This window comes from Amborella trichopoda, chromosome 4 (genome assembly GCF_054954075.1).
Source record: "Amborella trichopoda isolate Santa Cruz 75 chromosome 4, AtrichopodaSantaCruz75HAP2 v2.0, whole genome shotgun sequence".
NCBI classification, from domain to species: Eukaryota; Viridiplantae; Streptophyta; class Magnoliopsida; order Amborellales; family Amborellaceae; genus Amborella; species Amborella trichopoda.
In genome coordinates, this window is record NC_142339.1 from 11,025,276 (window position 1) to 11,097,364 (window position 72,089).

General features: G+C 35.8%; 2 protein-coding genes across 3 annotated transcripts; both read right to left on the reverse strand.

The window, feature by feature from the left end:
• Positions 1-12,208: 12,208 nt before the first annotated feature.
• LOC18443002 (Aldolase-type TIM barrel family protein) lies at positions 12,209-51,547 on the reverse strand. 2 transcript variants are annotated; one of them, XM_020672686.2, is made up of 6 exons: positions 51,492-51,547; positions 26,769-26,981; positions 25,045-25,140; positions 20,253-20,404; positions 19,925-20,144; positions 12,209-12,741 (listed from the first exon to the last, which is right to left on the reverse strand). In XM_020672686.2, the coding sequence occupies exons 2-6, from the start codon at positions 26,958-26,960 to the stop codon at positions 12,544-12,546; spliced, it is 858 nt and encodes a 285-aa protein (XP_020528345.1). In that variant the 5' UTR covers positions 26,961-26,981; positions 51,492-51,547; the 3' UTR covers positions 12,209-12,543. The 2 variants fall into 2 exon arrangements, with proteins under 2 accessions (XP_020528345.1, XP_011626542.1); XM_011628240.3 differs by lacking the exon at positions 51,492-51,547 and adding an exon at positions 40,025-40,299.
• Positions 51,548-70,550: 19,003 nt separating this feature from the next.
• Positions 70,551-71,946, reverse strand: LOC18443003 (protein PHOSPHATE-INDUCED 1). The gene has a single exon (XM_006853208.4). The coding sequence runs from the start codon at positions 71,598-71,600 to the stop codon at positions 70,659-70,661; it is 942 nt and encodes a 313-aa protein (XP_006853270.1). The 5' UTR covers positions 71,601-71,946; the 3' UTR covers positions 70,551-70,658.
• Between the last annotated feature and the right edge of the window lie 143 nt (positions 71,947-72,089).

Sequence of the window (72,089 nt, forward strand, 5' to 3'; positions counted from 1 at the left end):
TCATAAAATGGTTTTTTAACGTTGTTGCATCATATTACTATACAACGGTTGCATGATATCATTGCTCATATATATATATATATATATATATAATATTTTACCTTTACCTTCACCTACTAATATGGGTTCTAGAGACACTTCTCGTAGAAATAAACAAACAACCCATGACCAGTAAATAATATCATATGAAGGGGAACAACCGCCTTTGGCAATCCGTTCACCTTCCCATTATCCTGTCCATCAAATTACCTATCCGGAAGCTACGGCTTCAAAACCCATATATTCTCCCGCACAAAGCAAATCTGCTTCTCAAACCAATATGCCCAGATCTGTTTATATTGAAAGAGCCTATCTCATGGATATTACTATCGATGAGAAACATATAAATACTGAGCCCATAAAACTTGCTGCTCTTTATCTGCTCAATCATCTTAACCCTTCCAATGGGGTTAAAACAAGAGAATATTTTGAAGCAATATTGATGGAAACAGGATCCATATCTGTTGTCCATTACTACCAACAGAACGCAAGGACCATTGCATATTCTAAGGTCCAAATTAAAAATATACTTTCCTATGAAGAGTGGGGTTGCAATCCCGCGCATGGGAAAAAACTTCATAACCCAGATTTTTCATATAAATATTTCAAGTATGCCGAATACATTGAGGCATGGCATAAATTTTTCTATTATCAAAATCCCAATTATACTCATAGCTGGTACATCCAGTTCAGACTACCTGTTTTCGAAAGATTCTCCACCTGGTTTAAAAACTGGTTTTTTGTGTGGGGTTCAACTTCTCAAATTTTACCTCCTGCTTTCCAAACAGTGCAGGAAAAGTTCCAAGAATATAACCAGAGTGAAAATACTATAGACATTCACCTATATTTCATGGCCTTATACCAAATACCCTGGATAATGAAATGGGAGTATTCTATCTCCCCTGATACCACCTCTGATTACTCATATATCCCTAGACTTGGTAAGACCATTTCGGTTAAGTGGTGGGACATATTCAATATAGACCCATCATCACTAACTCCAAAAAGAATACCTGAGAAAACCCTGGAAAAACCACCAAGCCAGAATACAGCCAATACTTCTTTTGATTTTCCCACATACCTAAGAAATATGCTTCAATCAAACCCTAATGCCTCCAAAGAAACATTAGAAAAATAGATGAAAGAAATATTTGCTGAAGCAGGGAGAAAGCCAGTCTCCTCTGAAGAAACAGTACAATCATCTCCCTTAAATACCAATCAATACCTCAATCTCCCTATGGAAGATCCGGAAGAAGAAACTGATCCCGAAGAAGATGATCCGGATGAATTCAGTCAGAGACCCTGAAGAATATTCTAGAATCAAAATAGTTACTGACAAAAGATTCCAAGATATTATCACCATACATATGACCAGGTGACTATATTATCAGCACAGTCTCCACCGACGCTGTCACTATCTCCTCCGACGCTCCACCGAAGCAGTCACCTTCATCAACCAACACAAAGCATCAGGAACAGTAATCACTGACACAACACGACAAGCAAAGACAATTCAAGATGCTTTTACTGTAGCCACCATAAAGAAAAAGACAAAAATACTGTAGCCACTTCGTTGCTTTACACTGTAGCCGCTTGGCACTGTAGCTATTGGCACTGTAGCCACTTTTCTTTTAGTCTTGTCTTTCTTTTCTTTTTGTCCATTTTCACCGACATTTGCTTTATCCCTTTTGTCCTCTTCTACCGACACTTGCTTCTCCCTTAAGCAAGCTCATCTATAAAAGGGGACGAACCCTTTTCATTCATCAGGTCTTCCCCCGTCTTCTTTCTCTCTTCTAAAAACCCTAAGGTCGTCTATTCCCTCTGTTCCTTTAGCTCTCACCTCTTTCCAGAGGTCTCTCTCTCCTCTGCTCCACTTCTCTCCTTTTCTCTTCAGCTTCTTCTTATCTCAAAGCTAGATCTACTCTTCTACCATCCCTTCGAAGTCGTCACAAAGTTTCAGGTAGCACCTTCCCTCTTCTCAGAGTTGTTGTCTTCTTTCCCAGTAACAGGTTTCGCTATAACTCTCTCTCTCTTTGTTTCAATATCAGCAAGCTATCTTGACCTCATAGCTTCAATATCTTTTCTCTTTCAAAATGTGTGATTGCAATATTACTTCGTTACCTTCATACTGTCCACACTACTGGAAGTTATTCTCCAGTTACTGTATATGCACACAGTAAGTAGTTTTGATTTCCGTTTTCCTGTTTCTGCTTTCTTGTTCAAATATTTCTGCGGAGAGTTCTCCGAGTGTATAAGATGAATATATGATGATTCCATTATTTTTCTTTCGCAGTCTTTCTTTGACTTTTTCTGCGAAGAGATATGGTAATCCTGATATGAATTTCTCTTTCCAATGATCTAATTGACAATCTTCTCTTATTAATAATCTTGAGAAAAATACATCTTTATACCACTTGTAATGGGATAATGTAGGACAACGTAAGTTAGAGAGCAGATCCTTTGCTCTTGCTGCTAGCAGTGATGTACTGCCTACAAAGTGAAGTGTAATGGTATATATGAGGGTATTCACTGCATCACTTTCAGTGTGTATATTATTTCTTGATTTTGTTCATTTCTGGCGGTCTATTTCCTTGTATTGGTTAGGATCCTATTTTTGGTTTCATCATCGACATAAAAATCCCACCAGCCTCTTAACCAGCCAGTAAAACCATTCACTATTGCTTTGGCAACTTCTTGATCTAGGTTGCCTGTCATTTTATTTGCAGATGCAAACATTGTCATGTGTCTCATGACATCCAATATTTTTAAATCTGATAAACCATCTATTGACCAATTAACTATTGATCTCCCTGAATAAGATATGACTTGTTGTATTAGATCCTCTTCTAATTGAATATCCACAGGAGTTGGTCTCTTGTGATATGGTAAAGCTGTTATTGGTTTCCAATTCTTTCCATAGGCTATTCTATTCAAATCAATAGGTGTAGTATCCATGAAAGCATTTTCTTGGTTTTCTATTGTATCTTCAATTTTTGGTTCTATTTCTTGGAGCATCATAGTGTCATGCTCTGGGATTTTAGCCTTTCCTTTATCTGAAGATCAGGTAGGGGACTAGTTATAATAGGTGTAATTGGTTTAGGAATACTAATTTGAGGAGAAGGTATTCCCTTTATATCAAGTTGTGATAATTTTGCTATTAATTGATCCATCAGGGATTTATTATTATCTCCTATATGAAATTTGTTTTTATTCAATTTTGGAGGTGGTTTGAACAAAACTGCTTTAAGAATAGTAGTAGGAATAGTCGGGGTTTTTTCTGCTGAAACTAACCTTTCTATTCTTTCTGCTTGCTTTCCTAAAGATTGCATATACAAATTTGTATAATTATTTTGTTCTACTATATGAGGTATTAATTCCTGTTTCTTACCAAGTTCTTTAGGTAAGATTTTATATGGAGTAGCAATTATATCATACATTGATTGAGGTTGTGGTGGTTCATCTTTTGATGGGATGACTGCCTTGAGTATTATGCTTTTTGCAGGTGGATGTGTACTAGCAGTTGTAGTACCAGCAGTACTTAGATATGTTTTTTCTTCCAATGTCTGGAGTTTATCAAATGAAGGGATATGGAGTTTATGTTGATAATTGCTTATCAACCATTGAAAATATCCTTCTGTTTCTTTTTCTTTTTTAAGAAATTTATTATATTTTGCTTGTAATATTTCTCTTAATTGTAATGGTACTTTTGTATGATACCATTGTCTTATGTGTTTATTTTCTTCTGACATATAATCTTGTTTGATATAATTCTGATCAATCTTCTTCTTTTTTCTTTCTATTTTAGCTGCTAAATAAGCTGCTATATATTCATCTGAATATTGATCATCTATATTGTCTTCTATTTGGAGGGTTAATATTTGAAATTCCTCTAGGTTGGGTTCAGGAGCAGATACTGGAATATATGTGGATTCAGTATATGTGGGAAGAACAATATTATCAGGTGTTCTTCTTGTTCCTGAGAATTGAAATTCTGACTGAGGATTTGTATGGGAAATAGATTGAGAAGAATGTGGAAGTATAATAACATTAGAAGATGTTGAACAAGATTTTCTGTTAGGAATCATCATATATTCATCTTATACACTCGGAGAACTCTCCGCAGAAATATGTGCTGAAGGCTTAGCCTTATGCACCGATATGAAGCTCAAAAGACAATTAGATAAACAAAAGATCACTAAAAGGAAAGAACTTGGTGACTTTTGTGAGCAATTTGGATATTACCTTGATAGGAAAAATATGCTAGAAAAATTGTATAAGAAAAAGAAAAAATACAAAAAATACAAAAAAGACAAATATAAATCTAAAAATAAAGATTCATATAAAAAGTCCAAAAGAAAATTAATCAATAAATTTTCTCCCAATACTAAGAAGAAAAGAAAATTACCTGTATGCTATAAGTGTGGCAAAGTAGGACATTATAAACACCAATGTAAATTAAAAAAGAAAATAGAATCATTACACCTAGAAGAAGCAATAAAAGCAAAATTATATAATATAATCAATTACGATTCTTCATCTTCTACTTCTACTGATTCTCATATAGATCAAATCTAAGATGATGATCTAATATGGACAAAGTCATCTGACTCTGCCACTACCTCTGACACAGACTCTCCTATGTCAGAACAAGATTGTAGCTGTCCTATACCTACACATAATGTTCATACACTCACACAAGAATATAATTTCATATTAGACATTATTGATAAGATTTCTGATCCGAACGAAAAGAGATCTGTCATTACTCAATTTATTTCATTAACAAAAAATAAGGCAAAATCACTTCCCATCAATAAACAATCGGAAGAATATAATTTCGCCTCAATAATGAAAAGAGTAAGTCAACAACATAGTTCTCAACAAAAAGAACCTTCAATTTCTGACCTCAAACAAGAAATCAAAGAAATTAAGAAAGAAGTACCTCAATTAAAAAATAGAATTAGAACTTTGAAATTACAAAACTTATCTCAACCAAATTCAGATACTGATGAAATAGACTTTGATCAATTCATGACATATGAGACAGGCTTCTCACCAAATATTCCAGAATCTTCAGAAATTCCAGAAGCCAAAACACAAGTAATACCACTTCCCTCTGTTAACCTAGTAGACAAAATAATGATTCAAAAATGGTTTGTTCAAATCAAAATAATTGTTGCAAAAGACTATAGTTTTGAAACTTCAGATTCAGGAGCTGATCTTAATTGCATAAACGAAGGTTTAGTCCCTTCTAAATATTTTGATAAAACTACCCAAATACTTAATACTGCAGATGGAAGTAGGTTGTTTATCAACTATAAATTATCCAATGCTTCTGTTTGTAATAATAACCAATGTATCAATACACCATTTATAATGGTAAAAGGATTGAGCCAAGCAGTGATACTTGGAGTACCATTCCTTACCCTTTTATATCCTTTATCAATAGACCAAACAGGAATATCATCAAAATATCAAAATGAACCAATACATTTTGAATTCATCCATAAACCAAAGTTAAAGGAAATCAATAATGTAAAAGATCAATTACATAATAAAGAAAATTTTCTTTGTACTCTTAAACAAGAAATAAAATATAAGTATATTGAAGAACAAATCAATACTCCTTTAATTCAAGAAAAAATTAAAACAATACAGCAATAAATAGAAACATCTATTTGTAGCGAACATCCTAATGCTTTTTGGGAAAGAAAAAAGCATAGTATTAGTCTTCCTTATGAACAAGGATATGATGAAAAACAAATACCTACTAAAGCTAGACCAATACAAATGAATACTAGTCTATTAGAAATGTGTCGCAAAGAGATTACTGAACTTCAGAATAAAAAGTTAATACGACCAAGCTCCTCACCTTGGAGCTGTGCAGCTTTTTACGTAAATAAAAATGCAGAGAAAGAACGAGGAGTTCCTAGACTGGTTATCAATTATAAACCCTTAAATAAAGTCTTAAGATGGATTAGATATCTTATTCCTAATAAGAAAGATTTATTAGATAGAACCGCTCAAGCTTGTATCTTTTCCAAATTTGATATGAAATCAGGATATTGGCAAATACAAATCCAAGAACAAGATAGATATAAGACGGCATTCAATGTACCATTTGGCTAATATGAATGGAATGTAATGCCTTTTGGATTAAAAAATGCTCCATCAGAATTTCAAAAAATAATGAATGATGTTTTTAATGCTTATCACCAATTCGTGATAATCTATATAGATGATGTTTTAATATTCTCTGGCTCCATAAAGCAACATATTAAACATATTAATACCTTTATACATGCAGCCAAAAATGCAGGATTAGTAGTTTCAGCAAAAAAGATTACTTTATTCCAAACTAATATTAGATTTCTTGGCCTTATGATTCATCATGGCACAATAATTCCTATTGATAGATCCATACAATTTGCTGATAAAATCCCTGATCAAATACTGGATAAAAAGGAACTTTAAAGGTTCCTAGGTTGTTTAAATTATGTTAGTGATTTCTATCCTACTCTTGCTAGCGATATATATATATATATATATATATATATATATATATATATATATATATATATATATATATATATATATATATATATATATATATATATATATATATATATATATATATATATATGTATAGAAAAATCTTCCTAACGCCTATAGGCAAAAATGAACAATGATTTCTCTTATGCTCATCATTGTCCAAAGTTCATCGCACGGCTACGATTGTCTATTAGTATTTCATTTTTCATTTTTTTTCTATAAATCAGAATGATCTGAAATTTGAAACGTGTGTACATCTTAGTGAGGCACACCTAATAAAAATATGAAAAAAAATGATTTCGAAAAACATAAATTAACCAAAATACCGCTGTAAATTTTTAGGCGTACTTTGCTCAATTTATATTTTGTGAATTATTTGTTTATATTTTTATTAGATTTTACTATTTTTGATGAACACACGCTCTAAATTTCAGATCATTCCAATTTATAGAAAAAAGTTAAAATTAAAATATTATCGGACAATTGTAACCATGCGATGAACTTTGGACGATGATGAGCATAGTTGAAATCATTATTTATTTTCGCCTATAGGCTTTACGTAGTATTTTCCTATATATATATATATATATATATATATATATATATATATATATATATATATTCATTTTCATCCATCTCGATGTCGAGATGATCAGTTAGAGAACTTTTCAATATTAAAACAACCTTTTACGATGGATTTTGAAGTGCATCTTTAATTCTACATTTTAAGGTTGCAACCTTATAGACACTTTTTCCTTTATCTTTTTGTACGTAAGATCACAATCATTCGCGCTAATTAGATGTCAAATTGGATGGCTTGAGGTGACTCACTGAGAAATGTTTTTTGAAACTTTGTGTTTATTCAATGACAGTATTACAACCACCATTTTGAAATTTAATGGACAAGAATGATTGTGACCTCTATGTACAAAAGATAAATGGTCACTTTGTAAACAATCTTTAATTATAAAGATTAAAATAATGATATATAAGCTAATAAATGGATTGTATACAATGATACTATTTACCTTACAGCCACCATTTTGAAATTTAAGGGACAAGAATGATTGTGACCTCTATGTACAAAAGATAAATGGTCACTTTGTAAATAATCTTTAATTATAAAGATTAAAATAAGTATATATAAGCTAATAAATGGATTGTATACAAGGATACTATTTACCTTACAACCACCATTTTGAAATTTAAGGGACAAGAATGATTGTGACCTCTATGTACAAAAGATAAATGGTCACTTTGTAAACAATCCTTAATTATAAAGATTAAAATAATTATATACAATGATATCATTTACCTTTGATACAAGGCGGTCACAATTCCTTACAACCATTTGATGTGGAATTTGATAGCTTGGATGTGTCACAAAGTTCGAGAAAATTTCTTTTGTAGTTTGAGCTTGGTCAATGGAATAATTACAGCTACTCAATTTCACATCCAATGGTCATGATTTATTATGACCACCTTGTATCAAAGTAAATGGTTTGATTATATGCTTTCCTATTAATAAATGGGAAATATTTATATAGAACCGAGGCTCTCAACAATCAAATTCGAACCTATCACAAAAATTTCACTAGAAGAGGTTGTTTTGATGTCCAAATATCCTCAAATTGATCATCTCGACATTAAGATGCATGGACATGAGAAAAAATAGATTTCAAGTTTTCAAAATAGTATATTTTGTAATGCATTTTTGGACCGTCAATTTTCAAGATTTTCAAGTTTTGATAGATTTGTTGATCTACACCATTTTTGAAGCTTTAAACTTTATAAATAATGATAAAAATATATTTTAAGACTATCATAAAGATTTTCAGTACTAAAACCAAATTTCTCGACACTATTTGAAGGTAGGCTCTAATTTGATTTTTTAGAACCTAGGCTCTAACAAACCGCACCCTTAATACATACATAAATTATAACATATATATGTATATATATAAAATACTATATATTATTTTAAAAAAATGGGTCGATCTTTATCGGATCCACCTATACCCGAATCCAACCCAAATGACAATTCAAGTCTAGATTTTGGATCTGGATCCATACTCAAATCCAGATAGGATCCGAATTTTGGGTTTCGGATCGGAATTGGGTAAATTCTCAACCGTAGCCCCACCTCTATAAGGCGAGGTGGGGCGGGGCGGGGCGGGGCGGGCCAAGCCTGATTAGATAAAAAGAATAATAAATCAAAGAAGAGTAATTTTTTAAACGAAAAAAAGACCTGGTCGGGCGTGACCATGCCAACCATGTCGTGGTCTTAGCGGGCCAGCCATTAGGCCTAGTTTTTTTAGGGCTGGGCCAGGCCATCTAGCCCATGCCTTACACCTATTATCAATATTGGGCAAGATAATGTTAGTAAAAAAAAAGGGCAAGATGACAATTTCCTAGAGAAGGATGCAAGTTTGATGGCGTTTTGTTAAGAGATATCAGAATGTGGGCTCAGCCCCCTAGGCCTTTCCGTTAGGAATTCTTCTTATCAGAACAACAAAATAGATAAAAAGCTCCATAGAGGAAAATCTAAATTCAAATTAAAGGCATTGGATAGCACATTGTTTCAAAAGTAGTGGCTGCTCTAATAGTCAGTCTGTACTAGGTACACAAAGTAGTACAAAAGTTCACATGTGAGCTATACACGTGGCGCTTTGGGGTTTTGCATTGGTTGGGATAACGCAAGATTTTTGGAAAAATTAACATTCCTTAATGCACCATCATTGAATTTGAACCCTTCATTTACCCAAAAACAAAAAAAAGGCATGATTGAACCCTTCGCTTCCTATTCGTCATGGTTGGGCACCTAAAAAAGCCTGCAACGACTTGAAGAATGAGGGAGAAAAGGCGATGGCAGCCTTTGGTTTTCCAAGCTTACTTTCTCTCTCCTCATCTCTCAGGCAATGGACCCGGACTTGACCTTGGGTTTACCCGACACGGGTCTGGGTATGGGTCCAACATTTGGACTTGATGGGTCGAGTCCGGGTCCGGATCCAAAACTTAGACCTGAATACTATTCGGGTCTGGGTCTGGGTCCGACCCGTACCCGTAAACTATTGGAGATAAAATATTTTAAGCCCTATTCGCTTGGATGTATTAAAGAGATCGTACACAATAAGAACTCAATGCTATATTTAGTTATTAAACAACAAATCACATGGCTTGAAATCTAACGGTTGGTGATTGTGACCTTGTTTTCAATAGTATAGCTATGATAGTTAGAAAAGGTAAAAAAAAAAAAAACACGTAGTGATAGTGGCAATGGACCTGACCAGATTTGGGACCCGATGGGATAGGCTCGAGACCTGATGGGTATGGATATGGATCTAACTTTTGGACCCGATGGGTCGGGTCCGGGTTCAAAACATGGACCCAAATACTGTTTGGGTTTGGGTCTAGGTGCAGCCAAACCCGACCCGTTGCCACCACTACGTGGGAGCATAGTTTATATCTACTCCCTCGGTTAGAAGACCCAATGTTATTAAATTCGCTTTACTTTTGACGAAGAGGCTGAAGTCTTCAGATTTTAGGCATAACCCGAAGAGACTCGAAGCATGGGGCTTCCGCTTCGGTCATATTCAGGCCGCTTCGGGCATATTCAGACATGCTTTGGGTTTGCTCTGGTCCGCTTCGGTCAGCAAAGAAATAGCTATATAAACGTTTTTTTTTTAAAAAAAATATTTCTATTTTTTGTATATATTATATATATAAATATCTAATATATTTATACTAAATTTAAAAATAAAAGTCCGAAGTTTCTCCAAATCGGCTGAAGCACCAAATTGCTTCATCTTTCTCACCAAACCAAAAGAGATTCCGAAACGAATCCAACAACATTGAGAAGACCTATTCAAGAGGATTTTTTTTTTTAATATGAAATTTTACTGATCACCAAAGTATTGAATTTTTTGAGTTCTTTACACTGAGCCTCACCCTCCAAGAATTGGATGGTTTTTATTCAATGTTGAGGCATTATTTATTTAAGCATATAGAGAGTGCGATTTGGAAAATTCTTTTATCTCGATAAGTCTATGGGTTGAGGAGGTTACATCCCCAAATTTTTTAGCCCTAAAGGTGGGCCTATATTAGTAAATGAATCCTGCAGGACCATAATATAGTTTGACTTTTCTTATTCTACACTACAGGTCCCATACTTTGTTTCCTTGTTCCGCTCTAGGATTTTTACTCCACAACAAAAATAAGTTGCTTTGAGCGTAATAGCATGTTCCCGCGGGAGCCGCAACTCTACCACGGGATATTGGGAGGCCTTTTTTATTCTTTGAAATTTTGGCTTACAATCAAATTTATTGCTCGAGGGAGGAAATGAACCGTATTGCTCCTATGGGCCACAGGAGAATGAAATCTTTTTACTAGATTTGAAAAAGGAGATTGTGTACATAAGGCCATAATGATTTTCAGCCATTCCATGTGAAATCCAAGAAACTTGAGCGTGCTACAACACTTAAAATTTTTTTTTTAGACTTTGGGCTCAATTAATAAAACATCCTCAACCACCCAACTTCATATCCAACTGTCAATAATGATTATGACCTCCTTGCATCAAAAGTAAATCGTCTCATTATATATAATTCTCTTAAAAAATACTCATCTCGATCAAAATTGCCCTATCCTAATCGAGAATCAATGAATCCAATCCACTTCTCACTATCTATTAAGAACTAATAAGCTCTATCAAAAAACCGATGCAATCCCACCATTTATTTGTTTATTATTTTAAATTTTTTAATTTGTTCATATTTGTTAATTTTTTATTGGTTGATTGGCTCAGATCTCCAATCCGAACATGTTGTTTGCATTGGCAATCTAGGTCATTGATCCATTTTTTAGTACAACTTTTCAGTTTTCCCAATTAATAATTAATAAATAAATAAACCAGCAAAACAATGCCTTTATTTATTTTTTGCAAACAACATGTTCGTACAGGTTTTCTATTTTTTATTTGCTAAGTTATTTACTTCTTTGTTTTTATCTCTTTTTAATTGAACATAGGGTTAGAGGGCGCCGAATGAAGTAGCATCGAATCCTCCCGCCCCTCCCTTTTGCTTGGATTAGTTTTTTCTCCCAGTTGTTTGTTTCATTCTCATATGTCATAATTAAAACTTGCCCACCCAAAGAAAATACTGAAATTCCTCGAGGAACTTTCACATTAATAACTTGTACACGTGCTAAACATGTGCAAAACAATGAAAAAAACAAAAACATTTATTCCAATGTCGCAAAAAGCACCGTGGCACCCAGATGGTCGGGAGTCTAGGCTGCCAGCGCCCAAAACCTATGTGGCCCAATAATTTGTTTTGATTCTCTCTAAAATAATTTCAAATAGATTTTAAGTTTCAAATAACCTCAACCCCACAATTTTGCCCATTTAATATTTAAAAAAAATGATTAAAAAACACCTTCAAAGAGCCACATTCGCCCCTCAGGCCGCCCAAGCGGACGCCCAAAGACATCCGCCTAAGCCAGAGCGATGCGCCCGAACGTTGATCGATCCATTTCTTAAAACACTGATTTATTCCAAGTAGTAATACCCATTAATTGTGGACAGGGACAATGACCTGCCACATTGCAAACCAAAACCAGAGACGGGCAAAGATCTCTATATATTCATGTATGCATAAAATATGACTGCATAAATACGTAGGAATGGGTGCAAAGTGCGTTGGTCAAAGTGGCGGTACACTACACCTGACCTCTTGAGTTCCATTCTTATCACAAGTAGAAAACCCCATCCCCACTAAAAAAACAAAAAACCACAGAAATACATCGTAGTTGCACATACATGTTGCACATTGATACAAGGACCGCCTCTTTCAATATAGAGTGACAACTATAGAGTAAAGGTTATGAGAAAGAAATCATTCGTGAGCATTTGGGGGAGCTCTTTCCTAGTCCTCTGGTACGTCCGCTAGAAGATGCTTATTTTAAGAGATCACCTTGCAAGCCTTGCTGGATTAATAATTGTGCACCCTCAACTAACCTTCTCACTACTTCACCGGCAGGTAAGATCTCTTTGATGAGACCTACACCATCACCGGCATACATGGCCATGCTCTCTATGTCTCCTGATGTCACCGCGTTTGGAACTGTTCCAGCAAAACGCCGAATTTCGCTTTCCTGATGATAAGTACAGTTTATGGCAAAGGACCTCTATCTTGTAAGAATTATTGAAAGAGAGAGTAGCAAAGAATCAAGTCTATATATAGAAAGGTGACTAAGCGGAACGTCACTAACATATTGTAATGAAAGGAACTATACATTGAAGAGAATGACTATAGAAGCTAAAAGTATGCGGCTTCCCATAAGCTTGAGACATCCAGATCCTCAATTCTTCCATCAAGAAGTATAGGTCCCACCCATTTGCTTAGTTGCAGGATCCAACTTAGGAAATAATGGCCCCAATGTTCCTGACTCATGTTATCATTTCAATGTATTGATTTACTGTTTTGATAATAGAGATAGTAAATAGAATTTATGCTTCAAGAAAAAAAAAAAACAAAGGCAAGAAAAGCACTTTGATGGAAATGATATATTTTAGTGTGAGATGCTAATACAAAAGTCACCCCCTTGATCCTCATATTGCCATTCGAGTCACATAAAATGGTGTGCCATACAGATTTAACACATTTTTTGCATTTCTTTTTGGCAATTTTTGAACTCTTTTTGGGCTAATGCAGGACTCATGTGAGTCCATTCGGACTCGCCCAAGTTACTAGGCACGAGCAGTGACCAAGTCCCAATCCCGAGCCTGGTTTTTGCACACTGACTGAGAGTTCAGAGATGAGGTTTATAATGCCATGCTACAGTATCCTGTTTAAACTCAATGAGGTTCAAACATCAAACCAATCTTATTGCAACCCATCTGAACGGGCAGGTATGTGATCTGGTTTTAATCTAATCAGACCCAGGCACACATAAGGTTAGCTCCTCCAGTGTTACTGTTACCTCAATGCATGCCACATGTACAGGTGTTTTGAATCGACAGAAGGGCACGTGTCGTCAATAAACTACACTGGATACTCCGGATTGAGCAAAAAATAGGCCTGACAAGTTCGAACATGGCTTCTTTAGAAGAAAAACAGTTGGATCTACCGGTAAAAGTCGGCATTGTACAAAGATGGGAAACTATTATTTATATCGTCATATTTATAATGTTGTCTTAGAAAATTAAGCATATGCACATGTTGGACTCTAGTACAGTTTTTGGCTGACAAACTAGACAACTGTAGTACGTGTTGGACACGACGCTAGCATTTGTGTCATGTAACACTGAGCTCCTCACTTCAGAAAGGAGGCAGCTACTGATCCATCAACTAAGCCCCAAATACCACCATTCTTTTCCTGTAAGAGGGAGGAATCTTTGTAACTAATGATATGTTTGCAATAGCTACAAATCTTGCATGATTGTCCCTTAGATCTCATATGTTGAGATCTTAGAAGTGGAACTTAGCCCTACTGAGGATGAATTAATCAATGTGAACTGCAAGTCCAACACGAAGCTCCCAATGCCCCACCTCTCTTTTTGTTTTTTCTATTGGTATATGAGCTGGCAGATTAGAAATTGGGAATGTACCAATCCTATTCGAATGTTAACAAAGATACTCATAAGGTCATATAAAACCACCATAATTATAATCCATACCATGCATGATGACAAAGTACTGCCAACAATAATCAATCTATCATAGACAAAAGGGATGGTGTAGTCTGTAGATTTCAAGTCCTCAAGCTTTTAGATCTCAGCAATTTGGGATCCCTTGATCATTTATGAGCTGCATCCTTCGACTTGTGCTAACTTGTCAATCACCCAATGCACAGAGGGACCTAATTTCTTACATGGGCTTCTCACTAAGTCAATTAGTATAAACTCCACAAATCGTCATCAATAGCTGACCAGCATTCCAGGGAAGAAAGACTAAGCCCCTAGCACACATGTTACGTAACCAAAAAACTCTCAATCTTCCCAGAACTACTAGGAAGCAATTGAAACTCCTAAATTCTCAAAAAACTTATCAGGAGCCCTCGAAAGACCAATAAATTGAAAGCACGTATTGGACATTGTTGAGAATGCTTTCATAAGCCCTAATTAAGGTACACATTCAGAGGACCACAAAGGGCATAATTACATACTTGCCATTATAGTTTACAAAAGAGAATTACATCCACACACACTACAATACATATATTCAACACATATACGAAAAGGCAGTGTGCTTAATGAATAATGAAACACATGACATTCAACCTTAACCCTAAAGTTGGAGCTACAGATTAAACATTGCCAGTGTTCCTATAGGAAATCGTACTTGTAACAAGACTTCCTACGGTACAAACAATGTTCCTATAGGAAATCGTATTTGTAACAAGACTGCCAACGGTACCTCTAAAGGCAGACTTAATGTATTTGGAAGATTCATAATAAAATGACTTTGAGGCACTGTGTAAAACGATCATAGTAGTGTGGAACAAGTCAACATATTCATCAAACTTTCTAATATTTTGAATCATATATTTCAGCCAAAACAGCTCACCAAGAGGAGAAGCCACTGCTCCATACTCAGCAGTTGATCTAACAACTACTCTTTGCTTACTGATTTTCCAGGCAATTAAGCTATTACCTGAAAGCACACAATAGCCTAGTGGCAATGGGGTAACATATTAACGAGAAGAACCACAGCTCGCTGGTGAAAGGTATAGCTTCTTCCATTGAAATTCTTCATCTTTTAACACATATATCAATGCGACATTCTTCTTAGGCCCTCTTTGACTTCAGGAGAATCTGAAACCTGGGTTTAATTCAAAACTTTTCTATTTCTGGGAAATTTTAAACCTGGATTTTGGGTATATGCTGATTGGATAGTAAATGAATGAAAGCCAGTTTAATATTTCAACTGTTTGGAGTCACCTGCTTGCAAAAACTTGCCTTTGCCTTGATAGTCTCGGCTCAAGTTGCAAGGATACCATTATTTGCTTTTTTCTTAACATTCTACTTACATGATTTTTAAGTTGTAAGGGCCATTCATTTCTTTTATTTTTTGAGGATCTATTAATTTCCTTAAATTGTTTCTTCTGTTTTTTCCTTTTTAAGGATCTATTTTTTCTATTTTTTTATTTTTTTTAAACCATTCAGCCCCAGCAGTTGATTGGTGATAAATCTCAAACTACTACACCTCGATTTACTTCCCATCCCATTGTTTTCTTTAAAAATACCTAAATTTGGCATTTTCTTCTCCTTTGTATTTTCAAATTTGTATTCAAATTATGGGTCATTTCAGTCAATTCATAAGATCGAGATTATGAAGAAAATTAGTTTATCATCTTCACATAAACTAGGAATCAGATATGCAAAGTTACACAACCAAATTTGGGAAAGAACATTCATAATACAACTCAATGGACTTTTATTTATTTATTTTTATCTTTTCCTTCTTTGAAGATCTATTCATCCCCAAAAGTTGATTGGTGATAAATCTCAAACCCAAGATAAAGAACAGAAAACATAAATTAATGACAAACAACCAAACTGATAACAAACATAACCCATTTGGCTGGGTCAGACAGACTAAAAACTAACTAGTTTTTTAGTGAAACAAACAACTAGTAAATCCTAAAATTTTCATTAGAAAAAAAACTTAAGATAGCGTTTTCACTAATTTATGGACCAAAATAACCTTATTTAAAAGATTAATTCTAAAAGAAAGGCTTCTCTCACTCTCTATCTATATACCCAAAATGAAACCCCCAACTGCTTCTCTCTCTCTCTCTCTCTCTCCACCCTATTTTAAGCCGAAGTTCAAAAGTCCCCATTTTTTTCTCATTTTCCAATAACGTTTCCATCATATTCGGAGACAAAAATTCCTTGGATTGGGGTTAATTGTTGAATATCATAGTCCAAAAATATCACTACATCGATCTTTAATCAGTTTTCTCAGTTATTCATGGTTTACTGCCATAGAAGATGAATTCAAAAAAAAAATTTGAAGAAACACTCTGCATTTTCCTCTTTCATTGACTGTATGTCTCATTATATTCCTTGCAACTCTGTGACTGCAAAATATTTGTTTATTGAAAGTTCAAGTCATTCATGCCTCATTTCTCACCATGAAAATTGTTTCCAAGCTTAGTAAACTTTCTCAAAAAATATTGTTTCCAAGCTAGAAGCATGCATAACTAGAAGCCATGGCTTCCAAGCCTTAAAAGAAACCAAAGCTAGCAACAGTTTTCCCAATATCATAATACTGGGGGAGTTTAGCCCTAATGTTACAAAATGAAGGGATTCAGTCCTAATATTATAAAAATTGAATAGTAAAAGTCCTGATAAGGTGGAGGATTCCAAGAAGCAGTAAAGCACGATCCAAGATCACTTGAATGGAAGACAATTAGCATACCAGAGAAAGCTTCACATTTTCCTGCCAAAAGCAGGGTATAGAAATTTTCCAACAAGGATTTCAGGTTAAAGTAATAGAGCTTCATATTTTCTGCCTAGATTCTAGAAAAAATCAGAGCAACAGAGTTTGTCAGCATTGATTCCAGCCAAAATATGGAGGATAAGAATTTGTGGAGAAAGTTTCTGGCCAAAATACAGAAGATTCATATTTTCAGCCGTGATTCTGGCCCAAAAACTGTGGTTTTTTCAGACAGGTAGAGAGAAACACCAAGGGGATTATTTTATACACAGAGAAGACTCCATTGAGGGCCATTTGGTACTTTTCCTAAAGGTTTGGAAGCCAAAACCAAGTCCTCTGAAAACTTGGGTCTCAAGCAATTCAAACTCTTTTTTGGAAGGTTGAAATCCCCAAAATCAGTAAAAAACGGGGATATTAAAAACCCATGTTAAGAGGAAAATATTCCATTCAAAGAGGGAATTGGGGTCAAAACGTGGGTTTTTCAAAAGGGTTTTGTAAAACCCAGGATCGAAACAGGGTCTAAAGAAATACATAAAGGGAAAAGTTTATATAGGGCCGAGGCTCTAAACACTCAAATTAGAGCCCAGCTAAAAAATTTTACTAAAAGAGGTTGTTTTGATGCCTAAATATCCTCAAATTGATCATCTTGACATCAAGATGCAGGGACATGAGAAAAAAATGGATTTCAAGTTTTGGAAATAGTACATCTTGTAACGCATTTTTGGACCGCCAATTTTCACGTTTTCATAGATCTGCTCGATCTATGCTATTTTTTAAGCTTTAAATTTTATAATTAAAGTTAATAACATAGTTTAAGGCTATCACAAAGATTTCCAGTATTGACACCACTTATCTCGACACTATTAGAAGGTGGACTCTAATTTGATTGTTTAGAGCCTCGGATCAATACAAACCACACCCATACATAAATCATGCCAAAATTGTTCATCTTCGGATCCAAACAGGGTCTAAAGAAAGACATAAATCATGCCAAAATTCTTCATCTTCGCACTTGTTATTCTCTAATACACCTAATAGACATAAAATTCGCATTTACAATCCAAGGAAGTTCTCCAATTTGTCATGCATATGCCCTGCAAAACTCATCATTCTCTTTTGATTGGACTAGAAACTCATCCCTCTTGAGTAACCCTTTCCCTCTTCATTCCCCTCAGTTCCTAAACTTATTGCTCCACATTCTTTCCTTCTTCTAATGCCCAACAAAAGAAAAAACAAATGGACAAACCTCCACCATTGGCAAACCGCTGCTCTCCTCCTAGATCGTCCGTTTCTCTCCACTCGCTCCTCCCTTGGAGACAGCCTGCCTTTTCCTTTGAGGAAACTTAGTAACAATTCAAACTGTGGACATCATGCAGTGGCCCACAACACCCTAACTACCTTCTTTTACCCCTTTGTACCTAATCCTTCCTCTTACAATTCTAATTAACAATTTGGCTCTCAAAATTTTTCTTTTGTCAAATATTTCACTCTACACCATGACCATTGATTAATAAACAAATGTGTTGTTTGCTTGTTTGTTTCCATACTGGCAGAAACAAAACCTGTAGCATCAGGAAATTGCAACCAACCCAAAATATTTCATGTACTTCATCAAAGTTTTGTACCAACAGTTTTGTCTTGAATAAATAAACATTCATAATAGATTCATTGGCAACAGATTTCCACATACAAAACCCCCTCCCATAAATGTCTTCTCTTACCGCTATCGGAGGCAGATGATTCTCGGGTCCACGGACCAACTTCCCCCAAGCATCTAACTTTGGTTCCTATAATAACACTAAAAATTTTACCCAACCCAAATCCTCTCAGTCTATTTCACAGGAAAGGATGTCAGCACTAGGGAGAAAAAGGTTCCCACTAAGCACATATTTAAGACCGCGCCACTCATTTGAATCCCTCATCAGATATCATTAGCGGCCAACTGATTCCCACTACCCATTGCACACCTGATCAGTCCAGCAAACTCTACCTCCCCTATGCTTTCCTTGACCAAAATCTTGACCTTGTTATTACACAAACACAGTTCTAAGCCACCTAGTGGCTTCACCTACAAGCTTTGAATTCCCCTTCCCCATGAGATTAGCTCCCTATACATAAAAATGCCTTCCCTTCTCTGCCAAAGACTGGGAAGCACTCATTCCTAGGTGTGAGAATTCAACAAGAATAGGAAATAATTTACTGAACCACCTTTTAGGAACTCCAATGTATAAACATATTCCAAGAAATCATTCTATCTATCTTGTTTCTATTTATCTTCCAACCAATTGTCGTATTCTTTTTATCTTGTTGCTCATATTGTCTTAAAAACTCACCTGTAAGGAGCCCTAAACCTTGAAGGGTAAAATAGAATCCTATTTCTGACGTATTCCGATTAATGATGGAATATCTGCAAGTTCATACGTGCTTAGAGGAGTATTCCATAAAGATGAGGAACAACATAAATAGAATACTAGAACATAACAATCGGTTGGAAAAGATTCTAATCAGTAGATTGGCTGCATTGATGCACAAAACACATCAGCTCTCACACATCCTTCATGTTAAAACATTAATTAGATGCTGAAGAAAAAGGTACTTGTATGCATATGGTGGCGAGGGTTTGAACAATTAATTGCAGCAGTTCTTGTGATAGATTTACTTCAACTTCTGAATGTGAAAGCTATGTTTTTTTTTTTTGGGTAAATAATGTGAATGCCATGTTTAAAAGTAGAACATACATCCATCACTACCCATTGCATCAAAATATCATCGAGCATGGAATCTTGAGAACCTCCAGCACAAATAAAGTAATATCCATGGTTGGTGAACAGAATTCATAATAAACACTAAACGGATTAAACCTTTCTCGTTCAAATTCAGAAAAAGATGCTCACCTTGCCATTAATTGTTGCATGCCCAATTGTAGGCTGATTGTCCTCAGTTTCATGATCAGGAAGAAGTCTCCATTCATCAAAAAACTTTGTTACTAAAACACGCTGTGGTGCTCCGGGCCATCTTGAACGCCCAAACAAATTTGTGTACTCTGTTCGAGCCATTTCAACAAGCTTCTTCTTGTAATAAGGGTGAGCATAGCTTTCCTCTGTGGCAACAAACCTTCAAAAGAACAAGTCTTTAATGAGCTCTAAATGCCTCAACCACTAGGTAAAGAGATCCCTGATAGGTATCACATCAACAGGGATAAACAGAACTGAAGTTGCACACCTTGTGCCAATGCATATGCCCCTTGCTCCAAGAGCCAAAGCAGCAACATAACCACGTGCATCCACGATACCTCCTGAAGCAATTATAGGTATGTCATGTTCACTTTCAGAAACCAAATCGACCACTCTAGGTAATAGGGTCATTAGCCCATCCTGTGCAAATTGTAATGACAGGTAGAAAAATCAGTAATGAGTAGAACCTCAAAAATTATCCAGAAATAGCAAGTACACATCTTTCAAATTTCCAATCTAATGATATTTTTCATTTACAAAATAAACTCTACATATCCAGAAATAGCAAGTACACATCTCTCAAATTTCCAATCTAATGATATTTTTCATTTACAAAATAAACTCTACATAGTGATAGATGTATATCAAAGAAAGAAGATACTTTCAAATTTATAGAGGGATATCATTAAAGAACATTTAATAATCCTTGGTGAAAATCTTTGAAAAGATAAATACCACTGGAACAGGTGAAAATTCTCTAGTTCATTGCATAGGGTATATCAGTGAACAACTACGGAAATATTGATTGTCACTAGAGAATAAGCAATTCATAAGGCACCAGTATTAAATGAATGTACAGGTGTAAGAGTTGAATGCTAACTCCCAAAATCACTCAATAGCTGAAGAAGCCAAAATTTTCCACTGTGACAAAACAGGGTTATATATTCAGTTTCAAAACTGAACAAGTGATTGTATCAGGTCGCCTACAATTCCAAGAAACTAATTGAACCCCAAATAATATAGAGCAATTACTAGTGGAACTTGAGGTTTAAAGGCATTCAGCCCAATGGGAATCTGTAAAGGCAAATAACCAAGCATCTAGGCAAGGAAGCATTAGAAAACCATGGTTACACATTCAAAAAATCTACCAAGCAATAAACATCCAAATGAGAGACCTGTAGCATACACATTAACTATCCACTTCAACAAAATGAAAGATATCTAGTCAAGTTATTCTCAAAATCAAGTACAGAATCCTCAAATCCAGAACCTGCAAACAATCAAATCAAGAAAGTATTCACCATCTACTACCAAATAAGATATTTAGATTTAGGCTTTCATGAGAAATCACGTTCCCCCCGCCAGTTTTCTTAATTTCTCCAGTGACCTAGACAAGCATTTGCATGAAGTCTGTCAAGTGTGGCTTTTCAGATAACCATCCAATTTTGCATAAAGCTCATTTGTCTCAAGTGAGATTTATAGTTTTTAAAACCTGAATAACCCAGATATTGTTCTAGAGCCTCAAAACATGCTAGGTATCCTTAGTATTGGAAAGCAGATGCAACAGCAGCACTTGTTCAACACAACAGCTGTATAAATCTTGCTTCCCAATTTTTTATAAAGAAGTTACAAAAGCAATTTAAGTAGACTCAGAATATATTTGAGAGAGGTTCTAAAAATCAGTGATATTTGGTAGATGTTGGAAAAGAAAGGAGTTTCTAGAGGATATATTGACATAGTGAAGGATATGTATGAAGGAGCGCTAATGTAAAAACTAGTGGAGAGATAAATGACTTTCTAACGACAATGAAACAAGAGACAACGTCAATGCAAAGCTAGAGCTTTAAAGAGATGCTTTCGAATTTAAAGGTTTTAAAATTAGCCGGACTAAGATAGAATATATAGAATGCAAGTTTAGTAGGAGTAAAAATGGGGAATTACTTAATATTGATGGCCAAAAAGTATCTACAAGAGATTATTTTTGATATCTTGGGTTGATAATCCATGAGAAATTAGAGATTGAGAAAGATGTGGGGTATAGAATAGAACTAGGTGGACAAAGTGGCGATGTACTTCTGGAGTCTCATGTGATTGTCGCGTACCAATGAAATTACAAGGGAAAATCTATAGAGCGACTATAAAACTGGCCATGCTTTATAGGATGGAATGTTCGGCAATCAAAAAAAATATATCCATAGAATGCATGAAGCAGAGATGAGGATATTAAAATGGATGAGTAGCAAGACAAGGAAAGAATAGAACTCATAATAAATACATCCAAGGGGACTTAGGGCTAGCTCCAATAGGCGATAGGATGAGGGAAAGTAGACTTTGGTGGTCTGGTCATGTACAACATCAACCGAGAACAACATCAACCGGGAGCATAGTTGCGAGGATCTTGGTCAAGGGGTAGCGATCCCCCCCACTTGGGATCTCAATCCGGCGATCCTGGAGCTGGAGCCCGAGTGGTACTGGTTTCCTCCCATCAGGAGCTCTCGATTCCTAACTTAAAGGGATATCGATCCAAGATTGCAAAGGATCTTGATCCACACTCCAAATTGTCTACATAATTTATGATTTTCATTAGTTTGTATTATTTCGAAGTATATTATAAAGATGGAATTATTTCATATATTTAATTTTTCTCTTTATTTTCATTTAAAATTTGTAATTTATAACAAAAACATCTTTTCTTGGATTTCGTAATGCTCTTTGTGTCATTTCATGCATTTATTGTATCTCACTTCAAACCCTAAAAACTTTTCCTTGATTTTTAATTGTTAAAATTTTTGTACATTATATTTTTTACACAAAGTGTCTTTTCTATCTTTCAAAAGTGTCTATTAAATTAACTATTTTTTCTTATTATACTATTCGGAAGCATATGAAAATAATGATATTTTTCATTGATTTATTTACTCTCTGGATTTTTCATTTAAAGATTTTTGTTTATAGTAGAGAATCTTTTCTTAAATTTTGTAATTCCCTTCGCGTCTTTCATTCTAAAATAATCAATTTAATATCATTTCATGCATTTATTGTATCTAACTTCAAATCTTTCCCAATATCTTTTCCTTGAGTGCTAATTATTAAGATTCACACACACACACACACGCACACACACACGCATGCACGCACGCACACACACACACACACGCATGCACACACACACGCACGCACACACAACTTTCAAAAGTGACTACTCAATTGATAAACTTTTTTTTATTTTTTATTATTTGAAAGTGTAAGGAAATAATAACATTTTTCATTGATTAATTTATTTTCTTAATTTTCATTTAAGAAGTTCTATTTATAGTAGAAAATCATTTCTTGGATTTCGTAATGCCCTTTATGTCTTTCGTTTCTTAAATAATTAGTTTAATGTCATTTCATGCATTAATTGTATCTCACTTCAAATCTTCCTAAAATCTTTTCCTTGATTTTTAATTTGTAAGAATTCCATACGCTACATTTTCCATACGTTACAATTTTTTAACACAAAATGGCTTTTTAATTTCGGATAAGTTCTTCTATTTATAATAGAAAATCTATGTCTAGATTTCGTGTTTTTCTTATGTCTATCATTTGTACTCTTATATCTATAGACTCTACGTGTACTCCTTTTTTGGATTTCATAATTTTTTATGGGATGGCCAATGTAAAACATTGCCAAATCTTGTCATGAATCCAAGACTTATGATTAGAATGGCAGATTGGGATTCATGTAGCAAACCCTAAATAGTTGGTATAAGGCTTAGATGATAACGATGATGATGATGATGAATTGTTTATGGGACTTTCTGGCAATAAAGTTCTTATTAGCATGCGCTCAGCATATTAATAGTGTTAAAATATTGATTGTTCATTCTTTGAGTTTTAGAACATCACTTATGAAAAATTCGATATGACATATTTGTATGTATATGCATACACATACATTTATGATTTATCATTCAAGTAATTACAATAATATATAACAATTGAGGACACCATGCACAAACACGCACCCAAACACACACACAGACACGCACGCACGTGCACACACAGACACGCACACATCTACAAATTATAATATGGGGTGTCCCCTTTGCACTCCCATATACATATTATACATATATAGGGTAGGGAGCTTCAGCCAAGGTTCAATCCCAGGCTCCCACACCCAAACCTACTCCTACTCCCAACAACTATGGTCAGGAGGGTGAATTGGTTCAAGTTGAAGGCTTTAAAAGAGCAACAGGAAGGCCCAAAAGGATGTGGAAATGACAAAAGATGTGGTGACTTGTAGTTTGAATAAGGGTATAGTTCTTGATAGAGTGGAATGGTGAAACATGATTCATGTAGCTAACTCCAAGTAATTGGGATAAGGTTAGGATGATGATGATGATGATGATAATGATGATGATGATGATGATAATGATGATGATGATGATGATGATGATCATTGAAGGACAAATAAATTTAGAAATTTTGAAGAGGGAGTGATACGTTCATTAAACTGCAATCTGGCCCAAGGGCTTCTCATTAATTTTCATGTTTGTCATATATATTATGTAAGCTACGGTTTTCCGGTTGACAAGATTGAAGATCAAAAGCCACATTTCTTCCACAACTTAATGTTTGTGATGACGTATTTTCAACCACATGGATAAAGAGGTATGAGATAACCAACCCTGTTTCCAGCAAAGTTTAAGGCACAGTCGCCATAACTTGCTAAGATCTAACTTCTAGGAAAAAGGAACACTTGATAAGATATTCACAAAATCCAACAAAACCTACAAAAAAGGTATACCTGAAAAATATGAAATCTGAGGAAGAAATCCCCAAGTCTCATTCAGTTTATATGATGCATGAGCAGAAACATCTAGTTCTTCCCACATACACATATTCCACAGTGACTAAGCAAGCAATAACAAAAGCTGAAGAATGAAAAAGAGAAAGTGGTAGAGAGAGCGACACACACCCCCCACACAGAAACAGAGGTATTAGGAACCTTGCTTAGGAACATGACAAGTTCTTAATGCCGTACGTATATATCGTATTGTGAGCAAGACCAATACCTGACCAATGACATGGCCTCCTGCTTCCCGCCCCTGAACAATAATTGAATCTACTCCAGCACAAATAGCCTTGTTCGCATCTTCAATAGAGCCAACCTTCAAATAAAAAACTGCACATCAATAAAAATAGATAACAAAAATCACCAACAAAGAACCTGTAAACTAACATACAAGCTTGACTAGAAAAATTGCGGCTACAAAACATTAACCATAGTTATCATGACCAGACCGGACCACACAATCTGAGTTATCGAACCACCAAATGGTGCCATGGCCAGTCCGATCTAAAGCATAAAACTGATTTGGTCGAAAACCAGTTAAAATAAGTGTTTGGCCGGTCAAACCATTCGATTTTGACTGATTCGACCAAATAAACAAAATTGAGAAAGTTTCCTTGAATATCTTTCATATTTTAAACTATTATTCTTATTCTTCTTATGTATTTAAAATATAACCACCTGGTTTGACCATGGATCAAACCGGTTATGATTGGACTAAACCCCTCATTGCTTTGATGGCTAGTTCTATCCTGATAATTATGGCATCAATTACCACTTCAGTATAACTGAAGCTATTTTTGTGAGAAAAACATATTTTTGTGAGAAAATATAGTTTCAGACTGGATACATATTACTTTTTAAAAATACTTCAGATATGAGAGGTGGAATTAGAGAATATAAAAAAGTTCCATATGTTCATCCGAGGAAGACCAATTTCATGTCCAAAAACCCCAACATTAATGCAGATGATCGCCAAGAATACGCAAAGGGAAATTATAAGTGGAAACGACATTTTCACCATATAAATTTCAATCTATTGCAATGAGGACCAATGGGATTGATGAACTTTGTTCTTTCGATTTTGAAATACAAACTCTAAAAGAAATTTCTCAATCAATGCCAATTAGAATCAGCACTGGGTATCCCAAAATCACTTAAGTTCAAAGCAATGGAAGCAGAAACAAATTTTTTATTGAAGAAGAATATAGATAAATAAGTTTTGAAAATTCATTGAAAAGGTAAAGAACTGCATTTGAACCAATTCTGCACCCAATCTAAAAAGATGTCAAATACTAAAACTTTCTACAGATGAACATAAACTTGTAGTCCTTCTCATATAGGAGTTCCTGAAATGACTGGATTTTAGCAAAATGACAATGCATAGAAGTGGGAACTTATGGAGTCTTCTTCCACTTACAGAAACAATAAAGAAAATGCCATCACAACAATTGTATTGTTAAAAGGATTAGTTAAGGGCATGTGAATTAATATGATAATTATATAATCAATGTTCATTATGTACTTAAAGTATACTATCCTGTATTGAACATCCCAACTTACTCAAGGAAAACACAATTTTCAATGATCATTTATTTCAATATGGTATTCAACAAATCTTATTCCAAATAAAATATGGTATTCAACAAATTAAATGTAAAAACAATTTCATATATTCTAAAATCCAAAACGCTCACATTGACAAAGATATTTACAAATTTGTGAATAGCTTTCTTCATATTTAAGATTGATAGACAACATAAGCAAATAACTAACAAAACCATTTTCCAAGAAAAACACAAGTTTACCCTCTTCTCATAAAGCAAGGCATGCAGGAAAAAACTTGTCCCCAATGAGAACAAAATTTAATGAATAGTTAGAGAAAGAGGCATATTACTCATAGCAGAACAAGGCAGATTATGGTGAAATATAATAAACAAAACTCACTTGGTGGACAATCTTGGTGCCAGCTTCATGAGCTTCATCCACAAGCTCTTTAGGATAATCACCCCATGAGACCTGCAACACTGCAACTTTCTCCTCTAATATAACTTTCACATTGTCCTTATGTGGAAATGCCAAAACCACACCCACACCAAATGGCCTGTCTGTCAAGTTTCTTGTCTTTCTTATTAACATCTTCAAGAATTCAGGTGACTCCTGGTTACATCATAAATTGAGCAAAACAACATTGTGTGCTCTATGATAGAAAGTTTATCAAGCATACATATATTTGTCAAACATAAATGGGGAATTTATCAAAAAGCACCCAAGAAACAAACATTCAAGATATCACCAATTTCTTTTTCATTTAATTTCAAAAAGTCCAACTAAGGACATATAATCATGAATTAGAATTGTTGAGATATTAGGCGTGTTTTGACGGATAAGTAAATGTTAAACAATCGATATCTTAGGTGTGGTTTGATAAATTTCCAAAATAAATTTATATAAATTGATCACTTCTCAAGTTATGATATTTTTGTGAACCAAAAAAATGAGTAACAATATGAAATAGGCTTACTAATTTTTTATCAGCTTTAAGATATTCATTGTCTTGTAGAGGAAACATGTATGGCATTATTAATCCCGAAGCATTGTTGTGCATAGGAACATTTGTTACAACCTTAGGGGTGGCAATCAGGTCAAGTCGACCCGCAAGATCCGAACTGGTGTCGTGGTCCAGGTCCAAGCTTTGGACCCAGCTGTCAGTTCCAGGTCCAAATAACTTAGACCTAACATAGGTAGGGTTTGGGTCTAGGTCCAGGTCTAGGTTCGGCATGGACACTATCAGGTGGGGTCTGGGTCCAGGTTGGGCTTATACACAATACTTTTTTCTTTTCTTTTTTTAATTTCTAGACCCGAGCCCAGTTTTCGATGAAACCTAGTTGGGTCGGTTCCCCTATACAACCTACATGTAGTCCTTCATAAGTAGCCTCCATAAAATCCATAATAGACAACTCTGGATGAACTTTAGCAAAACCCTGGATGAACTTTCAAGAGAAGGCAAACATGATAAAAAAAAATCATTTAAGAGAAATAACACCAAGTTTACCCTCAAAAATAGAGCTCTTTGTGTAAAGGTTCAACTAAAAGGATCCCTCCAATGAAGGGATCAATAATTCAAAGCAAACCCAAATCACAAACTGGAGAATGTCTTATGAAATAAAAAAGTTCAAAAAAATCGCAGTTCAAATATCTGCCAAATCGTAATACATGAGCCCAATAATAAGAGTTACAAAATGGTAAATTGCCCAATTATTAAGAGAATATTAACAAAGACCAAATCAATCAAAGACTATCTAAGTAAGAAGACTTCCTGTGCATAATTATCAATTCAGTAGCCCAAAAGCGGACGGCATAAGTTCACAATAAATGGGATTACACGGCATTAGTTTTTGGCGGTGAAACAGGAGCGAGAAATAGATTTCAATGTCAACGCCATATTCTTCTCTCTAAAGGGTTTCCTTGTTAGGGTTTCTCTATTAGGGATCAATTAGGGTTTCTCTTGCTTTAGTTGCATAGAAACGATGATATCAGAAGAAGGTGTTCTTGGAAAGCTCAGGTGGAGAGGCTCTTGAGGTTGACCAGAGCGTTGCAGTGGGATCACCGACCGTCAAGCATATGATCCAACATGGATATGCAGATAATGGCGTACCTTTTCCCAATATTGGAAGAAAGATATTTGCCAAGTTTACAGAGTATTGCAGGTGCCCTAAAAGTCGCAGAGGACAATACTCAGGAGGAGATCAAGAATTGGGATGCTTAATTCGTCAGGGTTGATTGTGTGATCTCATTCTGGTGAAAAACCCTCTTCTCTCATCTGTTCCCTTGTTCTTTTTAGTTTCCCTGGTGATTTACATTTGAATTCTTGCTATGGTGTTTTGTTTTGGTGGATCTTGTGATCCAATGATCTATTTTTCTGGTTGTTATTTTCCTATTCTTGAACATGGATTTCATGGGTGGTTGTTTTCTTGATTGATGTTGTTCATTAACTTTCTTTTTTAGGCAATTGTTGATCTGGTTCTCTTTTTTGTGTCGATTTTGCTTTTGCTGTACTATTTAAAAGTTTTTATGGACTTGGGTTTCTGTCTTTTGATGCATTATGTTTTACTTATTCTGAAATGAAGAAAGTCAGTAAAGGATTGTGGTCAGCTGTGCTGTTTTCTTGGTTAGTGGGCTAGCATTACAGTCTTTTGATGCATAGTCCCTTGGGAAGGGCTGTTTATTTCATTTACATGCTTTCTTGAGTATGGCTGTGGTTTCTTTATGAATCCTTCTTTTGATGCATGATCGGCAAGGGGGCTTATGCATGAATCCTTCTTTTGTTTGGGCTTTCTATAGAAACATCTGGTGTTAAGAATGTATTTATTTTTGTTATGAGATGCAGTGGTTCTTATGGAAATTGATTTTTTTATCAATTATTTTAATAAAGGACTGCTGAAATCTTCTGTTAAGTTTTTTGTTGTCCTTCTGATATGTTATTATAATAAACTCTCATGGTCTGTTCTTTTGGGCTACTGAATTGATAATTATGCACAGGAAGTCTTCTTACTTAGATAGTCTTTGATTGATTTGGTCTTTGTTAATATTCTCTTAATAATTGGGCAATTTACCATTTTGTAACTCTTATTATTGGGCTCATGTATTACGATTTGGCAGATATTTGAACTGCGATTTTTTTGAACTTTTTTATTTCATAAGACATTCTCCAGTTTGTGATTTGGGTTTGCTTTGAATTATTGATCCCTTCATTGGAGGGATCCTTTTAGTTGAACCTTTACACAAAGAGCTCTATTTTTGAGGGTAAACTTGGTGTTATTTCTCTTAAATGATTTTTTTTTATCATGTTTGCCTTCTCTTGAAAGGTCAAAGTTTATTGATATGTCATGGAAATTTAGCAAAACCCTGGATGAACTTCGAGAATTATTTTTTGAAAAGATTTTGGATGTCAAGACTTACATCATGGTTAAAATAAGGTTTATAAGAGGATGAAACATAAATTCAATCTTCAAAGTGAAAAACATCTAACAATTAAAAGTACAAAGCAAAGAACTTTCTTAGAGCATCTCATGACAACAACGCAGCTTAAAGATGAAGAGATTTAAGTAATAAATGTTTATTGGAGACAGTTGTCTTCTCTTTTTGGCAGAATCAAGTAAATGATTTAATTGGACATAGGCAAGTTCAGCTCCTTGTCTTTAAGACAATAGCTAGCCCACTCAGACATCTCTAGATATGCAATTGGGTTTTACAATCACTCGAGTTAGAGGCCAAAACTGATGTAGCATGAAGGGAGAAAGCAGGAAATAAAAATAAAAGATTGTGAACGTATTTTCTCTCAAAACCCATGAGGGAATCCAACCCAAAACGAGTCTTGAAAAAAAAAAAAAAATATATATATATATATAGATATATATATATATATATATATATATATATATATATATATCTATATATATATATATGGAAAACGTTTATATAACGTTGCAACCTTAAAATGTAGAATCAAAGATGCATCTAAAAATCCATCATAAAGGGTTGTTTGGACGTTGGAAAACCCTCTAATTGATCATCTCAACATTGATATATATGAATATGCAAAGATAAAAAGATTTTGAGTCCGTGAAAGAGTGTATCTTGCAACACATTATCTGAACCGTCCATTTTCAATATTTTCAAGTGTTTTTAGATCTACTTGATTTGATCCTTTTTTTAGAGTTTAAAAGTTTATAATTAGAGATGAAAATAGATTCTCAAGCCATCGTAAGAATTTTTTATGTCAAAATTATATTTATGATAAAATTTAGTGGTGCACCTTAATTGGATTGTTCAAGGTTGCAACCTTATGCAAACCACTATATATATATATATATATATATATAATCTTCTCAACTCACTTTCTTTACAATAGATCATATATTTATTAATAAATAAACCGTAAACTTCCAAAAATATCTACAAATAAATGTTGAGTCATGCAACAAAAAATTCATGCTCACAACAAGCATCCCGTACACAATAAAAAACACACAAACAATATCCCACACACAAGAAACCATGCACACACCAATCTAGAGAGAAAAAACTATTTCCTTGATTTATTGACAAAAAAACAGAAAAAATAAATGCTTAAGCCTTTCTACTACTCTCTCTCACTCTCTACAACTCGCGTCTGATGCATCTCTCTTTCTCTCTTTACAATGCCCCTAACTAATGCCTTCCAAGGCCTCATGCTAATGCCCCTATAGACCTCACAGCTAATGCCTTTCACGCTACCTCTAATAAAACTCACATTCTAATCCTAAAAGGACTTTAACTCCTATCATGCAACGCAAACCTATGTATAATATGATAGTCATAGGAGTGCCGTATATAATCCTAATCAACTAAAACAAGATAGAACCCAATCCAATTAGGAGTCTTATTCACTAGGGAGTCAGCGATCTCTAACACTTCCCCTCAGCGCTGGCTTACTACTCGTGGTGCCAAGTCGGCCTCTGAACTTCTCAACTCATCCCTCAGCAACATGCTTCACCTCATCACAATGACATGGGTACAATTGTCGCTCCTCATGTTGCAGCATCAACTATGATCCTGTTACCTTTGACATCACCTACAATACCTCTACAATAGACTGAAGCTCCATCAGTTCGCAAAGTTCGGAGTGGACCATCTCCAATGGTACCTTGCAAAGTTTGGAGTGGAGCATCTCCAATGGCACGTTTGGAAAGAAGTTTGTTGGAGTAAATGGTTGTTGATGTGCTTTTTTGTACTGACAACCTACACATACCATTTGACACCAATCTTCTAGGTGTGGAATACCCCTCACGAGCAAGACATGCATGCCATAAATCAGCATATCGCTCCTGCGAGTTTTATCAACATATGCAATCCCTATAGATAGAACATAAATTTCCTCCATCTGATACCTGTGCATGATCCGATCTCCCTCTATCTTCACCTTCTCGAACACTTTGACATCATCAGGTCCAAAGACACAGTTCCTGCAATTGTAATCTGTGGAACCAAAACCAAATTCTTTGCCATACCTAGAACATGATACATGTCCTCTAGGATAGTCCTCCACTGTTACTCCATCGACAAACATGCACATCACCCACATTTACAATCAGATGCACTGAATTATCCACCATTACTATTGCATGATTGCCTCAAACTTCCGTAGCCACACGAACTTCTTGAGGTTGCTTGCCATGTGGTGTGAACAGCCAGAGTCCATTAGCCAATCAAACAAGTAGTCAACAACCTCTTTTGCACAAGGCTTGGTTGCGTCCATGTCAACCTGGTGAGAGAGAGAGAATTCTCCCCATCATGGTGAACTTTGATCGAGGTTTTGTCCATAACTTGCGCAAACCCCTCTCGTGCATCCCAGTCACCATTGTTGCCCTGCAACTCTAGCAGTGTATCTGTCACAGCGTTCACGTTCTCTGTCTTCCTCAGCATTTTGTATTGTTTCACAAATTGGCCTGGCTTTCCACAATGATAACAAGTTTTTTGTTGTTGCCTATCCTGTGAACCATTGCTACTACCTTCCTTCTCACAAGGGTCTGACTTCAGGGGCTAATTTTTATTTTTCCTCCCCTGCCGCCCATGGGTTGCTGCAAAGCCTCTTCGCTCCTTTACAAAGAGCCTTGCCACCTGTCTTGCTAGAAAGTTGATCTAGCTAAGCTATAAAAGTACAACTTAGTGAGAGAAAACAAGCACAAAGAGAGAAAATGGGTGGGAGTCAAGCTCTACCAAAAGCTACAAGCAAACTATTGTATTTTAAAAAAAAAAAATTCACAATCTGAGTTCAAAATGGCACACCCTAACCCTTTATGCATGTTGCTTTCACATTTTCAATGCTCGTTAAAAGTTACCCAATTTCCTACCAAAAAACTCACAAGTTCCTACGTATATGCCCACTCCTAATTTTGGAAATTAACTTTCATTGCGACTCTCTTCCCCCCATTCAAAGCTTATTGAAACTAGTAGTCCAAGTTGGACTTTTGGGTCTCATGTTGACCTTATACTCGGTGAGATCTGGCACATTGAATGTGGGGTAAGCACGGATATGCGGTGGAAGTTCAATCTTCTAAGAGTTATCCTTGATCCGCTCAAGTATGCGACATGGTCCAACCTTCTTTTCTTTGAGCTTGTGGTAGGCTCCTGCTGGAAATCTTTCTTTCCATAGGTATGCCCACACAAAATCTCCTTTATTGAAGACCTTTTTGTGCCGATGGGTGTCAGCCATTTCTTTTTACTTTGCATTACTTGCTTCAAGCCTTTGGTGAACATCTTTACGGATTTTTATCATAGATTCAGCAAAGTCATCCAACACTTTGTTTGGCTGAGCTGAATCTGGCAAACGGACAAGATTGAGGTAGTGAGAAGGAATGCGTACATAAATCACCTCAAAGGGACTCTTTCCGGTCGATCGATTCACCATTGAGTTGTAAGCAAGCTCAACGTGAGCAATTACTAAATCCCATTGTTTTGGTCTCTTTCCCAACAAGTTTCAGAGAAGATTACCAAGTGTTTGATTCACTTGACCATCCGTTTGAGGTAATGTAAATTAGTTCCAAGTCTTTTCCATGAGGCTCTCCAAATGTGGCTGAAAATTTTGGTGTCACATTCAAATGTAATTGATTTGCGAATGCCATGATGCTTAACTACTTCTCAGAAGGAGAAATTAGCAAGACATGAGGCATCCATTGTTTTCTTACATGGGATAAAATAGGCAATGTTAGAGAACTGGTCAACAACCACAAAGGTTGAATCCATGCCTCTTTGGGTCCTTGGTAAACCAAACACAAAATTCATGCTTATATCCTCCCATAGACATTTTGGAACTGGTAAGGGAGTGTAAAGTCTCGTATTTTGAGCACGACCCTTTGAAACTTCGCAAAGTTGGCATTGCCTCAAATAGTGATTCACGTCTTGATCAATTCTCAACCAATAATACTTCTCCTCCACTAAGGACATGGTTTTGTCACAACCAAAGTGCCCACCCAAACCACCGGCATGCAGCTCATTGATGATGCCCTCTTGTAAAGAGCATTTGGGTATAAGCAATTGAACCCCTTGAAAGAGGAATCCATCATGGAGTAGGAAGTTCCCTTGCTTGCCTTCGTTACATGATTTATCTAGGTCATCTTCATATATCCCTTTTATTTCCTCAAAGGCAAGGACACATGCACTCAAAGTGTTTAGTAGCATAGCACGTCTACTAAGTGCATTTGCCACTTGCTTAAGTCACTCACTTTTGTGCTTTAATACAAAACTGAACTCTTGCAAAAATGCCACCCACTTAGCATGCCTCCCACTAAGGCTAATTTGATTATTGATGTACTTGAATACCTCATGGTCCGAGTTCAAGATGAACCCCTTTTGAATGAGATAGTGTCGCCAAAGCCAAAGGGCTTGCACAACGACATCGAATTCCAACTCATATGTTGAGTAGTTCCGCCTAGCCTCATTGAGTTTTCGCTAAAAAAGGCTATTGGATGCCCTTCTTGGCTGAGCACTCCAGCAATGCAAACTTTTGACGCATCACAATCTAACTTAAACACCTTATCAAAGTTGGGTAGCGGAAGCACAAGCGCAATTGAGAGCGTTTCTTTGACAAGTTGAAAGCTCTTCTCGGCGGATGACGACCACTGGAATTCTCCCTTCTTCATGCAATCAGTCAAGGGCGCTGAGATGATGCTAAAATTCTTGATAAACCACCGATAAAATGAAGCCAATCCATGAAAACTTCATACATCATGGATGCTATGAGGTGTATGCCATTCTTGGATAGCCTTCACTTTACTTTCATCCACACATACACCTATATACGACAAAACAAAGCCTAGAAAAACTAGGCAACTTGTCAAGAAAGAGCATTTTTCATTTGAATATAAAGCTTTTCACTCCTTAGGGAGGTTAACACAACCCTTAAGTACTCAATATGCTCTTTTGGGTCATGATTGTACACAAGGATATCAGCAAAATACACAAAACGAATTTGCCAATAAATGGACGAAGAACCTGGGTGCATCAAACAAATGAAAGCGGTAGGAGCATTGGTGAGACTAAATGGCATGACAAACCACTCGTATAGACCCTCACAAGTTTTGAATGCGGTTTTTCATTCATCACCCGACTTAATTTGAATTTGGTGATACCCATTTCTTAGATTAATTTTCAAAAACACTTGGGCACCTCCCAACATATCCAACATATCATCTAACCTTGGAATTGGGAACCAGTATTTGATAGTGATTCCATTGATAGAACAACTACCAATGCACATGTGTCATTTGCCATCCTTCAATGCCGGCACCGCACATGGACTCATGCTTTCCCAGATAAACTCCTTGTTCAGTAGCTCTACAACTTGCTGATAGAGTTCCTCACACTCTTTTGGGCTCATATGGTAGTGAGCTTTGTTCGACATGTTAACACCGGGTAACAAATCAATTTGATGTTGAATATCCCTTAATGGGGGTAGCCCATTTAGTAGATCATCGGGGGTGATGTCCTTGAACTCCTCCAAAGGGGGTTTCAACTCACTAGGTACACTCGTGGGTCTCACCTCTTCTTTTGCAACCAACGCAAACATGACTCCACTCTCACTTTCTTTCACAAGCTTAAACAAGGTAAGGAAGTTAGTACCCTCATCTTGGATAGATGTAGGCGAACTCTCTTTCTTGCTAGGCAAAAGCATAACCTCCAAATTACCCATCCGGAATGTGCAGGTGTTTTTGCGGCCATCATGTATGACTCGCTTGTCAAACTACCATGGCCTCCCAAGAAGTAAGTGACATACATCCATTGGAACGACACCACATCTTTGTAATTTTTACCCAATGAAAAAAAAAATCTACGCACTTATCAAAATAAAAATAAGAAATCTAAGAAGCATTTAGTCACTTTTACCTCATTTCCTTTCTTGAACCATGCAGTTCAATAGGGTTTTGGCTATGGTTCGATTTTTTGCTTGAATTTTCCACCATTTCTTGCGAGACAATATTCTCACAACTTCCTCCATCAACAACAATGGCGCACACTGTGCCACCTCATTTGTAACAAGTTTTGAAGATATTGGATCTCAGCTAATCCTCGACGGAGTCCACCTTTGGAGTAGTTAAAGCTCAGCGAATCACCAAGCTCTCTCCAGCCTCAGGTTTGATCTCTTCCTACACCCAATTTGTCTCCTCATCATAGGTGGACTCTGCGGTATCCTCTACAAACTCTTCCTCATCTCTCTTCCATGATGTTGACACGAGTGTCCACTTGTCGTCGCAGATACTCACTTGCTATGCGTCCAGTTTGGCCACATCTGAAGCAAGTAAGAGGCTAGTTAACTTGCCTAGACTACCTTCCCACTTGGGCCGACCCACCTCAGCCAATTGTGGAGTTCTTTGGAAGATCCTTATTGGTGTTTCCTCCATTGGAAGTTTCACCCTTTGAAGATGGGTAGAAACTACGTACCTCAACATACTTTCGTGCACTGCCACAAGAAAGTTTCACCTCAACCTTCAACGCTAGTTGATAGTCGTCATTGATTTTCCATAATTGGTGCATCTCTACTTCATTACAAATCGCCAACCGCTATCCACCAACATACCTTGAAACAAGTTGTTCCTCGGTTTCTTGGATGTCATTTCGCGCTATTAGTTTGTAAAATTCCTTGGTGTATTCAGCCGCACTCTTTGTTTCTTGTCGAAGATTATTGAATTGTGAAAAGAACATTTGAGTGTAATCAATTGGTAGAAATTTCTCCTTCAACCTCGATTTCATTTTTTCCCAAGATAAAATCTTAGGCTTTCCTCTTTTTTGGCGCATCTGCTGGACTTTGTCCCACGATACCAAAACATATACCCAAAGCCTAAATGCAACGAGTTCACATGGAGCTCCTACGGTGTTTCCTTGTAATCAAAGTACTTCTCAATGGCACCATGGAACTCCGGTAATTCAAGTTTGATAGAGTCCTTCACAAGCATGGGCCTGGTTTCATGGTCATTCCTTTGTCGACGCCAATTGGCAAAGGGATTTACATTCAACTCATCACTTGAATATTCCTGGCTGAGTTCATGTTCACTTTGAGCCTCTTGCCGCTCGAATCGCAAGGTAAACTGCTCAACTTGCCTATGAAGTGCCTCCAACTCTTCATATCTTACATTATTCACTTGGTAGTTGCCACAACCACCTCTCTTCCTTCTTGCCGCCACAGAAAATGATGTGCTAATGGAGATAACACCATACCCAAGCCTAAACTCATGCTCTGATACCAAATGATGCGGCTAAGCTATGGAGGTACAACAACTTATTGAGAGAAAACAACCATGAAGAGAGAATGTAAAGAGAGAAAAGGTGGGAGCCAAGCTCTACCAAAAGCTACAAGCAAATTGTTGTAGTTTTAAAAGAAAGTACATAATTTGAGTCCAAAATGGTACACCCTAACCCATTACGCATGTTGCTTTCACATTTTCAATGCTTTTTAGAAGCTACCCAATTTCCAACCAAAAACACGCACATGTTCCTAAGTATATTCCCACTCCCAATTCTGGAAATTAACTTTCGTTGGGATTTTCTTTCCCATCATTCAAAGCTTATGGGAACTAATAGTCCAAGTTGAACTTTTGGATTTCATGTTGACCTACAGCAAAAGTCCTGATTAACCAACAAGTTCTCCAACTCGTCAGCATGGGCCATGTGGGTCATCCTCACACTGCAGTTAAGAACCCATCAAACTCTGGTTTAAGCCCACGGATAATCAATCTCTGAATATGCTTCTTGTTGATACTAGACTCCTCATCAAGTTCTGAGATTTCATTGCATAGGTTCTTCACTTACAAGGCATTGTTTGCTCGAGAGAACAAAGACGAGAGGACATCCCATGCTTCCTTTTTGTGTTTTTTGAGCTCCTTCTGGATCAAAAATTTCAGCACATACAACGTCTTTCCCGCTCAGATCTTCTGCTTCCACAAGGCTTCTCCATCCACAACTTCTTCCAATAGTGCAACAATATCGCTGCGTTCAGCATCCCCTAGAGATCTTGCCCTCTCAAATACAATTCCATGCAGGATGGTTAATCGATGTAGTTGTAGTTACCAGCAAGTTCCCATTGTCTGCAATGTCAACGGTGTTTCCTTCAGTTCTGATGCCCCAATCTTTCTTGAGCACCCACAATCGAGCTCACTTTGATACCACTTGTTGAGTTGCCCAGCGAAAAATTCACGCTCACAACAAGCACCCCATGCACAACTAGAAACACAAAAACAATATCAAGCACGCAACAGAAACGACATGCACATGCGTACACCAAATCTAGAGAGAAAAAACAATTTCCTTCATTATCAACAAAAAAAAAAGCACACAAAAACACTCAAGTCTCTCTACTACTCTCTATACAACTCACGTCTCTCTCTCTTACCCCCCCCTACAAGGCCTCACGTATTGCCCCTACAAACCTCACTAATGCCTTCCAAGGCCTCACGTATTGCCCCTACAAACCTCACGGCTAATGCTTTTTACGCTACCTTTATAAAATTCATATTCTAATTCTAAAAGGACTTTAACTCCTATCATGCTAACTCAGCCCTATAAGGATAATCACGGAGTGCTCAATATAATCCTAATCAACTAAAACAAGACATAACCCAATCCAATTAGGACTCCTATTCACCAAGGAGTCGGCGATGATCTCTAACAATAAAAAGGCACAATTGCAAATATCTACAATATGATCTAAATACCCCTAACTATACAAAATTTGAAGACCAAACTAAACATATACTTTCCTAAGAAGTACATGTACATGTACATGTACATGGGGTTGGGAGGAGGTTGCCCTCAAGGTTAAGACGTTCTAAAAATTTCATATTGCAACAAGAAATCATCATCCTTTTGCTGTTGATTTTAATCCCACAAAGTTGTGATATGCCAACAAATCTATGTAATCATGGGAAGTAGACTACAATGTCAAATCTCTGTTGCTGACCAACACTTTTACTTCGTACCAAAAGCTATTTCAATTTCAGGAGCTTGCTGTTAAATGCTTGGGTTAGAGGTTTATTTTTCAACCTCTTCCTTTTTGTATTCTTGTCCGGCATGTTGCATTAATATGCAGAGTACTTCTTGTCTCAGTTGTTGCATTAATATTCCAGGTTTTCTGTCAAGCTTTATTGGAATTTATATCCAATATTTGATCCACGTGCTCAAAAAATGGAATTGTAGATGTTTTAGATGGCATCATGCTGCGCGTATATCAAGACTATAATAACTCTGAAGGCAGCGGGAAGGGAGAAAGCACACAAAGAGAGAAAGGAAAAAGAAAAAGAAAAATAAAAATCAAAGATTGAGAGATATGTTGGATCCACCTTAAAAAAAAAAATAAAAAAAAAATCCTTTGACAAGTATCAAAACTAATTAACCTTGCATATTTCTTTCCTCGAAATCAGATCATACATGTATAGACAAAACAATAAAAAGACACAATTGTCCTTAAAATATCAGCAATACTAAATCACCGAGCTATCCCAAAAATCTCTATAAAATTTAAAGACCAATCAAACCATGTTGTTTCCCAAAAATAAACCCTAAACACCTAAAAAGAAAAGTAAACCCTAACTAAATAAAGAGGCCGGACAGCATGACGCAAGCCAACACAAGCAGAACGCTTCTTCGCCACAAATTGAGATCAAATCAGAAGGGAAGCAACGAAACCCGGAGCTGCACCTCAATCGATACTTAACAACAGTTGAGCAAATGAATAAACATACAGAAAACGCTGTTTCAAATCCTCTCGTTAAAAGTTCTTATTTTTGGAGTAAAAAAACCATGGAATATGATGCATTAAACATAAATGTATAGCTCCATAAATATGGCGGCAAAACCAAAAGAAAATATAGCTTTAAGTAACAAACAGTAGCTTAGAAAATTGATATTAGCCCTCTTAACCAAAGGAGTACACAAAACTATGGGCTAAGGCAGCAATTCACAGAGATTTAGCTAAACAAATTACTTCCCACTCACATGACAAATCTAAATGTTTACCTTCAATATGAATATTCAAATTTTGCTTCCTAACTGACTTAATTACTTATTTTAAAACCACTGCATTCTAGAGAGATCAGATGAATAAACAAAAATCAGAGCTTCAAGTGAAGGAAAGAAAGAGTTCTCAGAGGGAGAGAGAGAGCATTAAATACCCAATCTGGAGCTCTGAGAAAACCAAGGGCGCCAGCGTTTGCGACCGCTGCAACGAGTTCAGGGCCCGAGATATCGGGACCAAGGGGTGCCTGCACCACACCATACTCAAACCCTAAAATACCTCTCCAACCCATCCTCTCTCTGCGACCTGCTCTCCTTAGCTTTGTTTTGCCATGGTGCCACGCTTTTTAAATGGTGCTAGCCGCCGTCCAGCGAAAATGTACAGAGAGAAATAAAAAATGAAAAAAACCCATCCCCTCTCTCTATCTCACCTGCTCTCCTTACCCACGATGTCACGCTTTTTAAATGGTGCTAGCCGCCATCCCTCGAAAATGTAGAGAGAGAAATAAAAAACAAATAAAACAAATATTATTTGAAGTTATCCAAAGAGGTTCGTATAATGTGGACCGATGGTTTAAAAAACGGATCGATGACCCGGATCAGGCACCAAAAAATCGATCCGGATCGAAAAATCGGCTATTCGGATCGAAAATCGAGTGGATCGGTAAGAATAAAGCTTAAAAAAAAATTCGAAAAAATTATTAAAATTCATTATAAATATTATTTTTTAATAATTCAATAAAAAATGAAAGTACTCCATTAAGAATTTTCATGTTTTTGAATGAATATGCGAATATTGATATGTTAATCGCCATTCAGCATTTAATTTACAACACACAAAAGGATAAACATAGAATTATCATGAAATAAGTATATCAACATACATGGACTACAATAAACCATAAAATTAATAACATATGATCTAAAAATAAAATGACAGACGACGTCATTCTTCTTCTTGGTCACGCTGGTGCCATTGATTGAATTCGTCTAACAATTCATTGATTCGATCTAAAAACGAATCATCGACATTAGCAGGCGTCTGACTATTCCCAATTCCCTGAGTGTTAGTGTTTTGTTGTGTTCCCGATCCAAAATCCCTGAAGCTTGTCCATCCTTCATGCTCACCTACACTGTCGTGCTCATCCCTACATTGTTGTTGTTAGGACTCGATATGTAAATAATATGGCTGGGATAGGGTGGCCTCAGCATCATCATCTCTCTCATTTTCTCTTTGAATAATATGGATTAAAAAAAAAAAAAACAAATTTTCAAAAATATCGATCATGGATTAAAAAAAAAAAATCACAAATTTTCAAAAAATTCTATCATGGATTACAAAAAAAAATTCGATCATGGATTAAAAAAAAAAAAGCACAAATTTTCAAAAAATTCTATCATGGAATACCAAAAAAAATTCGATCATGGATTAAAAAAAAAAATCACAAATTTTCAAAAAATTCAATCATGGATTACAAAAAATTCGATCATGGATTACAAAAAATTCGATCACGGATTACAAAAAATTCGATCATGAATTACATAAAATTCGATCATGGATTACAAAAAAAAAAAAACATAAAAAAACAAAAAATTTCATCGTGGATTAAAAAAAAAGAAAAAAACAATTCGATCATGGATTACAAAAAATTCAATCATGGATTACAAAAAATTCTATCATGGGTTACAAAAAACAAAAAATTCGATCATGGATTACAAGAAAAAAAAACAAACATTTTGATAATGGATTACAAAAAATTCGATCATGGATTACAAAAAAGTTTATCATGGATTACAAAAAATTCGATCATGGATTACATAAAATTCGATCATGGATTACATAAAATTCGATCATGGATTACAAAAAAAAACAAACAAAAAAAAACAAAACATTCGATCGTGGATTACAAAAAAAGAAAAAAAGAATTCGATCATGGATTACAAAAAATTCAATCATGGATTACAAAAAACTCTATCATGGGTTACAAAAAAAACAAAAAACAAAAAATTCGATCATGGATTACAAAAAAAAAAACAAAAATTTCGATCATGGATTACAAAAAAAAAAACAAACATTTCGATCATGGATTACAAAACATTCAATTATGGATTACAAAAAATTCTATCATGGGTTACAAAAAAAAAAAAAAAAATTCAATCATGGATTACAAGAAAAAAAAACAAACATTTCGATCATGGATTACAAAAAATTCGATCATGGATTACAAAAAATTCTATCATGGATTACAAAAAAAAAAAAAATATTATGTTATTCCGTACGGGACTCGCCGATTCACTGTACGGGACTCGCCGATTCCGTACAGTGAATCGGGTCAACGTGCAGAATCGTCCGGTTCTCTCTAGAACCGAACGATTCTCGTTTTTTTCACCGATTCGAACCGTCCATGGCGATTCCCGAGTCGAACCGGGCGAGTCCGATTCGACTCGGCGTTTTTTTAAACACTGATGTGGACGCATCAAGAGCATGTACACGATGCTTCTCTAGGAGGATTTTGTTTTGATATCAAACTTTAGTAATCACAAGAAATTTGAGTTTTCGAACAGTTAGATCTACCCTCTAAAATGGGATGATTTTTATTCAATATTAACACATTATTTTTTTTGACGGCTTAGAGGGTACAATTAAGAAATATTTAATATTTGTTGTTAATATATGTATTAAAGGGTTATATACAATGTTGTCAGAATCGTTTCGAAGTCTTTTTTGGTTTGATGAGAAAAATGAAGCAATTTGTTGCTTCGCCCAATCCAGAGAAGGCCTCAAATTTTTTTAAAAATTTAATGTAAATAAATTAAATATTTATATATAAAATCTATAAAATAATAGAAAAAATTAAAAAAATTAAAAAGATGCTTTTATATAGGTATTTATTTTCTCACCGAAGCATACCCGAAGCAGACTGCAGCAACACGGAGCAGCACACCACACTTCTCTTCGCTTCAGTTTATGCTTAACATTTGAAGGCTTCGGCCTCTTCAGTCTTAGCGAAGCAAATTTAATAACATTGGTTATATTCCCAAATTTGGGGTCCTAAAACTAATTTTAAGTGAGGTTTTACTTGAGGGAGTAAATGAACAGTATACTCTTGAGGGAGTAGAATATCTTTGGTAACAATTAAAGTCCCCTCTAATGATGCCAAGAGTTGTTGTTTGAGTAAACAACGGTAGGGACGGCAACGGGTCAGGTCCAATCCAGCCCGCTGGACCTGGACTGAACCCAAAAATATATTGTGGGACCTGAACTCTACCCAAAGATTAAAGTATATATGTATTGGTTAAATATATTTCATATATTGGGATCCAAAAATATTATCGAACCCAGACCCGACCCCTTGGGTCCAAGTTTTGGATCCATAAGCGGACCCGGAATAGGTCCGAGCCCATTGCCACCCTTAGATTGATGGTATGAAATTTATTTCCATATTTAATTATAAAACTTTAAAGCTTCAAACATAGTATAGATCTTGTGTATTTTTATGAACACTTAAATATCTCAAAAATGAACAATTCAATAAGGGTGTAATTTATATAAGGCCGAGGCCTAAATAATTAAAGGAAGGAACACTTTCAAATCGGGTTAAAAGATGTTATTTCAATACTAGAAATATTTGTGATAATTATACAGTTTAAAGCAATAGTTTAAAAATCGTCGATGCGATCCGGAATCGAGTGATCCAAATCGGGTATCAGCCACGCCGTTCTAGTTCAAACGAAAAAAAGGGATCCGACCATCCGTACCATTTTATTAATATAAAAACACTAACATCCCCCGAATTGACGTCAAGAACCGTGATTGCTGACGTCAACCATAGCATCACACGTATTGCGCGTCCTTGACATGCACATGGCCCTAGCATCAACCTACTCGCTGCTTGTGATAATTATACAGTTTAAACTTTAAAGCTTCAAAGATAGTGTAGATTTGTGAACACTTGAAAAACTTTAAAATTGACGGTGCGAAAGTGCATTATAAGATGCACTATGTCCAAGGCTTGAAATCCATTTTTTCATGTCTATACATCTTGAGGTCAATATGATCAATTTGAAGATTTTTTAGCATCGAAACAACTTCTTTTAGTGAAATTTTGAGGTGCGCCTAAATTTGATTGTTTATGGCTTCGCCCTTATAACAACTTTTTCTTTAAGATAAACATCACAAGATGCAATATTTCTAAAGCTTGAAATCCTTTTTCATTTTCACACTCATACCGCGTTTGAGATGATCGATTGTAGGGTTTATTGGTGATAGAGCAGTCTTTTTCGTTGAGGTTTTTAGATTGCATCTTACTTCTATACTACACGTTGACACCTTGTATAAAATTTTCCTAATAGTTTGGCAATTAGGTGTTCACCAATTCACCCATTTTCTTGTTTACATCAGGCCGTGCAAATACCACACTTGTAATTTGTTACTCCTCTTAATGTTTCCGATATTTTGTATGACTAGTAGATTTAGGACAGCGTTTATATAAGGCGTCAATATTGAATGAACAAAGAGAGAGACACCTCCAAATTCTTCCAATAGAGACGCGCCTCCAAATCCTACCTAAAGATATAGTTTTGATACCGGAAATCCTTAACATAACCTAAAAATCTATTTTCATTCTTAATTATGAAAATTATACCTCCAAATAAGCATATTTATAAACAAGTTAAATTTATGTAAACAAACAATCCTATAGGATTGTGAATAAAAGAATCATTTATCTTTTGTACAAAGAGGTGACAATGATTCTTATCACTGAAAATTCAAAATGAGCGGTTGTAAGAATATCATTGAATAGACACAAAATTCTAAAAAAAAATTCTCAGACTTCGTATCTCACCCCAAGCCATTCAAGTTTATACCTAACGAATGGAAATGATTGTAACCTCTATATACAAAAGATAAATAGTTTCTTTGAAGACAATCCCTCATATAATATATCACAAGATACGCTAATTTTAGATGTTGAATTTTTTTTATATGTCTTGAGGTCAAGATGATCAATTAGAGGGTTTTACAATATCAAAGCAAAATTTTCCCAAAGAATTTTTAAGGTGTACTTTACTTATTAAAATATAAAAAATACAAAGCAAAGACCATTTACTTTTAATACAAAGAGGTCACAATCACTCTTGTCTATCATATTTCAAATTGAATGGTTGTAAGTGCGTAATTAACTAGATTCAAAGTTATGAAAAAACAAGAAATGGATTCTCAAACTTTGTGATGCCATCCAATTTAACATTTAATAGCGAATAGTAATTGAGACCTTTTTTAAAAGGTCTCATGGAATACAATCCCATGTAAAATTGATACCTTATACAAACCATTTTCCTAGATTCATTGGCAGCTAAATGAGACCCAACTTATACATGGGGAGAGGAATATGCCTTTCTCTAAGTGGGTGGTGACGCAATTGATGACCTATTAAATTGGAATTTGGTGATAGCGTATTTGAAAATTGGAACAAGTCTTTCCAAGTTTAACTCTCAAAAATAACAACAGGAAACTCGTCCCAGGATTTATTTTTGTTCAACTATGATGCTTCCAAACCAAAACCTGTGCCCTATGAGATTTAGGTAGATATTAGAAATTATATTTACTAGTAATTATTAAATCTATATTTAGATGGGATTTTTAGATGACAAAAATTATATAAGCTTGACACCTTATATTGTAGAAGTAAGGCACACCCAAAAAATCAACTAGCAATGGTTATTTCGACGTCGAAAAACCATACATTTGATCATCTTGACCTTGAGATGTTTGAAAAAAAGAGGGAAATTTAAGTCCTAAATATAGTTCATTTGGTAACATATCATCTAGACACTACATTTTCAAAAAATTTAAGAGTTTCTAGATATGTTTCATCAACACTATTTTTGGAACTTTTAAATTTCTTAATTAACGGTAAAAATAAATTTTTAGGTCATCATAAGGGTTTTTGATACTGGAACGACATCTTTCAGCATGATTTAGATGTGTGCCTGACTTTGATTCTTTAAAGTTGACGCCGTAGACAAACCCTGCCCCACAGATTTTAAATCTTTGTCTAAAATAGATCGGTATGTACTTAATCATAATGGTTCATAAAAAAGACTTTTCCAAGATTTACTATTTTGTGGATAAAAGTCTTTATTTACCCATCATTTATCTTCTAAAATATTTGGGTTCAAAAGATATACTTTCCGAGAGAGACCACGCCATGTCACTGAGAGGGAGCAAGCTTCTAAGATGTGAGAAATGAAAATGTTTTAAATTGAATTATTTTAGAAAGAAAAATAGAAGGTAGAAGGTATAGAGATCCCTCTATTGAGGTTTCAAGATGGAGAAATAAGATGAACAAAGAACAAACCAAAGTAAATAGGAACTTCTTTCTAAGAATATCAGGCACGATTCTTAAATTTTTCTTGCTCTTGATGCATATATTCATGTACCAATTTTTATTCCTTGTTTTCTATTAGCATTAATTGGGCGAGTTCTTGGTTTATGACAAAATCCGATCAAATGACAAGAGATATGCTCCTTCTTCACTTCTTTTTGTTTTGTCTCGTGTCCTATTCAGTCTTAGACTAACATTTATTATTACTTTTAAATCAATATTTGTTAAATTTGAGCTATCCTACCCCTAATCCAAAGTATAACTCTTGCCCAAAACATCTTATGACCACTACCCTTTGTTGGATTTCCCCTCAGCAATCCCTACTCCCAACCCACAACCTTTCAAATATTTTCTAGCTTGGCAGATGTCCCCTGCTTTTATTGATGTTATTAGTAATTCATTGGGGTAAGGCTGGAGGCATCCTTATGTTCAGATTCATGGCAGAGCTTAAAAGACTCGGGGCTTATCTCGGAGTAGAAGACGACTGGTTTTCAACACGTGGGGGATAACATTAGAGTCGTAGGGTGATGCCTTTCTGAACTTCATCACTTCACTTAGACCCTTCTAAGGAGGCATTGTGTCGGGAAGGAAAGGGAGTGCGCACGGCAATTGCTTTTGAATGAAGAAAGCATGTGGAAGTGGAAATCGAGGGAAATAACCCTGTACAACTAGCTGCTCAATATGGTAATATAGTTATCCATATCCCTTATTTTGGGTAACCAAATTTGAAAAATATCTTAGTGATAAGTCGGTGATAGTGATAAGTTGGTGATTTATTCAAGAGATATGTGAGGAATTAGTTTTTATTGTAGTTGTTATCTTGTAAACTTCTATTTAAGACTGGATGAATGAAATAATGAGCACGACTGAACAACCCTTCAACCGAGGATGTAGGTCCAAGAGACCGAACCACATAAAATTATTGTGTTTTCTTTCTTCTCTTCATGCCTTTTGTTATTAAATTTCTTCAACATGGTATTAGAGCATTCATCCGTCTTCAAAATTTTTCTCTTTCTGCAAAGTACACTTAGTTTCCCTCTCTAGAAAGGATCTCGTCAGGCATCGGTCACTCCTATTTGCAGCAACCGATTGTTGTGGTTATGATCCGTTATTTTGCTCGTCGGTGATAGCACCCGCTGCCTAAAGCTTTGCATCGGCAGATCTTGCAAATACTTCTCCAAAAAGATTTGCATTGGTTAATACCTTTGCAATATTAGTTCACCTTGGGGGTTAGAAGTCCAACATCTTTTAGACGTCAAACCTTTTAGATGTCAAACCTTTTGCAAACTTGGTTGGATCCCTAAGGTACTCCACTTGCTCAGCCTGAATGAAGGTATAATCAGTGGCAACAGCAATTGCCAAGGCATTCTTGTAGCCATAGATGAACATATGAGGTGCAGCTGCCAAAAGCGTTATTCTTGTAGGCATTCTCAAAAGAGCTATTCTTTGCAAGTTTGCAAAAGAAGTGTTACTGGAAATAAGATCTTACGGATTATGAAGACTCACAGTGTTGCTCCGGAGATCGTCAAAAGTTGCAGAGATTCCGAAATCTCGTCAAGTATTGGATAAATGGGCGTCGAATGACTTGCTGCATATGATTGTCTAAATCTCGTAAAAGCTTCTCGAAACGCTTTGCATCAGTAGACCTTTGCTTTAAAAGGTCCCCATCTCAAAACATCTGAAGGTCCACAATTGAACTTCAACCATTGACCTTGTCAAGAAGTTGTTTGTTATCAATGCAAGATCAGCAGTTGACCGTGCAATTTCTACTACAATGTGGTTCATCGGTATCAAACCAGCACTGCTGCCCATTTCTTTTGCCTGAAATAAGGTAATATATAATTTTCTTTTTCTAAAATGGGGGATAAAAATTTCGGTTCAAACATTAGAAAGGCGAACATTGTTTCTTCATCTAAGATACCACCTACTACTCAAGGTAATTTGTCTGCTCACCGAACCTCTTCTAATTGTCATTCTTAGATTGTTGATACTGGAGCTACAAATTATATGACTGGCTATTAGTGAAGGACTCAAAAGTTTTGAACACACATCTTCAAAGAGTCCAGTGTTATTGGCCAAGTATGTGGAGTAGGAAATATTAGTCTTTTTTCTAAGGTCAAATGATTTGACGTTTCATATATTCTTTCTTTCCCTTCGAACCTTTTGCCAGTTAGTCAAATCACAAAAGTCTATAATTGCTTGGCTATATTTTCTGCTACAAAGTTATTTTTCAAGTTCAGGTATCTGGGAAGAAGATTAGTGAGGGCAACCAATCACATGGGTTGTACCTATTGGATCAAGCTTCAAAAAATATTTTTGTAGGAAGAGTGCAATCCGATGACAGTACATGACATTGCAGATTGGGATACCTAACTGATAGAATTTTGAAGCATGTGGTCTCTAATATTGATGCATCCTTTGCAACTTGTGAAGTCTATCGGTATGCTAAACAAACCAGATTCTCATTTCAAAATTATGATAGAATCAATAAATATAACTTTGATGTCATTAGAGTGATGTCTTCATTGCCTTTAAAGAATTCCATGCTATGATAAAATAAATAAATTTGATACTACGGTGAAAATTCTTAGAACTGGTAATGGCACTGAATATACAAATAATTATTTTTTTTTAATATTTGATGGATCAAGGGATCATTCATCAGATGTCATGTGTAAAAACTCCTCTGCAAAATGGAATTATTGAAAGAAATAACATGCATCTGCTTGAAGTAATATGTGTCTTACTTTTTCAAATGAATGTTCGCAAATCATACTGATTTGAAGGTATGCTTACTACTTGTTATCTTATAAATCAACTGCCGACTATAATATTGAATAATAAAAAACCCTATAAAATGTTGCATGGTTACCCCTCTAATGTTCATTATTTAAAGATATTTGGTTGTGAATGCTTTGTGCATTTATCAGAAAATCATAAAGACAAACTTGTTGAACGAACCACTAAATGTATATTCATGGGATATTTGCCTACCAAAAAGGGTTGCAAATGTTATAACCCCTAAAACCAAGCGAATGTATGTTTCCCAAAATGTTGAATTCAATGAACAAATTCCTTATTTTCAAACTGATAAGCCTCAGGGGGAGATTAGCAAGACAACCTCGCGGAGATTAGCAAGACAATCTCTACCCAAGATCTCTCAAGAATGGATTATCTTAATTCCATAGTCAAAATCATTAAGATACTACACCTAATCAGGAAATACCTCAAAAATCCATTCTTGAAATACCACAAGACTCCAACAAGGAGGTTCACTCAAATGAATATCAAAAGAAAATAATTCCTTCTCAAGACTTCCAGCCAAGACGATCTAATCGTATTAGTCAACTTCCTCCAGGTTTAAAGGATTATTATATATATCATGTCAAGGAAAGCAATCCAAAATTCATTACCCCATTAAAAAGCAGAAGGATTTTAAGAAATTATCTCCTAAATATAGTGTTTTTTGATAAAAAAATCTTCAACTAAAGAACCCACTAGCTTCGATGAAGCTAATTCAAATGCAATATAGAGGACTGCTATGAAAGAGGAACTTGTTACTTTAAAGAAAAATCATATTTGGGATGTCGTTACTCTTTCTAAAGAAAAAAACTAGTTGGATGCAAGTGGGTTTATAAAACGGAATGCAAAAGTGATGGAACTATTAAGAGATAGAAGGCTAGATTTGTTGCAAAGTGATTCACCCAAACCTATAATGTTGACTACAAGGAAACCTTTGCTCATATGGTCAAAATGAATACTGTGAGGGTCTTACTTTCTATTGCTGCCAACTATGATTGGCTTTTGTGTCAACTAGATGTAAAAAATGCCTTCTTGCACAATGATTTGGAAGAACAAGTTTACATGAAACTTCCTCCTGGTCATCCTCATGAATGCAACAAAACTCTGGCTTGTAGGCTCACAAAAGCAATCTATGGGTTTAAACAGTCTCCCAGGGCATGGTTTGCAAAGTTAAGTCAAGCTTTCATTGATATAGGGTTTTCTCGGAATAGTGCTGATTCATCCATGTTTGTAAAAAGAAGGCAATCTTGGAATGTTATTGTTCTTATCTATGTTGATGAGATTGTTATAACAAGAAGTGATTCAAATGCCATAACAAAATTGAAAGATTACCTTCATACGATACAAAGTTCGATATTAAAGATTTGAGAAAACTCAAATATTTTTTTGAAATTGGCGTTGCTTACTCTCACAAAGGAATTTTTATTTGCCAAAGGAAATAATTTTAGACCTTTTGCGCGAAGCTGTCAAGATCATAGTTAGCAAATCGCCGTATTAAACTCGATTTTTTCAAAAAATCAGAGATTTTTTTAAAAACGTTTTAATCTGCGTATTATTCAAAAGAGCGTCAAAAAAAAAAATTTCATGAAGAAGTTTAAAACGCAACTTTTTTATATTTACAATAAATCGTTCCAAAAAAACTTTACAATTAATAACATCTGTTTTTTTTCTTTTTTTGGAAAGTTTATTTACGTGTTTCCTGCTTTATAAAAGTTCATTTTTTATACCTTAAAAAACGTTCATTTACCTTTTTCCTGCTTTTATTTCTTTCTTTTTTAAAAACAAATCCTAAAACGGGCTCATTGTATATGGCTGCTGATTTATTGTAGAAAATCACTGAATGCTCACAGAGATTTATAGGCTTTATTGTATTGCAGCTTTATATGGTATTGAACACCAGTTTATTTTTATTTTTTGAATTAAATATCGTTTAATATCTCATTTTATTTATGATTTATTTACTAGGCATTAATCCTTGTTCATAATGCTCGATATAAAGTTCCAATACACAGAGAGAGAGAGAGAGAGAGAATCACTCATAGAGAGAAATTAGTGGAAAATAGATAAGGAAATTTATTTACTAGTTATCAATCACTGTTTATAATGCTTGATATGAAGCTCCAATACAGAGAGAGAGAAAGATAAACACTCATAGAAAACCATCTCAAATAAATTAGGAGAAAATAAATTAGGGAAAAACATAGATAGAAATAATTATAAAAAATCCCCAAATTTAACATCTTAAAAAAATTAGGAAAAAATAGATTAGGAAAAAAGAGAACTGTATGATAGTGAAAACTTTCAAAGGACATAATCAACATTAACTATCAAAATTCCCGAAATTTAACATAGCTCAAAAATCCCCAAATGTAACATAGCTCAAAGAATATTACATTTAAGGGGAAAAAAAAGGTGAAAAAATTAGGGTTGTTACCTAAACCTGATTCAACAATCTGTCAGCTTCCAAAAAGACAGCACCATCTGAGTTCAACACACCGCATTCATCTGATTTTCTTTACAAACAGGATCACCATCTGCTTCAAAAGACAATACCATCTGAAAACCTCTGCACGTGCATGTGCCTGCTCTTCAGTGCTACTCTTTGATAGACCCGTGGTCACACCCTTCTCTCTTTCTCTGCGTTCATTTCTCACTCTCCCTCTCCCCCTCTCTCTCTCTCTCTCTCTCTCTCTGCAACCACTTCTCTCTTCTCTCTCCCCACTCCATTTGTTCTATTAAAAATGATAGCTTTTTGGGAAAGTAACACTTAGCTTTTTGGGTAAGTACAACGCGTGTCATGAGTAAATGGGTAAGTACCCCAAAGAAATCATGTACAACCTTTGGATTTGGAATTCATCAACATGACCACATAGTTAGTATGGTGCACAAGCACAGGCTTTGAATTGCATAACTAAATGGTTAGTATGGCTCAAGCTTTTAATTTGTAATTCATATTAACATGGTTAGTATGGTGCATAGTTATGATAGTTAGTACGGTACATAGTTAGCATAGTTAAGCCATCCGTTTTTGCTATATTTTTATATAAAGTATTTTTGTCGATCCATATTTTTTATTCAATTTTTTCATCTGACTTTTTAAAATACAAACGATTTATTTTCGATTTTGTAGTGTGTCGATATATTGATACTTCCCGACTTGCTAACTATGGTCAAGATAAGGTGTAAACCTATTGATACTCCAATTGAGATATATTATAAAGCCAACATAGACTCAGGCAAAGCTTTGGAAGACATTGGGATGTTTCAACGTTTGGTTGGTCGATATTTTACTATCACTAGACCTGATATTGCTTATGTGATAAGTATGGTAAGTCAATTCATTTATTCCCTAAAAACTACTCATCTTGAAGCTATTAATCGAATTTTAAGGTACCTTAAGTCATCTCTTGGAAAAGGAATTTTAATGAAAAAGAATGGTCATACTGATATTATTGCCTATTCTGATGCTAATAGGGCAGGTAGTCCTATAGAATGAAGATTTCCAAAGGGTATTGTACTTTTGTAAGGGATAACCTTGTAACTTGGAAAAGTAAGAAACAGTCGGTGGTAGCTCGATTTAGTGAAGAGGCCGAATACAGAGCCATGACAACTACAACTTATTAATTAATTTGGCTAAATTTCTTCTCAGAGATATGGGTTTCAATATTTTACATTCAATACTTATGAACTGCGACAATCAAGCTGCTATACATATCACATCAAATCCCGTATTTCATGAACGCACTAAGCACATAAAAACATATGGTCATTTTATGAGATAGAAAGTTCAAGCCAAGGAAATTACTACCTTTTTCAGAAGAAAAAATCAACTTGTCGATATCATTACAAAGGCCAAAAGCAAAGTACAGGTTGAAGAAACATTAGGCAAATTGGGCTTGATAGATATCAACGTACCAACTTAATGGGAGTGCTGAAATAATCGTGTACAGCTAGCTACTTGATATGGTACATAGATGATATAATTATCCATATCCCTTATTTTGGGTAGCTGAATTTGAAGAATATATTGGTGATATATTCAAGAGATATGTGGGGAATTAGTTTTTATCTTAGTTGTTATCTTGTAAACTTCTATTTAAGACTGGATGAATGAAATAATTGGCACGAATGAAGAGCCCTTCAACCAGGGGTGTAGCTTCAAGAGACGGAACAATGTAAAATCGTTGTATTTTCTTTCTTCTCTTCTTGCATTTTCTTCTTAAATTTATTCAAAAAACAGAGACTGTAATACTATATTATTTCACCTCTTTACTGTTGTGAGATAAAGGAATGACAAAATCTATCTGCTTAAGGATGAGTTAGACAATCATCTTACCGATGCAAGCAATGTGGAGAATCATATGGTTTCCTTCTTTGCAAATCTATTAACAACTGAACCTGACCGAGATCACGGTCCATCTCCAAGTTCGGCCTATGAGTTCCTCCCAAAGTTATGCATCTCGGATACTAAAAAGAGGGAACTTTTAGCTTATGTCACTTTGGAAGAGAAAAAATAGACTATATGGCACAAAAGAGAGAATGCCCCAAGACCCGACTGTTTTGGTGTGAAATTCTATAAATTCAGTAGGGAAGTCATAATAAAGGATCTATTTCTTGCTCTTACTAATTTCTTCAATAAAGAGAAATTTCTTAAAAAGACCAATGCAACTTTTATATGCCTGATTCCTACGGTCAGATCTCCAAGTATTATGAAGGATTTCAGAGCGATGGGTTATGTTGTATCTTTGTGGGTCTTCCCCTTATAGGTGGGAGCATTTTTTAATTTTTGGATTGTGAACTAAATGGATAATGAGAGAGAAGTGGGCAGGGATATTTTGGATATCTAAGGAATTCAAAATATCATGGGAAATAATTTTTGACCTGTCTCTTTTAATCATTCTTTTTGAACCATAGTATTTTGAAATTGTGTTTTGCCTTATTTGTCGAGAGAGTAGTGTGTTCATTGCCATACATTGGAGAATGAAGAAAGAAAAGTTATACTTAAAGGTGAGAATACCCTCTTTCATAGTGGTCTAAGGAACAAGGAGAGAGAATGCTTATGCCGAGCACGCAAAGAATGCGATGTACACATGCGAGGGTGGAAAGGTGCTTGAGGTGCACTTTGCACACCACCGCGAAGGCAAGCAATGAATGCGACGCACACATGTGATGGTGAAAAGGTGCTTGAAGTGCACTTTGCACACCACCGTGAAGAGCAATACCACCAGTGGGATGAGGGGCAATTTTGCTAACTTTCAATTGTACCCCTGCTCCCATCTCCAGCAGTCGAAACTGTGATTAACTGTGAAAGAAATTAGCAAATATCAATTATACTCCTACTCCCATCTCCAAGATTGGACCTTGGGATTTATTAAGCATGCCTCAACTCCCACCTTCAACAATAGAGTTGCATTAAGCAGGCATTGGAATTGTGATCTATCAAGCAGGCTCCTTGGAATGGTGTGATTGTTGGGTAACCAACCCCTATTCCCACCTCCAGCAATCAGAATGTGATTATATTAAGCATGCACTTGGTATTTTAAAATCGGAAAAGGCATGTTGGAACCATGTGATAGTTGGGTAACCAGCATCTCTTCCCACCTCCAGCATTAGAATTGCAATTTTATTAAGCATACGACTGGTTTTTTGGAACTCAAAAAGGCACCTTGAACTCTGTGTGATTGTTGGGTGACCAACTGCATGCCGGTTGCTACTAATGAACCATCTTTATAGTTAAAAGTAGGAATCAAATAGTCACAACTCTTCATCCAATAAGTGCAATGAATGACACATGTTAGCAAATATTAGTTGTGCCCCTGCTCCAACTCCACCATTGGAATTGTGATATGTTAAGCATGCAGTTGGTATTTTGGATATTGATTGTATGTCGATTGCAACTGATGAACCATTTTTTACTGTTAAAATTGGGAATAGTCGAGTCATAACTCTTTATCCAACAATTGCAATAAACGATATATGTTAGCAAATATTAGTTGTGCTTGTGCTTCCACCTCCAGCATTTGAATTACAATTTATCAGGCATGCAGTTGGTTTTTTGGAACCTAGAATGCTACCTTGGAGCCATGTTACTATCCGAGGTAAAGAATTGCATGTTAGTTGCAACTAATGAACTGATTTTTATAATTAAAATTTAGAATCAAAGAATCACCACTATCTGTCCACCTAGTGCAATGAACAATACATTGGGTGACAGTAAAATAACAATATCTTATCTATAAATGGGACTCAAACACTTTATGTTAATAAAAATTTTTCAACCGAGTTTAAGACCTTGTGTGAACTCTCTCAAGAAAAGACACAATTCTAGTACACTAGATTTTGCTATGCACCCTAAAATTATGTAAAGAGCTGAGAATCAAGTCTCTTTTTTGTTGAACTAGAGGAATGCATTTGGTTCGGTAAACAAGGGGAAGCTGGAACCATTTACGTTACATTGTGATTCAATGCTGCATTAAGTTTGTAAATCTTTCCTGTGAGAGTGCAGTTAGCAAGCTTATATTAGCAAAGTTCTTGGTCAGTTAAGAGAAAATATTTGATTATTAAGAAGCGGGTTTAACTATGGATAGCAAGTGCCACCAAATCTTAAAGCTCCGTCAGGCCAAAGAGGTATTTTAAAAGATTTTGATGTTAATTTTTTTTGGAATTCCCAAAGTGATTTTCTTTTTCTTTTTGTTTTCAAAGTTCGTCACTAGGTGCAATATGCCGCAATACCAAAATTTACAACTCCTCAACTTTTACCTGATGGAGCAAATAGAAAGTAACTTCCCTCGCGGGCAGGGAATCACTTCACTTAGATAAATAAATGCTATATTTGTTAACTTTGTAGTAGTGAATAGTACCATAAATCACTTGACCGCAGAGCCTAGATGAACCGAGCCTAAATGAATGTGTATGGACAATGGAGAATCATTCACATATTCGTTACGACGTGAACTTAGCAACTTGGCATTGGAGATCTATACCACATGACTCCTCTCTCAACACCTTTGGCTTTTTTTAATGTTTTTCAGTAAGTTTTTGGGACTGATGGCTCCTAATTTTTGAAATGTCAATTGCTACTTGAAAGAGCAAAGCTCGAAGAGTATAATAGTAAATAAATAGATGAAGAAATAGGTAAATATTAATCCCTACTTCTATAAATGACCAACCTAGACTTTCAAAACATAGACACACTTGAAGGACCCTACATCACTGACTGACTAAGAACTCCAACTAGGTCCCACAAAGTAGCTTCTACAAAAATAGAACTCTCTAGCTCTCAATTATCGTGTTTTATTTGCATCTTTAAAAAAAGAAAGAAAAGAAGAAAACTAAATACATGATGTATCATGTTTTACTTAATTGGATGGTGATCTGGTCGGTCTTTTTAGGGAAGTTATAAAAAATATAATTAAATAAATCTCAAACTTTTCAAGATGTCATCCAACCTTTTTTTGGGGTGACTAGACAAAAATGGCCTTCATGGTAGTCTTAGAACCATGACGACATCACGGTCTACTAAAAATCATGATGGTCATGGTAGGTTATAAGTCAAACGTAGTTTTGAAGCATCACGGCACTTAAAGAACCGTGATGATTTATTGGACTATCACGGTTCTAATTTAACCATTATACTCTTACCTAGCATCATGGTGTTTTAAATGTCGTGATACCTTACTGACCATAACTGCTTTTTAAGTGGTGTGATGCCTCTTAACGATCATCAAGTATATTTAAGAGTCATGATGCCTCAAAGCATTAAATTGCCCAAGACCATCACGTTAGTGAGTCTATCATGATGTCTTCACGATTCTAAGAATGCCATGAAGGCTATTTTAGTAAAATAAAAATAAAAAGTGAAGAAAAGAGGTATGGATGAGGTTTTAGAAAGTTTGAGGATTATTTCCAATAATCCAAAAATTAAGAGGAATTTTGTAATAATTTCCTTTCTTTTTATTACGACTACATAGATCCTATCACATTTTTCCTTGTTTTATTGTTACATAATTTGCAACAACAGTACACTGATGTGCACACTTCTTAGTCCGAAATTCGTAACCTTTAGAATGAGACTGGGATCTTATCAGTTCCATGTGTGGCATTGCACTTAAACAACAACATAAACTCCTATGAGCCCGTAGCATGTGACTCATTTTTATTATATGTTTTATATACCATGATTTGGATGACGTGAAGGATATGATAAAAATGATCAGGCTTGCCACTGAACTTAACAATATCGACTGTTAACAAATGCCTTTCACTAGCTCAATAATATTGAGGCCCTAATCCTAAAGGAAAATTAGCCTCTTCTTTTTTTCCTTTCATCTCTCGACATGGATCCTGGCAGCTTAACTGTAAGAAACTAGGGTTTGGGCCACAAACTTGAGGGCTGCACCACCACGGTTTGAGAGCTAAGCCTAGGTCAAGACCACGATATGGCCGGCCTAGTTTGGTATGAGCCAATCTTCTTTTCCTTATTTTTGTCCTTTTTTCGTTTGATATTAATTGGCCCACCAATCTGGCTCTAGCCTTGGCAATACCTGGCCAGGCTCGAGTCAGTCGTACAGGGACGGTGGCCAAGCTAGGCCGAGGGCTATCCCAAGCTTGGCTCGTTGCCCACGTACACTTAAAAATTCAAACTCAAGTCTGTTGTCAGCCTATTATTAAGTTCAAACTCAAGTTTGTGTGGTGGACCTAGGGAATGCTCAAATTCAAACTCAAGCATGTGATATTTTTAGGAGGATTAAGCTTAGTCTTTTCTATAGGCTTCAAGGAATTCAATGGGGAACGGAAGCCAATGATTAGGAAAACTTAGAGGATGCCCCTTCAAAAGAAGTGTTAATATATGTGTACTCGTGATAAATAGCATCCCTAACTCGTCAACATAGGTAGAAAGAGACAATAAAGAACCTTAAGAAACTCCACTCCACAAGGTGGGCCGTTTGGGGTCTAGTATTTACAAAATTTGGTTGTGTCAAATCCTAGGTATACACTATGCGGGAAAAACTATTTTAGAAGTGTTGCTAGGATGTCAAATTTTAGTGATGTAACCTCTTCAACTTAGTGACCAATTTCAAAACGTACTTTTTTTAAATGCACTTTTCATTGGCTTGACCATCTAAGTTTTAGGTGGTTAGAAACTGTCTAAAGACTCAAAATTTAATTTTTTGATAAAATTAATCATATAGTGATTTTTAAATAGATTCCATAATCTTGGAGATAAGAGCTCCTAAGTTACTCTTGACTCAAAGGGAAAATGGTGCAATACGCTTCCACGGGATACAAGAATATGGCAACCAACGGGCAATTGGCCACACTTATAGAGAAGCAATCAGTTTGATGGAACGTCTAAATCAACTTGTCAAAGAAAGTGAAATCAAACTAATACGAATTTATCTTTGCTTTCTTAATCAAGAAGATATTAAGGGTGCGTTTGATGCATGGAAAATAACACAGACTTAGTTGGTAAGCGCTTGATGATTTGCAACACTACGTCTTAGGCTCAATTGCTACCAAAGGTAGGGCGCTCTCCCAATTGACTCGTCCAAAACAAAAAAAAGACAAAAAAAAAAGGGTGTGCTTGACACACAGACGAGCCCCCTTTCCTGCAAATCATGGAAGGGGTGGCTTCTATGCTTTTTAGCATGGAAGTTGATGCTCCCTAAAAATAGACTTTTGACGTTGAGTGTGGAATGCTTCTATTTTGCAGCTTCCACACTATTGCAACAAACACATTAAATGTTTTTGTGAAACTTGAGTCTCCCAATATCCAAAAGTTCTACCTAACTAACAACGCCCTTTCACACTATTGCAAGAAACACATTAAATGTTTTTGTGAAATTTGAGTCTCCCAATATCCAAAAGTTCTACCTAACTAACAACGCCCTAAAAGACAGAAATGGGTGAAATCTAGTGAGCTTTCCCATGTACGTAACTTAAATAAATATGGGATTCAATTCATATTAGGGTGAGAGGTTGCTCGCATCTGAAAAGAAAATAAGAGAATACTGGCTTTACTGCAAAACTTAGTTTTTTTCTTGACTCTTACGTAAGGGTAACAATGGTCCAAAGCTCGAGCTAGGCTAAAAGCAAATTAAGAAAAAACAAGAAAAAAAGCTAACCGGGCCGGGCCGAACTGGGTAGGCCTTAACCCAAGCCCTAGCCCGGTTCTCAGGCCCCATTTTGTCGCCTATACCCTACTCTTTTAGGGCTGGGCCGGGCTGCCTACCCCATTGCCAGCCCTACTCTTAGGATCCCATCTTAGCAGTACCTCTCCTTTAAAGTAGTATTTTCTTAGTCTCACGGACCCTAGTAGCAGATAAAGATGAGGTTAGAATGGCTCACCAAAAAATGAATCTTTTAAGAAAACAGACTAATAATGGATAAAAATTAGTGACAATATATTGAGCTTATCCTAGATGTTAAAGACAATATTTGCTCCTCAGTAGTAAAAATCAATACCAATATAAATTACGGAAAACATCTTTGTACACCCTCTTTTTATGTTTCATTTCTTAACAAACTCAAGTTTTCGAAAAATATCTTGTGCCACATATTATATCTTCTAATCCCATATAGCAACGTTATTCATCTTTTTAGCCCAAATAAAAGTTCAAAAGACATATTTTTTCCTCTCTAAATGCTCTTCTCTCTCTCTTCCCATGTTTATCCTCAAACCTCTCTCCTTTTTTTTTCAATATTAAAAAACGATTTTTTCAAGGATATTTTTAAATATTGAAAAAAGAGAGAGACGTGTGTGTGTGTGGGGGGGGGGGGGCTTTAGCGAGAAACACGAGAGAGAAGGGGGTTTGAAAAGGAATAAAAAAAATATTCCTTTTGAACTTTTGTTTGGACTAAAAACATAAGATAAAATTGGTCCATGGGTTTAGAAGATATAATACATTAGACCTCTATGCCTCAATATATGTTTTGAAAACTTGGGTCTGTTGATAAATGAAACTTAAAAAAAAAAATATAGAGATATTTTTCCTTTAAATTACTCGAGCAAACTTGTCCTCACGATATAACTACACTAATTTGCTCAAGATACAAGCAAACTGTCAAGATACAAGTAATCAGAAGATCTAAAATTGTTTTCTTATATATACAAAAATATAGCAGCAAGGCCTATAGGTTGAGCACAGATTTTCCCTTAGAAAAAGAATAAGAGACAATGGCTATTGTGAAAATAATGTATATTAAATGAGAGATTCAAGTTGTATCAATAGAAAGCAAACTTGCCTTTTCACAATTTAGCATATGACCATTTATTTCGACTGTTTTTTGTATAATCACATCTCTTGATTATTAACAGTGATGCCATAGTTACTTAGCTACAAGTTATCATGAAATTTGATTACTATCCATCATATCAATCCATTTTTATTTTTATGCTCAGAAAATAGCAGTTGGCCCCAAAATTGTTGTCTGTGGTAAAATACCACTTCACAAATAGGGCACTCGTGCTTAGCTTACTGTGTTCAAAGTCTTATTAGTGCAACCAAATCACACGTTCGCGATAACTCGCTATGTCAAATTGCTAAGTAAAGTAGCCTCGTTTGTCGTGGAGGATTACAGAGAGACCATTTACTTTTAGAGGCCAATTTGGGTACTTAGAAATATATTATATAGAAAATGTATTATTAATATAATATATTATTGACGTAATATATTACATGCAAATGAATTGTTAATGTTTGGAATGGATCTAGATACAACCTAGAAATATAAGGAATATGCGGTAACCACTCAATCCATTAAATTATAAAAGATGCCTAATATTAATTGTACTTTATAAGAGAACTACATATGTTCATAGCTCTGTGTACTTTAGGAAGAGAGAGAGTTTTTTAATGTGATAAACATTTCATAGCTGTGCACTCCAAAAAATCAGAAGATCCCAATGAAATGTAAGGGGAGGAAGAGATATGTCCATAGCTAGGGCAAGAGGAACAGGGATCCCAAGTATCAGTGTTCTTGCTTGAAAATTTAGTAAGAAAATCCCTTGACTTGAAAGCATAATTTCAAAGAGAGAGAGTAAACGGTTTGATAGCAGACTTTTGGAGAGAACAAATGACATGTTTCTGAATGTGTGATTGTGAAATGCCATTTTTAGGCTGTGTTTTTTAGTGAGAGAAAGGAATTAGGGTTTTGAAGAGGGAGAGAGAAACCCTTTGCTCAATAGCAGAGAGACTGGAAGAAGTGCTCATAGAGAGAGAGAAAGAAGCTTACACACAGAGAAGTGCACAGTACTGTAATTATAGAGAAAAAGAATAGAGAAGGAGAAAATGTTAGAGATGTGAAGAATGGAAGCTTCAAAATTCTAAGCACAAATAGTGAAGGGGACTGGCATTGAAAATCAAAAAGTCTTCCTTTTTGATGATCTCTTATATTGCATCTGAGTAATTGAACTTACCGAAATTTATATAGAGGTTAAAAATTAAGCAGACAACGAGAGAGAAGGGGAAGCCCCAATTTAGGTGGGGGCCTTTTTAAGAGAGAGAGAGAGAGGGCAATACCCCCACCTTTCATCCTCTGTTATCAAGAGAGAGAGGTCCACTTCACATCGTCTATTATCAAGGGAAAGAGAGAGCAATGCCACCTCTCATCCTCTGTTAAAGAAAGAGAGAGAGATTAATTTTATATGACAAGTCTTTCCAAGTCCAACCCTCGCCATTCTCCTGTATCTGCAACTGCCTTCAGAGCGAGATCTTGCTCGCCTCCTCCTCTTCCTTCTTGTGAGGTAGACATGTACGAAATGGACTTTCTACATAATGACGAGGTCAAAGGCGGACCTCAAATTTATTAAGCATTTTTAGTATTTTACAGCGGGTCTATTGGGTTGATATTACCTGTTAATCCTATAATACATTCTTTAGCTATTCAGCTGGCTAATAGATTTCACTATTTTTGAGGGAATTTTAGGTAATGTGTTTCATATCCAACCCACTTGGGCGTACCCAAAGACTGAAAATGATATATTTCCTTCTAATCTATTTTCCCTTAATAGAAATACAGGTATCCAAATGACCCCTCAGTACAAGGAGGTTACAACCTATCCAAACGACCCCTCAGTACAAGGAGGTCACAAATACTCTTGCCCAACAAATTTTAAATTGGGTGGTTTTAAGTGTGTGATTGACTAGACTCAAAGTTTAAAAAAAAAGGGAAAATAACTCTTTATCCCCTATTTTTAACTTCCATATCTTATGACACCCAAGAATTGAAAATATTACCTTTAAGCAAAAGGTCTCCATTTTTTCTATCTTACAACCCCTTGGACCCCTTTACTATAAATTTTTTACCCAACCAAACACTAAAATGACATCATATTCGAACTCCATCTCTCTCTCTCTAAACCCCAACTCTCTCTCTCTTAGCTTTTCGGTGAGTTTACCAGCCAAGGGGTTTAGCTTGAGCTTGAACACGAGCACACCTTATGTGAGTGTGAGAGATGGAGTTTTAAAGAGAGATAGATGGAGTTTGGGTTTTAGAGACAGAGAGATGGAGTTTGAGTTTTAGGGAGAGAGATGGAGTTTAGAGAGAGAGACAATGATGTGAGAGTGAGAGATGGAGTTTGAGTTTTACAGAGAGATGGAGTTTTGAGAGAGAGAGACAATGATGTGAGAGAGAGACAGATAAAGTCATCTCATAAGTTGTTGAGGTCACCAATACATGGTCAAAAGGATTTAGGGGGTTGGAAGATAGAAAAGATGGAGTCATTTTTTTACAAGTAATATTTTCAATTCTTAGGTCTAATGAGATATATAAGTTAAAAATAGGGGATAATAGGATATCTTCCCAAAAACAAATTCCTAAAGGCTATAACATAACCCAAGTCATCCAATTTGATATCTAATGGCTAGAAATAATCGTGAGTTCCTTGTAACAATGGCAAATAGTTTCATAGTATACTATCATGTTTGTATTTTGGTTCCAATTGTGATCAAATAGCCTCTATTTGTGGGAAAAAGTTTATTTGGCACTTTAAATTGTAGAATAAGGTATACTTTAAAATTCCATTAGAAAAGTCTATTTTTCCATTTCAAAACCATCTGATTGATCATCTCAACATTGAGATGTATATATATGAAAAAAAAAAGATTTCAAGTCCCAAAAATAGTACATCTTGCAATATATTATTTGGACTGTCAATTTTTAAGTTGTTCATGTGTTTATAAATCTGCTTGATTTGAACTATTTTTAGAGTTAAAATTTTATATGTAGATATGAAAAGGAATTTTCAGGTCTTCTTAAGAATTTTGACACCAATTGGAGGTACGCCTTAATTTGATTGTTTAAGGTTACAACATTATGAAAACCTCACCTTTATTTGCATGGTCAATAAGAGCCTTTTATTTATGGATGTAGTTTATATAAGGCTATGTTCAGAAAACTGACTCAGCAAGGTACTCGAGCCTTGGCCGAGGTGAGTTACTCGGGTGAATCCAATTCCAATTTTCTTTTTTTAATAAAATGAAGACAAAAATTATGAGGAAAGTATAGAATGAGATCATTTACTTTTAATACAAGGTGGTCACATTAATCTTGACTATTGGATGTGAAATTGGGTGGCTGCAATTATTCCATTGATCAAACTCAAACTTCAAAAAAAAAATTCTCAAACTTTATGACACATCAAAGCTATCAAATTTCAGTTCAAATGATTGTAAAGAAATGTGACCACCTTGAATCAAAAGTAAATGGTCTCATTCCCAAAACTTTATATAATATTGCATCCAACTTTCTTAATCAAATATCAAATCGCATGATGGTTAGGTTGCTCAATGTCAAGATACCTCTTTACCAGCGGTCTTGAGAGGGACTAGGGGGACTTTTATTTTTTTAGCTTTTTTTTCTAGCTCTCTTAAGAAAAATCTCACGCCAAATGGTCACAAGAGGAATCAAACCCCATGGGAAATGTACACGCATTCTAGCGAAAGTGCTTCTATGACGTAGTCAAACTTATATATATGTACTTTACAAGCGTGGTGAACAATGTTTTGGCCAAAACTCGTCTCACCCATAGGCCAAGACCGAGTAAGTCATTCCGCTTGGTTCTAGCCAAGTTCAGGAACACTGCTATGAGGATTATGTCTTATCATAAAAATTAAAGCGTCACTTCAATACTATCTCCAGATAACATTTCATATATAAGAAACTCCTAAAATCTATTTCCATCACCAATTATAAAATTTATAAGTAGAGATCTCACATATCTATAAACATTAGAAAAATAAACAGTTGAGAGAATGCATTACAATATACACAACTTTGGAGTTTTAATTTTTTTTTTTTAATATCTAAAATAGTCAAGATCGAGATATCTTAGTTTAAGCAGATCAATAAGCTCTTTGTAACAAAAATAAATGGTCCCATATTATACAATCTCTTACTTTTAGTTATACGTGGCCCAAGACCAAACATTGTTGATCCCAAGTTCGAACCCAAGGCGCCCCCGTTGCATTGTTCATTGTAAATTTGTAATTATACCAATACAATGCCCTTCAATCACTCACGAGTCACAGCATCTATCCGTGCACATAAATATCCCCTCCTTTGTTTCACACAATATTATTAAACACTTTTTTACTTAAATTCGCGGCATGCAAACCGCACCCCGTTTGACTCATCAGCTCAATTCTTCGACCGCTTTTCTCTCCCGAACAAATCGTTTGACTCGTCAGCTCAATTCTTCGACCTCTTTTCTCTCCCGAACAAAGATAATGGTGTAGTTTCGATAAGGTTGCAACCTTAAACAATCCAATTAAAGCGCACCTCCAAAATTTATCATGTAATTTTGGTGTAAAATTTTATTAGGATTATCTCAAAGTCTATTTTTATATTTAATTATAAAACTTTAAATTCAAAAAATGGTTAAAATCCAATAAATCTATAAACATATGAAAATCTTCAAAATAGACGGTCTAGATAATGTGTTGTAAGATGCATTATTTCTGGAACTCAAAATCTTTTTTTTAATATGCAAACATCTCGATGCCGAGATGATCAATTAGAGGGTTAAAAAACATTAAAACAACTTTTCTAATGGATTTTTTAGGTGCATCTGTGATTCTACATTTTAAGGTTGCAACCTTATATAAACTTTTTCCCAAAAATAAATAACATTTTCAAATAGAACTTATGGCTTCCTTACCTGTGATTAGGGGGTACTATGGACCTGATTAGACCTGAGATCCGATGGGTATACCCGACCTAGGGTCCAAGTATGAGCCTAAAATTTAGACCCAAATACTATTTGGGTTTCAGTCTGGGTTTAGCCAAATTCGACTTGTAGTTATTGTTATAAGATATATGATGGCAATCATGTGTGTTTAGGGGCACTAGGTGTTCATATTGAACATTGTTGGCAAAAAAAAAAAAAGGAGCCCTGTTCATATTGTTCCAATATTGGCAGCATTTATAATATTATTGGCCAAAAAAAAAAAAGAAGCTCATAGTCATATAGTATATGATGGTAAAATAAAAGGGCAAAAACAATAAAATTCAGTTTTATAGGGTAGCAATAGATTTGACTAGACCTAGGACACAATGGGTCTGAGTCCGGGTCCAAATTTTGGACCCAAAACTCCAACTCCACTTTTTATACTTTTTTAAGCGTATATAATAGTTTTGTATATCCTATTAAATCTCCACCCTATAACTCTATTTTCATTAATTTACTTTTTTTATTTTATTTAATCACAATTCATACTATTGCAGACCTGATCTGGATTTCTCTTCCCGTGGTCCAACATAGGAAAGATCTGGCCCACGGATCCGTGTTTTAAAACCCTGCCTACAATTACGATGAGTACATAGCAAACGAGGAGTAAAAACGGTGAAGTGAGCATTGCGATATCTCGTGTAAGGAAAGTCGGCTAATTCCTCCGCTCTCCCTTTGCCACATGTCAAATTTAGCATCGGAAGTTCATTATAACCTCCAGCCCTATTAAGAGGAAGACTCCATTTTAGCAACCAATATGTTCGGCCAAAACTCGTCTTGCCCATTGGTCAAAGCTGAGTAACTCGGTCAATTCCAAGTGGTTTCGGCCAAGAGGCTGAGTAACTCGATCAATTCCAAATGGTTCTGGCCAACTCCAGGAACACTGCTATAAGGCGTATACCTTATTACAAAAAAAATAAGACGCGACTTCAATACTATATCTAGAAAAAACTTCATATACTCTAAAATCTATTTTCATCACCAATTAAAAAATTTATAATAAAGATCTCACAAATATATAAAAATTTGAAAAATAAGCCGTCGCGAGAATGCATGATAATATACACAACTTTGAAGTTTAAATTATTATTTTTTAATATCTAAAATAGTCAAAATTGAGATATCTTAGTTTAAGCATAATCAATTATGACTTCCTCATAACAAAAATAAATGCTCATATTATACATATACAATCTCTTACTTTAGGGCCAGTTTGGATGTCAAAAAAAAAAATATTTACAGTGAAAAAGATACAGTTTTTTCCACCTCAATTGGAAAATATTCTCAGCTTACTTTATTAAGTTGGTAAACTGTTTGGATGTTTAATTTCATTGATTCGTCGAATTACCCTCTACCCATCTTGGGGGTTTTTTTTGGATAAGGGGTATTAGACTTCTTCAAGCCCCATTCATCACACCAGTTGGAAACGGCAGTTTTGAATGCAAGATTAAGGATTAGGGCTGAAACGTCTAATTGGGTGGAGGTCATGGCCATGGCTCCCAATTCCTTGTGATGCATCTCCTCTCAAATGTCCGTCCTGAAGAAACAATGACTGAGTCAACCATTGGAGCCATGGAGGTGGGGTACAGGAACTCCGATGGCCATTCTCGTCGAAACTTCAATGGCTGAAAAGAAACTTCAGAGAGATCGTCCAACTTGCTTACTTGCTAGCCATTTCAAACTCAATCCTCAAAACCCTAAAAACTAACTTCTCCAACCATCAAACCCAAGCCGGATTTATCAGTTACATCCAAGAAATGCAGAGTTCTCCTCACAGAGAAACTATGCCATAGAGTAAAAGAAAACCCAACCAAATTCGCTACAGAGATTTGATGAGCTTCAAGTATCTCAAGAACCCAACCCTGGTCACTTCAAATGCAAAGAAGGAAGCCCAACTGTAAATTTATAGAGATTTGATGGCCCACCAGGTGGTTTTTTTCTCATCCACTCAAAAAAGAAAGAAAAAACTGATGCATTGCTAAACGGAAGAAGAAAAAAAAAACCAGCTCGTTTGATCAGCGATTTTTTAAAACCCAAATATTCAGGTCAATCTAGATGACAAAGGAAAAGAAAAACCAGCTCGTTTTCTTCACAGAGATTTGAGGATCTTGAGGATTCTCAAAACCAAGAAAAACCAGCTCGTTTTTTTCTTATAGAGATTTGAGGAGCTTTGAGAGGGTTAGAGAGAGGCACGGAAGGAGATGAGGGAAAAGCACGAAGACAGGGGAGAGCATGAGGGATAGAGAGAGAGAGGCGCAAGGGGGTAAAGTTTGATGGGAAACGCGATTCAAGCCAAAAGGGTTGAGTCCGATTTGAATATGTTTTACTCGTGGTTTTGAGGATAAAGTGATATCCTTTTGGAGGAACTATCAATTTTTATGAGGTTATCCGAACGGTTAGTACTTTCTATCTCAATATTTTTTTTTTGTTATAGGAAAATATTACAATTTTAGGTACATCCAAACTGGCATTTAGTTTTCTAATTATACGCTACCAAAGGCATTGTTGATCGCGAATTCGAATCCAAAGGTGCCACCGTTGCATTGTTCACTATAATTAAGCCAATAAAATCACCCACGATATCTATCAACAAACGTGTGAACATAAATATCCTCTCCTTTGTTTCACACAATATTATTAAACTCTTTTTTACTTCAATTCGCCGTAATAAATCGGTTTGGACAGTGATTTCATGTAACAGTTGTATCATAGTATAATGCAACCACACTTCTTAAAAATTATGTTTGTGGTATTTGTATGACCCAAAAGTTTTTACCCTCCCTCTTCATATCAATAATGAATCCCAAAAAAAAAAAAAAAAATTTCAATTTGAACCTTAGATATGATCAACATTAGTTCCCTCCAACAACGAATCTAGACCATTTATTTGGTTGAATTTTAAGATCTTAGTTTTTACAAACTCAAAATCATTTTTTTCTTTTTTAACATTGTTCATCTATTGATAATAAATCCATCTAAAAAAATTGAAAAAGAAAAAAATCATTATAAGGCCTAGATCTAAGTATCTTATCAAAATGAACGACGTATGTTAATTGGGCTAAAAGAATATTTTCTAGGTTGTATTTTCAAAATTTTCTTTTTTGTGGTTGTTCACTAGAATCAAAAGAGTGTATATTCTAAAATTTGGATGAAACAAATGGTCTTAACATGGGTTTTGAAGATTGTTGCATTATACTATGATACAACAGTTGCATGAGATCACTGCCCAATCGGTTGGGTTTTATTTCAAAAAGTCGAATGAAAAAATTGGATAAAAATATGGATCGCCAAAAAATAAAATAAGCCATAGAATCATGATTATTTCGGATTTGGTTAAAAAAGCGTGGTGAAAAAATTGGATATATAAAAATGGCACAATATATGATTATGATTTGCAGCTATTGTAAAGACATTCTAAAACCATTAAATGATAATTTTATAGCTTTACTTGTGTCATTAAAGTAATACTTAAAAAATATTTGTTGAATTTTTCAATAAATCCAACAACAATATTTACTTTGTTGTCACATCACAAAACATGTCGTAGATTTATTGAGAGCACAAAATAAAAAAAAACAATACTAAACACAAGAACTAGTTAACAAATCACAAGAACTATGAACCAAGGTATAAGATTAGTTTTCAAAGAAAAAAAACAAGAAGTGCTGCTAATATAGGAGTGTAGCTAATTAAAAGAATACGCAAAGGCCCAAATATATAAAATAATGGTCCATCCAAAATATTATGTTGTACACATCAATAAAATACAAAAAATAAAAAATAAAAAAAAAATGAAATTAATCGAACTTCCCTATGCATCAAAAAACAACAAAATGCTTAAGAAAATTTGAATCTCGCACTGAATTCCTAGCTACCTAAATCTTTCGTGTCATTGATCCTCTGTCTTGCTCTTTATAAGGACGCTATTGGTATAAAAAAATAAAAATAGAACTTTTGTTAGGTTACTTTTCTATCCCACCAAAATAAGGCTATGATACTATGTAAGTGCGGTCCGATAGTAGAACACTCTGGAATAACAGGACTCCAGTACTGTGTAAGTACGGTCTGGCAGTAGAACATTCTGAAGTCACAGGGATCCGACTTCAGTATTGTATAAGTGCGGTCTGGCAGTAGAACACTCTGGAGTCACAAGGATTCGACACAGTATAAGTACGGTCACAGAGTCATAAGGCTCTGGTACTGTGTAAGTGCGGTCTGGCAGTAGAACACTCTGGAGTCACAGAGATCCAACACTGTGTAAGTACGATCACAGAGTCATAAGGCTCCGACACTGTGTAAGTACGGTCTGGCAATAGAACAATATGGAATCACAGGTTTTGGCACTTTGTAAGTGTGGTCCACCAATAAAACTTCAGGAGTCACAGGGCTACGGCAGTTGCAAAGGGCAGTCCGACAGTAGATACTTTGGAGTTACAGGGCTCCGGCACCGTGTAAGTGCGATCTAGCAGTAAAATTTATGGAGTTACAAGGATCCGGTAGTAGGACACTGCAGAGTCACAGTGCTTGCCAACAGTAAAACTTCTGGAGTGACAGAGCTCCGACAGTTGCAAAGGACGGTCTGGTAGTAGATACTTATGGAGTTATAGGGTTCCGACACTGTGTAAGTGCGGTCTGACAGTAAAATTTCTAAAATTACTGCAATTCGATAGTTGCAAAGGGTAGTCTGACAGTAAATGTTACTGGATTCTAGAGCTCCAACGCGGTTCGGTAGTTGCCTTAAAGCGGTCCGACACTTAAGTTTCTAGAATAATGGGTCCGACAATGAGATGGTGCGCTCCGACAATGTGCTATCGGGTCCGAAAGTCGACGTCAAATATGGCAAAAATGATTTGTGTCCAAGTATAGCATTTCCATCTAAAAAAATACTTTTTCCCCTTGGGGTTATTTACAACGCATTAAAAGACTACTAACGATTTAAAAACATGAGAGGTACTCCTACTGAATTATATTATATAATTTTTGATGTAAAATGTTCTTAAGATTATTTAAAAATTTATTTTTATATCTAATTATAAAATTTTAATTTTAAAAAATGGTTAAAATGAAATAAATCTATAAACTTATGAAAATCTTAAAAATGAAGGGGGTAGATAATATGTTGTAAAATGCCATATTTTTTAAATTAAAAATCTTTTTATTTTCCATGGTTGTGGGTTTTTCAATATTAAAACTACATTTTCGAATGGATTTTTGGGGGCTTCCGTAGATAGCATCCCTATATAAACTTTTTCCATAACTAAAATATGCAATTAACCATCTTCTTTTATATATAGACTGATATCACAAAAATAAAAAAACAAAACAAATGGAATGTAGTTTTGTACATGAACTTTCATCTGTAACTGCACTGCCCTACACAAGCGTGGAGCAAGAATTGGTCTGAGGATCCCAGAGGGCGGGCAGCACGTACTTCCGGCCATTAACGCCATTCGCATTATAGCTCGCACCACTCACCTTATCCACTAATAAATCCCCTGCATAACCAGGGTATGCTCCCTTCCCGTAAATTCCCGGGCACGCAGACGCGGCCTCAAGTGGCGCACTCGCGGGGCCCTGGTAGTAGCCATCCCCGAATGGGTTGGTCGCCGTCCCCGCCAACAGGCTCGCCAAGTTGATCACCATCCCGTCCACCGCCACATCGCCATTGGGCGCGATGAGAGGTGGGGTCTGGGGGCCGAAAATCGGCTGGTGGAAGGGCCACGCGCACTGGCCCGGGCACTGGGTCTCAGAGTTGCCCACCCAAATGTACGCGTACTTGCCTTTGCCGACTTGCGAGACATCAGAGCCGTGAAACCCACAACTGCTCATACAGAAGCCCTCTACCGTGACATCGGCTGCGGTGAACACCAACACTATGTTGGCGGTTCCACTACCTTTAGCCGCGAGCTTGGGGATGGCAGCCCTCTCAAGAGAGCGGCCCATTGAGTACGCCTCATCCATAATCTGGGTGCCGAGCTGAACCACGCCCTTGGCATCTCCGGCTTTGGCCGCCGGTGTGTATTTGTGGAGAGTGCCCCACCACGAGGACACTGAAGGCGCAAGGGCGGTGGCTTTGGAGGTCGGCACCAGCGACTGCAAGAAATCGGTGATGATGGCGTGCTGCGACGGAGAGAATTTGCCATACCAGACAAGAGAGATGGTGAGATCGCCCTTAAGCAGTGCCCCATTGTGGTAATTCAGAACCAAAGGGGGCTGTTGCACCAGAGCCGTTAGCCTGCGCCCACCCATACAGGCTTGGACCAAGATCACCAACACAAGCGCCCTTAACCCAAACTCATGACCCGAACGCCCCATTTTCTGTCTCTACCCTTTCAGATCAGAGGAGAGAAGAAATGTGATTGAAGAGAGTGAAAGTGAGTTTAGAGAGAGTAAATGTGAGAGTTGAGAAGAGGGAGATTGTAAGTTCAGAATAAGTGGGGGGTAGTATATATAGGGAAGGCGAAGAAGAGAGAGAGAGGGATAGATTTGAGGGGGCTTCGACGTAGGTTCGTGACACGGATCACAGGAGTCACGCAATACAAAGTGATGTGAGACGTCGACACCTGGTGTGGCTTTGTTAATTGAGGAGTGCCAGCACTGTTCCCTGGTTTTTATTTTTGGAACCTGGGGTTGTGGGCTGGCAGTCCCGGTTCCAGAGGTTCAACGTTTTGTACCTGTAAATGGGAAAGGCAGAGAGAGAAAACAAAAGGTCGAAATAGAGAGAGGGAGTCTTGGTTGGATCCGATGCGAGAGATAATTCGCTATATGGTTGGCAATTGGCCCGGACCCGACTTGGGACCTACT

Excerpts from the sequence above, each read along its gene's own strand:
- LOC18443003 (XM_006853208.4), bottom strand. The coding sequence starts at position 71,600 with ATGGGGCGTTCGGGTCATGAGTTTGGGTTAAGGGCGCTTGTGTTGGTG.
- LOC18443002 (XM_011628240.3), bottom strand. The coding sequence starts at position 40,159 with ATGGGTTGGAGAGGTATTTTAGGGTTTGAGTATGGTGTGGTGCAGGCA. Across the intron at positions 26,982-40,024 it reads TTCTCAGAGCTCCAGATTGG|GAGTCACCTGAATTCTTGAA; the intron begins GTATTTAATGCT and ends TGATGTAACCAG. Across the intron at positions 12,742-19,924 it reads ATGCAACAATTAATGGCAAG|GAAAGCGAAATTCGGCGTTT; the intron begins GTGAGCATCTTT and ends ACTTATCATCAG.